This window comes from Phocoena sinus, chromosome 14 (assembly GCF_008692025.1).
Source record: "Phocoena sinus isolate mPhoSin1 chromosome 14, mPhoSin1.pri, whole genome shotgun sequence".
Taxonomy (NCBI): domain Eukaryota; kingdom Metazoa; phylum Chordata; class Mammalia; order Artiodactyla; family Phocoenidae; genus Phocoena; species Phocoena sinus.
This window is the reverse complement of record NC_045776.1, coordinates 7,125,433-7,189,345: the sequence shown is the minus strand read 5'-3', so window position 1 is coordinate 7,189,345 and position 63,913 is coordinate 7,125,433. Positions and strand designations below refer to the sequence as shown.

Genomic DNA, 63,913 nt, shown 5'->3' with positions numbered 1-63,913 from the left:
GTACACATCTTAACTATCTAGGGGCAGTACCTTGTTTTTCTCCAACCTGAATTCCCCTCAGGGTGCACCGTCAGGGCTGCAGCTGTGGCGGAAGTCTTGATGGTGGGTAACGTTCATTGTTTACTGAAGGGGCAGGCAACATTTTTTTGTCCATAGAATTATGCTCTGGAGATCAGGTATTTGTCACTTCCCAAAGGACAAACCAGCCACTCCTATATCTTAAAGTGGATCTTTTTTTAAACAAAATAATTAATTAATTTTTGGCTGCGTTGGGTCTTCGGCACTGCACGCGGGCTCTCCCTTGTTTCGGCCAGCGGGGGCTACTCTTCGGTGCGGTGCACAGGCTTCTCATTGCGGTGGCTTGTCTTTGTTGCAGAGCACGGGTTCTAGGCTCATGGGCTCAGTAGTGTGGCACACAGGCTTAGCTGCTCCCCAGCACGTGGGATCTTCCTGGACCAGGGCTCAAACCCGTGTCCCCTGCATTGGCAGGGGGATTCTTAGCCACTGCGCCACCAGGGAAGTCCTTAAAATGCACCTTTAAGGACTATTCTCAGATGGATGGAGAGAGGAATGAAATATTCATATTTATTTATCAAAGATGTCTTGAGTCCCTATTGTATGAAAAAATCTCATTCAAGGTACTAGTAGCATAAGACAAAGATGAATAAGACAAAGCATCTGCATTCAAAGGAGAAGAGAGAAGAACTGTTGCAATTCAGGGTAGAGTGTGACCTGTGCTGTAAAACCCAAAGTGGGGTTCCTATACAGAGGGACATCGTTTCTGACAATCTGAACATTGACTGATGATGAGTAAGGTTTTCAATATATAGAAACAATCAGAGTGTGTGTGTGTATGTGTGTGGTGGTGGTGGGGTGAGATGGAAGAACATTCTAGGCAGAGAGAAAAGCACGAGTTAAGGCACAGGGTGGGGATTGTCTGGAGATGGACTTACCCAGCTTGGCCGGGCAAAGTGTAATATGAGGAGGCAGTGGACTGCCGGGCTGGAGAAATGGGTTGGGTCCAACTCTCTCTTTGAATGCCAAGTAACTGAGTCACTCTTTTGTACTTTATGGGGAAAGCAGGGTGAACACAGAATTTATTTTCTGAACAGGAGCACCTTTGGGATGAAAGGTGGCACTATTCACATTTGTGCCGGAACAATAGTTATAACCTGGTACTGTCCCGGGCAAACTGGAAACATGGTGACTCTAGTGATTGCGGAACTCTATAAGGAGGAGCTTTGATTGGGAGGAGATTTCAGTGACTTCATTCCAGAGAACAGGCCCTCTGGGTGGGTGGATGGGAGGGGTGGGAGGGGTGGGGACGGAGGGGCGGGCAGGCCTAGGACTCCTGCACTAGTTCCCTGTGGCTGCCACAACAAAGCGTCACAAGCTGGGTGTTTAAGCCAATAGAAATATCTCCTTTCCTGTTCCTGGAGGCTAGAAGTACAAAATCAGGGTGTGTGTAGGGCCATGCTCTCCCTGAAGGCTGTAGGGGAGGATCCTTCCTCGCCTGTTCCACCTCCAGGTGTTGGCAGCAGTGCTGGCAATCCTTGGCTTGTGGGCACATCACTGCCATCTCTGCCTTCCTGGGGTTCCCCCGATCGTCTTTACACGGTCTTCCCTCTGCATGCCTGTCTCTTGTGTCTGTTCTCCTCTTATAAAGACAACAATCAAATTGGATGAAGGGCCCACACTACTCCACTCTGACCAACTTAACTACATTTGTGAAGATCCCACTTTCAAACAAGGTCACACTCTGAGATTCCAGGAAGGACACTCTTCAATCCAGTACAAGTACCAAACAGGGAATCTCGAATGAGTGGAGGACTTCTGATCCTCAAAGGCAGGAAGGCAGGAGGCAGCAGAATGGCAGCGGGAAGGTGACAGGGGTGTTGAGAGCGTGGAGTGTTGCTTACTTGGACACCTTTCCCGCAGGGGCCTAGAGGGTGCTTTTGGCGAGGATGTATGTGAATATCAGGACAAGGTTGGAAGGCTGCCTGCCATATCCCATCCTGCTTCCTCCCAATTTTCTCCAGTCTGAGCTCCTCTCCTGGAAGAAGGAAGAAGTTTAATACTAGAAATCAAACCAGTCTTGAAATTGGGAGATGGCAGTTCAAGTCATGACTCAACTATTTTTAACTTTGTTGCTTGGGCAAGTCAGATGATTTCTGAGTCTGTTTCCTCCTCCATAAAATGAGGATGCTGAGGATGATCCAGAAAGTTCTTTCTGGCTCTACAAGCTATGACTTTAGGAGGAAGAGGTAGAACTATGCTCTTCTGCCCCTGTTAAGGGGATAGACTTTCAATAGGACCCTTTGCCATCACCATCTTCTTTTTTTTTTAATTAATTAATTTTATTTTTGGCTGCATTGGGTCTTTGTTGCTGCGCGAGGGCTTTCTCTAGTTGCGGCGAGCAGGGACTACTCTTCGTTGCGGTGCACGGGCTTCTCATTGCGGTGGCTTCTCTTGTTGCGGAGCACAGGCTCTAGGTGCACAAGTTTCAGTAGCTGTGGTTCGTGGGTTCTAGAGCTCAGGCTCAGTAGTTGTGGTGCACGGGCTTAGTTGCTCTGCGGCATGTGGGATCTTCCCGGACCAGGGCTTGAACCCGTGTCTCCTGCATTGGCAGGCGGATTCTTAACCACTGTGCCACCAGGGAAGCCCACCATCTTTCAGCAAGTGTATCTATCAGACAGCGTTGTCTGCAGCCAAAGTATTGGAATTCAGCCAAGCATGGAGATTTTAATGGTATATTTAGTCACTAGTATCTCTACACTAAAGTTGCTATATTATTCATGTAGTTATCACTATTATTTCAATTTAGTGGTTAAGAGCTCATATTGCGGAGTCAGAGAGATCTAAGTCTGAATGCCAGCTCTGCCCCATAGTAGCTGTGTGACTTTGATAAAGTTATTTACCACTTATACACAAGAAGCCACAGATTCCTCACCTGTACTGTGGGGATGATAACACTTACCTTACAAATAGATTATTGTTAAAATAAAGTAGATAATATACACCAAAAACTACTTAAATGCCTTGCCTGTAAGATATACATTACCTAGTAATAACAATCATTATGGACCACTTTTGTGCACTATCTCAGGTAATTTTCACAACTATTTAATATACTTAATATCAAAATATCAAAAACCCCTCCCCCACTCCCACCCCCTTCTTCAAAGACATTGAAGTTACAACTGAGAAACTTAAGGTCACATAACTATATGAATTGTCAAAGCTGAGATGCCAGACCAGCTCTGCCAGACTCAGAAGCCCATGTCTTGATCCTGTCTCCTGGAAGAGTCAGCTCAGTCCACTGCTAGCTTAGTGCTTATCAAGCCCTGCTGACGGCCCCCAGCTGGCCTTCTTTAGATCATATAAGGAGACACCAGCCCCCTGATACTCCAATCTGTCCCATGTCTTTTCCTTCTGAAGGGCTTACAACAAGAGGGGTGGATTGAAAAGTTTGCTTCTTTTCTAATTACCACTTACGATTATCACTGAGCTCTCTGACCATTCTATTTCAGTCAACATTAACTGTGATTAGATATTTGAGAATTGAGTTGTATCTAAATCAGGGTAGCAATAATGGTAAATTCAACTAAGAACTGAAGATGACAGAAGGTCTGGTGAATCACACATAACAAATGACATCAACCTTATGTATAGTATTCAGTCATACAAACCAATTGGATCACCTGGCAATCCAATTTTTAAATTATTAATCATTTTGTGTTTAGATGAGAATTATATATTCAACATTTATAGGAATTAAGATCAATTACTTGCACTTTTTTAAAGATAACAGCTTAACTGAGGTATAATTCAGCTACAAATTCACCTTGGGACAACTTTAAGACTTTTTTCCCTAGCCTTGTTTCCTCCTTAAAAGGTCCATACTATTCAAGAAATACAAGTTTTAAAGCCAACAATTATTAAGTTAGATATTTTTTTGTTTCCAACAAAAGGTTTCACATATTTATTACTGAGCTACACAGTGAGCAGTGGTGAGGAAAGATCAAGAAAAGAGGAGAGAGCCATTCCATTTCTCCCGTCAAACACAGGCAGCTGTTCCAGACACTAGTGATGTTCTGATACGGTAAGAATTGACCTTGATAGCGTAAATGTGTGCCACTTCATATGTGAGGCTCCTTATAGACCCAGCTTGGTTCTTCTGCAATGCCTTCTCTTGGAGTTGTACCTGATTTTATTACCAGTTTTCATTGGAATCCACTGGAGAATGGGACGATTCTGCTTTTGTTTCTTGGCCAGGAATCGCTTGATCCTGAAGTCTTGTGGGAAGACACGGCGAAGAGCAAATTCAACCGCACATAGGATGGCGGACAAGAGAAAAGAGCTTAAGTTAGATTTTAATGCACTTTAGTCACTTTTCTTTGATGAAAAGAGAAATAAAAATGTTCCTGTTGCTTCTCATTGGCAAAAATCCAATTTGCTGTTATTGCTATATGTTGGGACGGTTCAGCCAATTTCCAAAGAAATGAGTCAAGTCACCAACACGCAACTTTACGTCACACTACCTTGGAATTCGGCGGCGCAAACAATAGTGAACTATTCCTGCATAAAACCCCACTAACAAGGACTAAATGGAAAAGCAGATGGCTTGAAACAAGGAATAGGTTTTCTTTTAATAAGCACATTCTACGGTTAAGCTAGACAAGGTGTGGGGAAGGGCTTCCCTCCCTGGCCCTGCTCGGGCGCGCGTGCTCGCCCGTCCCTCCCTCCCCGCGGTCACCGCGCCAGGTGAGCGGACCTCGGCCGCGTGGAGGCCGCCGCCCGACCGCAGGGACAAGGGCAGGGCCGGCGGCCGAGGGCCGAGGACATCTTCCTTTCCGCGTCGGCCCGGCCGCCGAGGCGGGGAGGCTGCAAAGGCAGAGGCAGCACCGGACAAGCGGCCGGGCCAGTGGGCGCGGGCGGGGCGCGCCGGGCGGGCAGATGCCAGGACTCCGACTCGAGCTGGGGACCGGCCCCCCGGCCCCGCGGCGCCTCCGGCCCCGCCCCGCACGCCCCCACCCCCGCCCCCACCGGCCCACCCCCCAGCGCAGACGCCCGCCGGCGCCGCGGGCCGAGTGGTGGGCGCGGAGCGGCCGGCTCGGCTCCTCGGCTGCGGCTCCAGCTCAAGCCGGCGCCCGGCGCGCCCCTCCTGGAGGAGGAGGAGGAGGAGGAAGGAGGCGGGAGGAGGAGTTGCGGGAAGGAGGGCCGAGCGCGGCAGTCGTGCCGGCGCTGGGCGAGGAAGCGGAGCGGGCGGCCGCCGGGTGAGCGTCTGCGGAGCCGAGTTGGAGGCTGGGTCCGGGCTCGGCTTCCCGCCCCCTCTCCTCGGCGGCCCGGGGAACCGGCCGCGGAGGTGCCCCTTCTCCTCCGGCCGGCGGGGCGGCTCCGGCGCGGAGGGGGTCGGGGAGGCCTCCCGGCGGGGAGCGGCGAGGGTCCCGGCGGCGTGAGGCCCTGCGCGCCTCCGTGGGTCCGCGGGCGGGGGCCGGGCCGGCGGGGAGCGGCGTCCGGGAAGCCGGTCTGGGGAGGGCTGAGGCCTGCTTCCGCCGCGCGCCGGCCGGACCCCTCGGCCTCTCGTCCGCCGCGCGCGCCGGGCCCGGGCCGCCGCCTTTGTTGCCCGCAGTCCGCCGGGGAGAGGCCGGGGCTCGTCAAGGCCTGGGGCGGCGGCGCGGGGCCTGCGCGCTCCGCAGCCCCTCGGCCGCGCTCGGACCCCCGGGCTGTAGGCCGGCGGCCGCAGGGCGGGCTGGGGGCCGTAGGCCGCGCCCGTGCCGTACCCCGGGGGGTCGCGTCTGGCCGAGACCCTGGTCTGTTCCGCGCGTGGAGGCGCCGCCGGACCCTCACGGGCTCGCGCGGGCGTGGGGACTAGAGATGTCAAGCCGCCCCCGAGACGGGCCTTGATTTTCAATTTGCTTCAGGTGTTGACAACTTCAGGTACACCTTTGTGGTTCATTCTGGGTCAGAACTACTGACAGTTCTCGGGGGCAGGTCCTGGCGCAGAACTTGGAATGTGTGCGGTCGCCTGTAGGCCACCTTAACATTTAGTCGGAATGTGGAATTTTGGGTTGCCATCCGTACTTTTTGGAATTCAGGGCCAGGTGGGAATATGTGGCGGAGCTCAGGCTTCCGGTAATGAAATATATAATGTTGAATTCAGTTCAGCAGATGTTTCGTGAACGTCTACCCCGGAAAAGGCGATATGCCGCTTTACTGGGTATGAGGACGGAGAACGTAGTTATCACAATTATAATGTGAATGGTTTCCGAATGTGTTCTTCGTGGACCATGTTCCTTGGAATAAAGATATATGTGTATTCAAGCAAAAGTAAACTGCTATCTACTTCAAGATGAAATGTCTGAGGTTTTCTCAACCATAGTAGGTGTACATTTATCCTGACTTTTTTTGTTAACCTAACAAATATCACAACATAAAATCTACTTAGCTTACTTGAATGAATGAATCTTAAGTGGACTGTTTAGTGCTGTGGGGAATCAGTTTTGTTTAGAAACATGAACGGCGGTTGTTTATCACGTTTCACAGAGGAAACCCGAAAACATAGCCTGTGATCCGTTCCCCACGCTTTCTTATTTATTTCTCAGTGCCGCATCAGGTAGCACGGATGTGGTAAGTTTCGGAAGCCATTCCAGAATATACAGCACAGAAGATGTGGCCTCAACCCTCTGGTTCCGACATTGTCCCTAATGTTTTCTTTTTGCCTTGGGGGAAGCTGGCCCACTGACCTTGGGCTTAACTAGGACACTTAGAAGAATTCACCTGTGAGTTGGCAAGTGCTTTCCGCTGGTCTGGGTACAATCACCCAGATTATTCACCTGAACCTTTACCCTTTTTAGAGCTCCCTTTCATCTCTTTTGAAACATTTTTTCCTTTTTTTTTTTTATGATCTTTAAATACCTCCTGAATTGATGGGAAGTACATGGCACTGCCCCTTTCCCTTCTTTTAGTGGGAAGATGGGCAGGCCTTAAACACGGCGTCTGCAGGACCCAGGGGCACACTCTTGGTGTCACCTGGCACCCTCCCCATAGCACCTTGCAGGGAGTGGCAGAGAAAGGGTTTGGGTTCCACTGACCTGGGCTGCAGCCAACCTGGGCTGTGCCATCACCTGGGAGGGAAACTCAGCTGTACTGAATGGATTCCTACTCATCTCATGGTCCCGAGTGCGCCTTTAAAAAAAAAAAAAAAAAAAAAATTATTTATTTATCTATTTGGTTTCACCGGGGCTTAGTTGCAGCAGGCGGGCTCCTTAGTGGCAACATGCGAACTCTTAGTTGTGGCATGCATGTGGGATCTAGTTCCCTGACCAGGGATTGCACCCGGGCCCCCAGCACTGAGAGCACAGAGCCTTAACCATTGTGCAACCAGGGAAGTCCCTGAGTGCTCCTTTAATGGCCCTCTTCTTAGGGAACAGAAGAAAGCATCTTCTTAAGCCTGTCTTGTTGGGTAATGTCACTCTTCAGAGAAAACTCTGGTAGTTTTCTCCATTGTGGTCAGTTTTCAGGAAACTTTTGTGTTACTAACATTATCTTTTATTTTGCTCATGGAAGTGCCTGTGTGATCTTATTTAAAAGTCATAACATACTCCAGAAAAGGGAACTGTTACGCCCATTTCTGAATTTGTGGCAGTTACTGTTATCACTAGCTTAAAAATACACAGTCATGCAAAATGGATCGGTGCACACACACATACACATACAAATATACTGAAGTATGAGGTCAAATACCCCACGTTATTTATAATCCCGAATAACTAATGAGTGTGTATGCATCTATTTTGATACTTAATAAGGGTAGGTAGGTAAATGACCTAGAGTTAAAAAGATCACCTTTTGCTGTTTTCTGCTTGTTGCATTTTATGGGAAATGAAGATTGTCTATTTCAGTTCTCTGTCCTCATCCCTGACCTCTTCCACTTTTGGAAATGACACATCTGTGGCGCCTGGGTAATTTTGTAAAATTATTGTTTTTGCAAGGGAGAAATTTATAATATTAGTATGTGTCATAAAAAGGGGAAACTTTCTTGTATGACGAGTTTGATTGAAAGAGTTGTCCAGGTAGAGAGAGAGAGAAACAGCAGTGGGACTTGTTTTAAAGTGTATTGAGAGTGAAATTGTCATTAATATTTTTACGGTTAATTTATTATGCTGCACAACACGTTGGTTTAGCTAGTAAGAGGGAAGGCTTTTGGACTGAGGGCACATTTTACCTTAAACCAACTTCAGAGTCATCGTTGGTGATTCATACAAACATTAAGTTTTACTTTGTTGTGACGTTTGTTTTGGGTGACCGTTGGTCTTGTTAATGTTTGAAGAATAGACAGACTTAGATAAAGTCATTTAAGACTTCCATTCTCCCTTTGCACACAGAGGACGTTTTAGAGGTGTTAGGTCTTTAGGGAAGAGTGTACGTTACTAGCTTTGTGACCTTGAACCCATTATATAACCCCTTTGAGTCTTACTCCTCAAGTGGGACTAAGGTGGGGATGATCTATCTTGTCAGAGTTACTGTGAATACATGTATATTTTGTTTAAAGTAAAATCCAAACTCTTTACCATGGACCACAAGACTTCTGCCTGGTTCTTCAGCGCATTTTGAACAGCCCTCTCTCCGCCTTAGCACAAAGGTGTGGTCTAGCCTTTCTGTTCCTCAACATTCCAGGCTGGGTCTGGCTTCCTCCCCTTTGACAGTTTTCCTAGACTGCTCTTCAGTGGCTCCCCCCGTGGTTGGTTCGTTCTCAGGGTCACCCTCTCAGGGAAGCCTTCCCTGACCACCCCTTCCTTCCAGCTCCTTCAGTAATCCCATTTTATCAATTCGTCTGTTTCTGATACAACGTTCATTACTAAGTTCCTTGTGGGGGGCGTGGGCTGTGGTCTTTCTCCTTTGTCTCCCTCACACATGGCATGGAGCCTGGCCACTGAGTGGGCACGTGGTATACAGAAAGCACTTGTAGCTTTTACATGTTTGTCTGCATGTTAAAGGCAGAGGTGTGCTGGCTGGATCTTAGACATCCGTTGGGTTTTTTGTGTTTTTTATTTATCCCTGGCTGAGTTGATCTGCTCAACTGAATAAATCATAGCACTGATAAGGCCAACGTTCTCGACACTACATGGCCCCAAATCGCCACACAGGGAGAGCTACATCTTCTTGTAGAACCGCGGTGTGTGTCTGAATTCACTCACATGCCCCACTGGCTGGTCGTGAAGATGCACAGGCCTCTTGTCGCTTCTGGAAGCACAGTTAACTGGAGTGTGAGGAGAGTAACGGCCCCAGAGCACATTTCCCTTGATGCTGCCTTACAGAGCTTAGCAAGGTAAAGCTTCAGTTGTCTGGAACCTCGGGCATCCTCAGAATTAAGCAGGAAGGAAGGACTCGTTAGGAATTAGGCAAGCCAGAGACCTGGGTGACTGACCGCAGCTGGTGAAGGCAGTCTCTCATAGGGTTGCAGATCGAAGTTTGAATTTCAACACCGTGATTTTATAGGGTAGGTTTTTAAAAGAAAACCAAAGTCTTATTTGTCTTATCTGTAAAATAATCATGGTGCCTTCCTCAACATTGGTGTAATAATTGAGATAACGCATGTAAGTGTATGAGTTCAGTGCCTGGCATATAACAGGTGCTAACAGTAATAATTAGTTTAAAACATACTGTGATTAGTTAAAAGGAGTATTCTGGTTGATCAGCAATATCTGCGTAAGACTTGGTTTTTCTTGTTGAGGAAGCCCCGTGTGGGGAAGCGGTGTGAGACCAAAGAGACGAGAAAAATGGAAGTAAAAGAGGAAGGAGAATGGGAGTCTACAGAAGTATTACTGGTGCAGCTGCTAGAATTGTGAGGGTTACACATGGGTGCAGTATAAGCAGCGGTGGGTTGACTGGCTCTGGGTCACTGCAGTCAGTTGGTGGGAAACCTAGAACAGAAAGGTACTGCATGTGGCCACCTGCAAGGCCCTGGGCGCTTGTTCTCCTACTGATTGTTTTAATATTGTCTTATCACTCTCAACAGCCATCACACTGAAATTTTTTCTTAAAATTATTAAAAGGGCATCACACTTGGAGACTATGTTTGGGGAGCGGTGGCTATCCCATTGTCCTTGGGAGCCGACTCTTGAGTAGTAGAGAAGAAGGAAAGAAGAAAACACCACATCTCTCTGAAGGCCTGGGAGACGAAGTTTCCTGAGCACCAGTAAACCCTGCAGGCGTCACTATGCCGTCCTGAAATCTTCCAGCAGGTAAATTTGATCATGTGAAGAGGCGTCTGTCTATATACAGCATGAGATTAATGTACACACTTGTGTTTAAAGTGTCTCTTTTAAGAAGGCAGAGGAATATATGGCTCTTACTAGATAAAATTTCTATCAAAAACAATTTTAAGACTTTAATGTTACTCTTTAAAACTATTTAGAAAAGATGTGTTCAGCATGTGCTCTAGATCACCTATTATTCGGTGCTGCTTGCTGTCGTACTAACAGTGATAGACATTATTCTGGCCACACCAGTGACACACTGGGTGGTGTTAGCAACAGGGTTAACACACTTTTAAAGTAAGATGAATTCTTACTGGTAGACTTGTTATTTCATATGATTTTCCTTTTGTTTTGATGTTTATAATAATGAAGGTGTTTGTTATTAAACCTGAGTTTGGGTTTTAAAGGAAATATCATCGTCCCTCTAACAATAGTCATTTTTGTCTGTTGACATTGCTTTTAAAGTAAAAAATATATATAAATTTAGGGAATAACATTATTACCAAATACCACTGACTGTCAGAATATGTAAGCACGTACCAAACATAGAATTGTATTAGGATTTAGTGGTTTTGTACATTGGCAGAATTACTGCCTTTTAGAATTAGAAGGAACCTTCTGATAACCTCATCCTTATGCAGATGATGAGGAAATTGAGACTAAGAGTGGTTACATAATTTGCCCGAGTCACAAACCACATTGCTGACAGATTTTAGAATGCAACTCTTTTCTTGCTGTTGCTGCAAGATGTTTTCATTTACTTCTGGTAGCCAGGAAATTTGGATTTCTGTCTTCATGGAGGATGTCACAGTTGAGCTGACTCTTGGAGGGTGTTTGGGAAGATCTGTAGAGGGCAAGGACAGTATCCCAAACAGGCTGAGCAGTACGAACTATACCGTCAACCTAGAGATTCTTTTCTCTCCTCTCCTAAGTAGGGTCACCTGTTTTCGATTTCTTGGTTTACTTCTTTGATGTGATGGAGCTTAACCTCCTAGTAGCTTCCTAGTAAGGTGATGGGGTGTGTGTGCGTGTGTGTTTGAGACCTTGCATGTCAGAAAATGTCTGTGTTCTAAATATTTGCTTTATAGCCTGACTGTATAGAATTCTAGGTTACTGTTTTAGTCAGCATAGAATGGGTTATGCTGCAATGGCAGACTAACTCTGAAATCTCAGTGCGTAAATAAATGCTTATTGCTTGGTTTCACCCAGTCTGCTGTGGGCCTGGTGCTCCTCTGGCATCTTCCTGCAGTTCCCCGTCATATCACCCCATGGCTCCAGGTTGCCACAGCAGGTGCAAAAGAGAGCTGACAGGTCACAAGCTGGCGTAAATATTTGGCCCAGAAGTAACGCATGTCACTTGTGCTCACAACCCATTGGCCAGAACCAGTCACGTGGCCCTGCAGGGGTGCGGGGAAACGTGCGTGTGCTCAGGAGGGTTGCTGACTGTAAACGTGTGCCGCATCGGAAGCAGACTTTCTCCTGGAATTTCGGAGACATTGCTCCACTAACTTCCAGCTTTCAGTGTTATCACTGTGTCAGTTGCCATCTCTTTCCCAGTCATTTGTATGTAAATTTTTTCTCTTTCTGGAAGCTTATAGTATCTTTCTGCTATTGTCTAAATTTTAAAATTTCAACACGATGTGCCTGATTATTAGTTTTTCTTCTTTGGGTGGACTGAGCATTCCATGGATTCTTCAGTGTGTATACTTGTGTTCTTCAGTTCAGGGGAAAATTTTAAATTTTCTTCTGTAATGCTTTCCCCTTCATTTTCTTTCTTTTCCTGACTAAAGCTCTTTTTTTGTTGGATGTTGGACCTCCTGGATTGATATATTAATTTTTTTTAGCCTCTTCTCAAATATTTAAGTCGGTTAATTTTCTGGTTCTTTTTTGGGGGGAGAATTTTTTCAGTTTTACTTACGTTGAATTTTTATTTTGGTTTATAGGAGTTTTTGTTTTCTAATTGTTCTACCCCCACTTTTTAATAAATAGCATCTGACTCTTGTTTCAGATTTGCGATAGTTTTTCTTAGGCTTGTTTCTGTTGCCTTCCCTTCCAGTAGGCTTAGATTTCAGCTTTCGCTCATTTGTTTAAGCCAGTTAATTCTGTTGTCATCTGTTTTCCAGTTTTCATTGTCCTTGTGTTTTTGTGTGCGTGTGTGTGGAGATAAAAAAGTATCTGTTTCATTAGAAGCTCATTCAAAGTTTTTTTCTTTTTAATAGTTTTTGTTTGTTTTGCTAGGATCAGTGAATATTAAAGTCTTTTACTTTGGGGGAAACCCAAATCTAATTTTTCTTTAAATAAAGGTTTTCAGTGTGTTTTCAGTTAGTGCTGTCATGAAGCCACACCTATGTTACTGAACTTTGTGCAACTTAATTTATGAAATGCCTGCTGATCTATGGTGGGTAACATGAATTATTTTTAAGTTGGATCATTTTAAAAGTGTCAAGAGATCCCCTGTTAGGCAGCCTATAATAAGTGATTACTTTTGATAATTAAGTTATCATTTTACAGTGTGTATAACCTTTTCCATTTTTTAAGATTTTTATATTTGCTTAATAGGACTGTATCATTCGTTTGAATAATTATTGCTCTGCAGGATGCCCTTTATCGCTAATGATCAGTGAATGTGGTTTACATTCACTCTTAATATACATTTAATAAATCTTTTGTGGATTACTTTTTGTACCCCAAATCTGCTCTTCTTTATTAGGTATACTTATATAAAATGAGGGAAAGATTGTTATAACTAAAATCTCTTATTCTCTAACGCAGATTGAATGAAAAACTCTTACATATTCTATGCAAAAGCACTTGAACACATAATTGACACATTTCATTTTAAATTGGAGCTTTGTGTTAAGACCTAAAGGCTGAAAGCGCTCAAAGCAATCGTTTTACTTTTCAATTATTTTTATGTGCATGTTGCCATTAGGAGTTAAAAATTTTTGCTTTAGTAGTTCACAATATTTAAGAGACTTTATGTATGAACAAATTTTGAAGAAAGAAAAGTAGAGAAGGAACTCCATCATTATACTATTTGGTACAGCACCCCTGTCCCAGAATAAAAATAAACAGCAAACGGATATTTGGGCCCTACTTAATTGTCAACAGTTTGTCAAAAAATTCTCAAAGGAACTTACCTACTTCATAGTTTAACCAATAGTTTAATACTTTCTTATAGGCAGTGGAAGTGGTGAGACTAGGGATTTACTATGTTTTTAGCTAAAACATTGGTAAGTTCCTGGAAAGGTGTAAAAATGTATACATTTAAAAAATTAGCATGTATATACATAAAGACAGTAATGAATTGGTAATAGGTGTGCTACTTTTTAAATACAACATGTTAAAATCTGAATCAAAAAATTGAGAGTGTTTATTTCATTAATCAAATCTTATAAGCCAGCTCCATTAACAGTTTAAATGATTGAATTTATGAACATTTGTTTTATATTCAATTTAATAGCAATGTGTTGAACACAGTTACAGGAAAAGATACTTAGAAGTGCTCACAAAACTTCTCTACAGGTTAAATTTCTAAGTCTCTGTGTATTTTTGTTTTCATTGAATCAGATAATTTTAGAGCTTGATGTGTTTTAGAGATCAGCCTCTTTATTTTATGTGGGGAATCTGAGACTCACTCAGTGTCACATAGCAAACTTAGTGCTACATTGCATTTTTGTATATAGCTCACAAAGTGGGATTTGAATCACTTGAAAATTTATTAGGCCTAGAGTCTGTCATACAGAGTGAAGTAAGTCAGGAAGAGAAAAACAGATACCGTATTGCTAACACATATATATGGAATCTAAAAAAAAAAAAAAAAAGTGGTTTTGATGAACCTAGGGGCAGAACAGGAATAAAGACGCAGATGTAGAAAGTGGACTTGAGGACACGGGGAGGGGGAAGGGTACGCTGACACGAAGTGAGAGAGTAGTACTGACATATATACACTACAAATGTAAAATAGACAGCTAGTGGGAAGCAGCTGCATAGCACAGGGAGATCAGCTCGGTGCTTTGTGACCACCTGGAGGGGTGGGATAGGGAGGGTGGGAGGGAGACGCAAGAGGGAGGAGATATGGGGATGTATGTATATGTATAGCTGATTCACTTTGTTATAAAGCAGAAACTAACACACCATTGTAAAGCAATTATACTCCAATAAAGATGTTAAAAATAGAACATTTATTAGAGCTTTTGCTATAATTATAAATTCATTCTTAATTTTAAATTATGTGGCAACTTTAAGTCTACTTTTCTTAATTTGATTATGTTTAAATGTCTCTGTCTACCTTTGTAGCCATGCAAATACTCATATTGCTTTTTTTAAAAATAAATTTATTTTAAATTTATTTTTGGCTGTGTTGGGTCTGTTGCTGCACGTGGGCTTTCTCTAGTTGTGGTGGCTTCTCTTGTTGCGGAGCATGGGCTCTAGGCACGCAGACTTCAGTAGTTTTGGCATGTGGGCTCAGTAGTTGTGGCTCATGGGCTCTAGAGTGCAGGCTCAGTAGTTGTGGCGCACGGGCTTAGTTGCTCCGTGGCATGTGGGATCTTCCCGGACCAGGGCTCGAACCCGTGTCCCCTGAATTGGCAGGCGGATGCTTAACCACTGTGCCACCAGGGAAGTCCCCATATTGCTTTTTAAAATAAAGCTTATTGTGTGAAGATCCAGAGGATCTAAAAGAAGTGAAAGCAATTCTATTACATTTACTACATTTCAGTTATTTAGTGAGGAGTTGGAGATTTTACCCTTACCCTCCTTGCAAGCTATCAAGTTAGCCAGAAACAGTTTCATGGTTGCTGCCAGAAGACATGAGACTCCTGGGTCAGAGATACAGGACTTTGTTACTCAGGGTAGTGACAGGCATCTGGTGCCAGTTCCCTGAGCACCAGTGCAGTGTTGAGAAGACTGGGGTGGGGGCGGGGACAGAGGGGAAAGCAGGAAACTAATTAGGAGGCCGTTGCAGTGATGCAGGCAAGGTAGGACAGCAGCTTGGTCCAGTGTGGAGACTGGACCCCAAAGTGATTGGATTTTGCCTATATTTTGAACATAGGAATTGAGATTTTGTGACCTGTTGCAGCGGTCCCCAGCCTTTTTGGCACCAGGGACCGGCTTCATGGAAGGCAGTTTTTCCACGGATGCGGGGCTGAGGCTGGCGGTGTGGGAGGTGTTATGGTTCAGGCGGTGACGCGGGTGATGATGATGGGCAGTGGCAGATGAAGCTTCGCTCACTCGCCCACCGCTTACCTCCTGCTGTGTGGCCCGGTTCCTAAGAGGCTGAGGACCGGTATCAGTCCGAGGCCCAGGGGTTGGGAACCCCTGAGCTATTGGATGTGGAGTGAGAGAAAGAAAAGCCATGGGTGATTCTGAAGGTTTTGATCTGAGCAGTTGGAAGAATGGAGTAACCATAAATGAAAGTAGGAAAAACTGCAGGTAGAGCAGGTTTGGGGGTGGGATGGGAAAAATCCAGAGTTTAGTTTTGAACATGCTAAGTCTCAGATATCTATAAGATAGCGCAGCAGCAAAGTCAAGAGGGGAGTTGACTATAACTGGGCTAAATAAAGAGATAAAAGTTTGGGGGTGGATGACGCATCATTATTCCATGCATGAGAATGAATGACATTGCTGAGGGACGTGAGTGTAGATAGAGAAGAAAAGACCAGGGTCTGAGTGCAGGGTGCCCCAACATGAAGAGATTAGAGGCTGAGCATCTGAGGAGCATCTGAGGAGCTGTATCAGATGCTGCTGGTAGAGTGTGTAAGATCAGGACTGAGAGCCCGTGCCGGATTTGCAATGGAGACGTTATGAGTGACCTTGGCAAAAGCAGTTTCTGTGTAATGGTGGTGTAGTAGGTCTCTGGCTTGGGTTTAAGAGAAAATGGGAGAAAGGGAATTGCAGGTCTCAAGTATGCATGATTTTCCCAAGGCGTTTTGCTGCAGGGGGGATTGAAGAGGTAGAACCATAGATTGTGGGGAAAGTGGGGTCAGGGCAAGTTTATTTGTATCTATGAGAAGTGACATTTTTAGGAGTGATCCAGTAGAGGGAAATTTTTGGAAGGGGAAGGAGACCAAGCACACCAGTGGAGGGGGCCCTGTAGAAAGGTGCGTGGATGTATATAATAAAGGATGGATATGGGTTGATGTGGTGTCGGAGTTTGCAGTTTTCTTCTGAAGTTCTTAGTTTTCTCTGTGAAATAGGACACTGGGCCATCTGCTGAGCTTGAAGATGGGGGAGTAGGTGTTGGAGGTATGAGGAAAGATGTGACATGGTCGGCAAGGAAAGTGAGAGGTGAATGGACCAGGGGAATGTGGTTTGATTTCCAGGCGGCATTAAGGCTCCATCTGAGGTTCATGGTGATGACTACAAAGTGAGACCAGCCAGAGTGGTCACGTGTTTCTCCAGCCATGTTCCCTATAAGGGTGCAGGAGTGGCACAGGGAGAGTCAGATTTAACGGGTGTTGTGGTTTTGCCAGGGGAGTTTTTCAGAGTGAGAATGGGGGAAGGGAATTGAAGGTATGAGCTGTGGAATGACGGTGATTAATCATGGGATATAAGCTGAAGTAGGCAGGGAAGAGGGTCATTGAAGAGCTGGTGGGGTTATTACTCTTAGCATTTAAACTTTGAATATTTCATACACCAAATAAAAAGTGACGTCAGATTTGCAAAAAGTTATTTTAAGTGGGCTGAGGAGGAGGGGGCTTTCTAGTTTGTAATAAAACAAAAATAATGCAATATTCTTAACTATTGGTTTACTTTTCTGTTTGGTAGTCATGCCATGTACAAAAGCCAAGAAAAGACCTTGCATTCTGCTCTGACCTGATGGATCTACTCAGCCATTCCCTTTTAAAAAGTACCTTAAGAACAAACAAATTTACAGACTTTATTCTTATAAAAACACTCCATGTTTATTATAGAATATTTTGAAAATAAGGTATTGAAAATAATATTTACAAAGTCTTCTATGATCCAGTTGACAGTTATGCTGTATTTCTTTCTGGTCTGATTTTCCTCCCTATTCTTTCTACATAATCGAGGCCACACTTTACATAAGATTTTGTTTCCTGTGTTTTTGCACTTAACAAATGAACAATATGAACTTTTCCCCCTTGTTATTTTTAACTGTATAAATATCAATTTTAGTGGTTCCCTAAAGTTCCATTGTGTAGATGTGTAAGAATTTTGTTTACGGTTCTCATATGTTGGAAATTAGAATGTTTCTGGTTTTTTAAATTTAAATTTATTTTTCACCACATAATAATGCAGGGGACATTGTTATGTTTTGTTTTCATATTCAAGATTTATAAAACTAGCATTATCGGGTCAAAGTATGAATGTTTTTAAGCGTTGCATATAGCCAAGTGATTTTTTACAACTATATTAAGACATTTTTAAGTAGGGAACATCATCATTTAGAAAAATCTTTGCTGATTTGACTTGTGAAAAATCACTACTATTTTAATTTGCATTTCTTTGATGCTTATGAGGGTCAGTATTTTTCTGTTAATGTGTTGAGCCAATTGGTTATCCCTGTGGAAAAATGCAAATTAATCCCTACCTCACACATAAGTCAGTACTAACCAAGTATTAACCAAGGACTTACATGTGAAAGGCAGAACTTTTAATACTTCTTTATAGGAAATAACAGGAGATACATGCTTTCATTGTTGGAAGAATTTCTTAAGACAGTAGAATCGGCCTACAATGAGGGAAGACTTACAAATTCGACTAAAATACAGTGAGAAACTTAAGTTCTCCAAGACACCACAAAAAGAATAAAACGTCAATACACAAGTACTATACAGCTGTAGAAAAAAGGAAGTAGGTGATCTGTATAAACTGATACGGAGTGATTCCTAGGGGTCTGAAATTACCTGCCTTTCCATAAATCTTTGTTTTCTGTATATCTAGTCAAGCATTTTAATCATTCTTTCCTGTAATAAGGAAAAAAGAAAAATGTTTAAAAGCCAACTTATTTTACGTTGCCACCAGTGATGTAGGAGGGTTCCAGTTTCTCTACATTCTTGCTAAGGCTGGGTCTTGTCCTTCTAGTGGGTGGGTGGTGGTGTCTCATTGTGATTTTCATTTACATTGTCCTCACGACCAGTAGTGTTAAGCACCTTTTCATGTGCTTACTGGCCATTTGTATGTCTTTGGTAAAGGTCTTATTTAAGTCTTTTGCCCATTTTAAAACAGGTTATTTGTCTTTCATTCAGTCTTAAACAGTTGTTTATATATTTGTTCTGGGTACAAGTCCTTTATCAGATATATGGTATGCAAATATTTCCTCCCAGTCTGTGGCTTTTCTTTCCTCTTACTGATGCATTTTGCAACACAAAAGTCTATAATTTTAATGAAGTCCCAGTGTTCACTGGTTTTTGTGAATAAGCTTCTCAGTTGTATGCTGTTAGTTTATCTCCAAAATGCTGAAATGGTTGCTGTTGACAGTTTGGCCCAGCTTTATAGTTACTTTTTACAGAGAGGATTTATTAGCTTCCCTTTCCATCATGCCAGAAGTGGATCCCCTTTGGTATATACTTTTTAATTCCTATTTTCAGATGAGAAAACTGAGGCATGGATGCCCAAGATCATTGGGCGGTGGTGGCTGTGATTTGAACTCGGGCAGGATGGCTGCAGAGTCTCTGCTCAGAACCACAAGGCTCTGTCCTCCCAGGCTCCATATTGTGTTAACACAGTCAGATAAAGTGACACGTGACAGCTCTTGTGTCTATTGCTTGGCAACTTCCTTTGTGACTTTGGGCCAATTGTTAAACATTCTAAGGTTTCGTTTACTCTTCTATAAAATGGAGGTAAAGATAGGACCTTCCAAACAGAGTTCTTGTGAGGATTCAAGGAGATTAGTGTGCGTTTTAGTGCATAGTAACCTCCTAGTGGGTGGTGCTTGTGGTGGTGTTAGTAGCCGTAGTGACAGGACACCTCCCCTCTTCCTCCTGGTGTGAGTTAGGTCTCTTCGAATGATGGTCGCATCCTAACGTGTTCCTTTTACAACCCTTCTGCAAATGCTTGCTTACTTAAATTCTCTACTAGAATCTAAGGGCCTGGAGGGTAAGGAGTTTATCTTTCATCCCTGTGTTTTTACTGTGGTTTGCAGCTATCTCCTTATACTGTTCCAGGAAGTGCAGTGTTTTATCAGCGTCAAGACAAGTACGTGAGCTGGAGTGATAAATACTGTAGGAGAGGGAGGCAAAGAGGTGGGCATAGTTAAGGAAACATACAGAAATTGTAGTGAATGATGAGAACCACTTGTATGGAGTGAACTCACTGGTACCGAGGTGGTTTGATGTCAGGGATTTGGCTGGATCAAGTGTTCATTCCTGGTCTTCGTAGGGATCAGAGCTGCTGGGAGAGTCTGGGTTGTGAATAGGAAGCAAAAGACTGAAAGAAGAGAGTGCGGTATATGGAATGAGACAAGGCAAGGTGCAAAGGGGAAGATGGATCAGGAGATAAGAAGCTGGGGAGAACTGGGAACAGTTTAAGCAGGTTTAGAGAGATGGATGATTAAGGAAAGCGGTTGAGACCTTACCTTTGACCCTGAGGGCATCAGAGTCCTGCTTTTCATGACACCAGGTGGCTGAAACACACAGACACACATTCCTTTACACAGGCTGCAGATTTTCTTTTGTAAGGGGAGAGGGTGGTCATTGTTCTGTAGTAAAGTGAAACCTGCTCCATTGCCACAGGAAGATCTACTGTAGAAAATGTATGTCTTGCATGTAGGGCTTCCTGATCCCATTTCCTGTTCACTAGAAGTGTAATCACTGATACTCAGATATTCTTTGAGACGTTTACTATACATATTTAGGCATATAAATAAATACACTAATGGGATCATATTTGCATTTTATTTTGTAACTTGCCTTTTTCCAACAATATATCTTAGACCCCTTTCTTTATATAATATTCTGTCGTATTGATGGATTATAATTTATTAAACTAGTCCACTGATTTTTGATGTGTATTTTTATTGTTGCTCCCTGATATTTAGATTAATTCCACATTTTTACCAAAATGAATTATGCAGCAAAAGTCTTGTGTAGTGATTAAGCGGACTCGTTCTGTAGAATCAGTTCTGTGATCTTAGGCAAGTGCTGTGATCTCTGCCTCAGCGTCCCCATTTATGCAATGGGAATGTTACTATTGTTACGACTGCCTTTAGCTGCAAGCACCTGTATAGCTTACTGTGTGGTCAGCATTTTTTAAGGACATCACATTTACGAACACATTTAAATCTCACAACTAACTTGCATGATTGATACTGTTATTTCTAAGATAACACCGATAAAAGGTGGACCTGGGGATGTACGTGCATTCTGGTTTCAGAGGAGTGCTGCCCACTGTGTTATACTTCTTGTGCCTAATACCGAACTCGCTGGGTTATCAGGATTAAACGAGACGCACTGTATTCCAAAGGCTTAACCCAAGGCCTGGCACATATTAGGCCAATATGCGGCCTCTATTTACCAATAGTAGGCCATTACTAGGTAAATGATCAAGTAATATTAGTTTTCATTTTTTAAATTCTGTAGCGAACATTGTTTTCCATATGTTCCTGTTTTCGGCATGAATAGGGATCCAAAAGACAAATTCCTAATAGCATAATTACTGGTTAAAGCACATGTGAATTTTAAGATTTTAATTTTAAGATTTTGATTTTGATATTTTCAAATAGTCCTCCACAAGTTGTACCCATTTGCACTTCAACGATTAGTCATCAGTGCTAGTTTCCCATACCTTTGCCAACGTTGTTAGTTTTTTCAAACTCATTGGTGAAAGATATTATCTTGTTTTGCTTTGAATTTCCTTTTTAGTGAATTTTTAAGGTTGATATACAGTTTATGTACAGTGAAACACCCTTTATAGTGTACAGTCTGTTGAGTTTATACAAATGCATTCTGTCATGTGACCACCATCACAATCTCATTGTAGAACAGTTCGCATCACGCCCAAATTCCTTTAATTTCTTTGTGGTGAACACAAAGAAATTGTGAGTTGAGAATCTTCTAGGGTGTTGACTGGCCACTTGAATTCATTTTCTCCCTCTCCTGCTTGCCTGATTTCTCTCTTACTTGTTTGCTTGACTTCTTTTCTTCCATCGTTCTTTTTGTGTGAACTGTTCCTTTGTATATTTTGCCCGTTTGCTTATAGGATTGTGTGCCTTTCTCTTACTGATTGCTAAGAGCATGGTCTATGTGACAGAAATTAATCCTTGGTCATATGTGTTGGCCAGTTTGCTTTTTGGCTTGATGCCATTTTTTTGGCTATCCAGAGATTTATACATTTTGCATTGTTACATCTGTCGATCTTTTTCTTTATGGAGTCAAGATTTTATGTTGTGCGTAGAAAGTCTTTCTTGCAGTGCAAGTTTTTTAAGAGTTTCCTTCAACTTTTATTTATTTATTTATTTTGTTTACATATTTGATCCTTCTGGAATTTATTTTTACGTAAGAAATAAAGTCAGAATCTTGCTTTCCCCACCACTCCCGAATGGTTTTCCAACCTACTCTCATCGTCTCTTTAATAACCCACCTTTCCTCCGGTAGTTCCACCTGTTGTAGTTACAGAGCCTTTCCTATGTGTCTGGTCTGTTTCTTGACTTCCTAGTCCTTGTCCCTCCAGGTTTAGGCGCTCACAGTGTGTTCTGACATCCAGTGCAGCTCATCCTCCTTCATTTGTCCTTTAGGATTTTCCTTACTCTTTTCATTGTTTATATGTCAGAATTAACTTCAATATCATTTTGTCAGGTTTCTGGCAAAGACATCAGTGATGTTTTTATGGGATCTTGAATTAATATTTTGACAGAATTGAATTGTTTTATTGAAGAACAAGATAAGTCTTTCTATATATTTAGATCTCTTATGATCCTCTGAGGAGTTTTAGAGTTTTTCATGAAGTTCTGGACATTTAAAAAATGAATTTCATCTTTTTAAAAACTGTTATAAGTAGAATCTAGTCTTTTATTGTATTTTCTTACCAGCTTTTAAAAAATATAGAATTACTAGTGATTTTTACATATACATTTTGTAAGTAGTTACTTAACTGAGTTTTCTTCTTTCCCCCCAATAGTTCCTCAGCTGCATCCGTTGTATTTCCAGATATTCATTCAATCATGTCACTTGTAAATAATGACAATTTGTCTCCTCCTTTCCAATATTTATACTTATTTCTTACTCTTGTCTAATTAATTGGCTAATATGTTAAAAATAATGCTAAATAAAGTATTGATAATTGGCATCCTTGTTGCCGGCTTTCAGCATTTCTTCATTATTCATTATGGCTCATAATTTTGTTATATGTATCGTGTTAAATGTCCCATCTATTTCAATTTTACAAAGACTATTTTTGGGGGAAGTCAGAAATTGATGTTATTTTTTCAGATCTTTTTTGTTCTTTATAGCTATGCTCATATGATTTTGCTTCTTTGATCTATGATAAATTATACTAATAAATTTACAAATATACAGCCATGCCATCCATCCTGGGATGTACCTTATCTAGTTGAATTGTTTCCCCCCACTACTCTGAATGTTTGCTGCTGTTTAAGATCTCAGTTTCGGTGTTCGTAAGTGAGATTTTGGTGTTTTGGTTTTTTAGAATTTGTTGTCTCTGTCCAGTTTCGGTATCAGTGTTCTTTTGACTTCAAAAATAAATTTGGGAGCCTTTTTTTTTTTCCTCGCTATGCCCTGAAATAGTTTAGTGAGTATTGGACATATATCTATAGTGACTTGTCACTTTTTCTCCCCAAGGGAAGAGAGGGCCATAGTAGTTCTTGGATAACTGTCTCAGGTTCTTTGACAACTGTCAGCCTCTTTTGGATTCCTCCCTCTTCTGATATAAATTTTGGTAATATATATTTGCCATAAAATTATCCATTTCATCTGAGTTTCAGGTTAATTTTCATAGCATTTCAAAGTACTCTTAACATATTTTGATTTCTCATAGATCCATAGTTATTGCTCTTTCCATTTCTAATTTTGTGTAACACATTTTCCCTTTTTTCTTGATTATGACAGCCAGTTGTTGTTAGCTTATGCCTTTTTTCATTCTTTTCTATTAGAGGATTTTTTTCCCAAAATAATTAGGATTGGTATTTATCAGTTAATGGAAAAACTGCACTGAAGGGCTTCCCTGGTGGCTCAGTGGTTGAGTGTCCTTCTGCCGATGCAGGGGACACGGGTTCGTGCCCCGGTCTAGGAAGATCCCACGTGCCGCGGAGCGGCTGGGCCCGTGAGCCATGGCCGCTGAGCCTGCGCGTCCGGAGCCTGTGCACCGCAACGGGAGAGGCCACAACAGTGAGAGGCCTGCGTACTGCAAAAAAAACCAAAACAAAACAAAAAAAACTGCACTGAAACATACACTCATGTATTTTTAAACATTTTATTTTAAATTAAAAGAAGTAAATATGCACTGTCATTCATTTCCAAGTGTAGGACCAATGTCTTTTCTTTAAATAATCAGTGACTAAAAACTCTGTTTGAATTATGTCATCTCCAGCCTTCCATAATGCATCATCTTTGATTTCCAGTTTGGCACTTCTTTTAAGTAAAATTATAATCACACTTGCAAAGCAGCCTTCGTACAAAGGCCGAGATATTTTTTGAAATAACGTTTTCATAGTCCTTTAGAGTGGTTTTGCTTACACCTAATTCCACAGAAAATTTTTTTAGCCATCTGCATTTATTTAGTGTTTACAAATCGATTAACTTTTTTTTGTAGAAAGAACTAAAAAAAAAATAAAAAGACTCTAAGTTCAGAAAAATCTGGATGAGCATCAGCAGCGCCCAGAACTGTTTCAGTTACTGGGGTCTAACAAGTGACCAAGTGATAGTGTTCCTGATCTCAAATAGAGTACAAGTAGATGTAATTCAGCTGATAGAATAAAACAATCACAGGAATGCTGAAGAAGAGGAGAATTGGAAAGAGGTGGCTAATAGAAATTTTATGATGTTTTGAAACTTTATGAGGCAGTTGGTTTTAGTGTGTTGTTTTTATGTAACATATGATTGGATTTTAAAAACCAGATCTGAAAGTCTTTTTCTTTTTATAGATGGGTGTATCCCATTCATATTTACTGGCATAACAAACATTGGGACCTAAATTCCATCTCCTGTTATATTGGCCATTGACCTTATTTTCTTTTTTTATATGGTCTGTTTCTTTCCCTCATTTCTACTTCTCCCTTTATGGAAAGGCTTTAGTATCTCTTTTATATTTTTCCTTTTTTATAAAGATAGTGGCAGGTAGTGACCTGACAGATTCAGGAGCAGTGGAGTAGAATTCAAGGAGCTGACCTGGAAGGGCATGAGCCATGTCACATTCAGAAACTGGCTGGAAATTGAAATGCAGAGAGATGGTTACAACAGTGAACCTCCTATCTTGCTGATTTTTAATGTAGATGCTTTGCTTACATTAAAAGTCTTTCTCTTTGTTCTTTTAAACTGTCTTCACAGGTAGTTTAAGCTATCAGTTCTCAAAGTATGGTTTGTGGATCCCCTTTCATAATAATGCTAAAACATTTGCCTTTTTCACTGTATCGCCATTTTTACCGAGGGTGCAAAAGCAATGTGAATAAAATTGATGGTGCCTTACCACGAACAAAGCAATGGCACTAACTGTGTAATAGTATTAAACTTTCATAGTAGTCATATGTTCTTCACCTCCAAGCACTTGTAGTAAGAAGAAAATTCCAGTTACATTTAAGAATGTCATTGATGAAGCTATAAAAATTATTAATTTTATTACATTTTGACCTTGAGTACACACCTTTTCAAAATCCTTATGATGAAATGGAAGTGCGTAGGAAGCACTTGTACCACATGCTAATGAAGGTGTCTTGAGCGAAGCCTTGTGCCATTGAGTTACTTACTGAACTAGCTGCTCTTTCATGACATGCCACTTTTACCTAAAAGAACAATTGACAGACAAACTATGGTTAATCAACTTGAGTGTTCAGTCGATATTTTCTTATAAATGGTCAAAGTAAAGCCTTTCTCTTCACTGACAATATCGTTGCCCACGTTAGATTCAAGCAAAAATTAGAATTGAGGAAAACGTCTATCTACCACTGTTTGCTTAACTGCTTCCCAGTACTTACAAACTTTTCTGATGAGATCAGTGGTGATATTAAATGTAATTTTTTGATACTGTATAATGAAATAACTAATACATGATGTTAAAAAATCATGCCTGCATAAAGGATTCATTCAAAATGTCACCGAGACCAATGGATTTAAATGTAGTAGAGTAAAAAAATTCTTGATATGGCTGTAGATTTCTTAGCACTACTAACTTTTAGGAAACTAGCACTTGATTTTGTTCTAGTATCACAAGAAGACTATCCACAGTTATAGGAAAAGGTTATTAAATAAAATATCCTCCCCTTTCCAGTTCTATATCTGTATGTAGGAGGTTGGATTTTCTTCTTACACTTTAACTGAAACAACATATTGTAACAGATTGAATGCAAACACAGACGAGTGCAGTTGTCTTGTCAGACAGAGAAAAGATTTACAATAACGTAAAACAGTACTACTTCTCTCACTGAATTTTTGTTTGGGAAAATGTATTTATTTTTCTTGAAAAATTATTTATGTTAACATGTAATGAGTAAATTGTCATTTAAAAATGAATTAATAAATATTTTTATTAAATCTCTAATTTCTAATAGGGATTAAATGTAATAGAGTAAAAAAATTCTTGATATGGTTTCATGTTTCCCAGGGCAACTAACCCTTTTTGGGGTTTTTTTTGCTGTGTTGGGTCTTTGTTGCTGCGCATGGGCTTTCTCTAGTTGCTGCTAGTGGCGGCTACTCTTCGTTGTGGCGCGCGGGCTTCTCATTGAGGTGGCTTATCTTGCGGAGCACAGGCTCTAGGTGCACGGGCTTCAGTGGTTGTGGCTCGCAGGCTCAGTAGTTGTGGCACACGGGCTTAGTTGCTCCGTGACATGTAGGATCTTCCCGGACCAGGGCTCAAACCCGTGTCCTCTGCATTGGCAGGCGGATTCTTAACCACTGCGCTACCACGGAAGCCCAGGGTAACTAACTTTTAAGAAACGATTTCAGTAGATATAACCCACAGAGACAGAGCTTTTTGTGGCCTTCAGTAGTTTCTAAAAGGACAAAAAGGTCCCAAGACAGGAAAGTTTGGGAACCACTGACTTAAGCACGAGCACGACCAACAGGGCAGCTTGTTACAGGGGAAACGTGAGCTTTGGCATCAGCATCCAGGTTCAAATGCTGGATCTGCTAGTTTTCCTCGTGGCAAATTATTTAACTTATCTGGGCAAGTTCTAATCTCTCTGAGACTCAGTTTCCTCACTTTTAAAATGGCAATAATAACGCTATTTTGTTTGATGAAGGTTAGGTAGTTGTTTTGATGTTGTCCTTTAAGTTTTTTCATTTTACAATGGCAAGCATGACTACCTCCAATCATTCCTTAAAAAAGAGATTGTGAAATTATTTGAAGATATTATCTTCTGCCTGTATGGATAAAGTATTCATGTCTAAAACTTCCCCTTGAACCTTTATACACATTTTCAAGTATATGTGTAAACTTAAAATTTTACAATTAGAAAAGCAGTGAAACTAATTCAGAACATTTACTTCGGCATGATGAGACAGATGGTAATCCTATAAAAAGATGGCATGTATTTTTAGAAGTGCAAACAGAAAAACAGATACTCTTAAAAATTCCAGAGTAATCTTTGCCTAGAAAATGAAGGGAAGAGATAAAAGACCATATGGCCTACTAGAACTTTTTGTAGTTTCTAATGTTTAGGATTGAATTTTGTTTATTGAATGTTATATTAAGTTGCATATGGGTTGGTAGTTGAAAAAGGAATAATTATCAAGTAGATAATTACCAAGTACTTTTACTGTGGTTATCGGTCTTGTTTTTTATGAAATGGATGTGATAGTGGGAAGCAGAACCATTTGAACCCCAGATCTACTAAGGGTAATTTAAAGTAATACTTACCACGTCACAGGCAGTTACCGGTTCTGCTCTTGAGGCAATTAAATACATCAGCATCAAGTCGCCTGTCATTGTGGACCAGTGTTCTCATTCATTTTACTTTGTTGTTTATTCAGCAGATATTTATTGAGTGCCTTCTTTGGACCAGATATAAGCTAGGTGCTGCGATAACATGCTGGGAAAAAAATGGACATAGTCTCAATCATAGTCTGATGGGGTGATAGGTATTAATCGAATAATCATACAAACAGATGTAAGCATACATCCCAGATAAAAATCAAAGGCCAGAGAGGTAGGCAGTATTCTGAGATCATGTAATTGGGGGATTTCACCTAATCAGGAAGAGCAAGGTATGTTCCCTGAGGAACTGACAGATGAGCTGATGTGTGAAGGAATTAGTCAAGGAGGAGAATGGAAAAAAAAAACAAACCACAGTTCAAATCAAAGGAGCAGTATGTTAAGAAGTTGTGTGTTGAGTGAAAATATGGTGAATGTGAATGGAGCAGAAATCATCAAAAATAGCCAGACTCTGTAGAACCTTATTGACCATGTTGAGGAGTGTTGTAACATTTTCCTAAATGACGGTGAATTACTGCTTGAGGTGGGGAGTGAGGAAGGTGAAGATGGGCAGGGGATCCGTTCACCATACCTGATTAGGTTTGCATGTCTAACATTTATTGACTCCTAGTTACTGAGCACCTCCTGTGCCCGTGCTGTGTTCCTGGATGCTTGGGACACGTCAGTGAGTAAGGCAGAGTTAATATCCCTACTTTTGTAAAGCGTATGTTCTTTAAAGAGGGAGGAGAGTGACGGAGAACCTACTAAGACAGTTCTGTTGTCTGCCAGGGAAAATGAGTGAGCATGGTAAGCGGGTTTGTGTTGCAGCCTAAATGGCATGATCAGGGCAGGTCTCACTGAGAAAGTGACAGTCGTGAAGACTTGAAAGAAGTGGCGGGGGAGGAGTTGGTTGTGTAATGTTTGCAGCCAGCGCCCAGGCCCTAAATGGCAGCACGTGTCTAGTATTCTCTGAGCACCAGGACGCGAGTGGAGAGGGCAAGGGAAGAGTGGTATAGGAATGGGGGCGTGACATCATGTGCGGCCTTGCAGTCCGCTGTAAAGACCTGTTTTTCACTGGGTGAGATGGAAAGCTCTTTTGGGTTTTACTCTTCCTGCAGTTTGGCGGTTGGATTCGAGGAAGACCAGAGTGTATGTGGGCAGGAGATGAGGCTGTTGCCTTCTTATAGGCTGCCTGGATCCTGCAGTGTGTTCTTATTCAGGCCTCCTTTCCACTTCACTTTCTGAATCTTTCTTCGTCCTCTGAACCTACTTTTCAGAACTTACCTAGTTGTGAATCCCTAAAGCTTGGGCACGTGCTGCAGATGTTTTCCGTGCAACCTCGGGATGAGTCTGTATGTGTTCCTAGCTGCATTAACTGTGTCTACACACCTACACACACACACACACACACACACACACACACGTTTCTAATGACTGGCCTATCCATAAATGGTGGACCCTGAAGGGTTTGAAACTACAACTATTTCCTACCAGAATTGAAATTGAATGTAATTCACTAAAATTATATCACAAAATTGGGGCATTATGAAGAATTGCTTGCAAATGGAAACTAGCTATGAATAAAACCTTTATATGCAGTTGACTCATGTTTGAGTCTCTCCAGTGCTTTATGTTGAACTTGAACTCTCCCCACCCATCCATTGTTAGAAGAATTTAAGAGGCATGTGGCCTGTTAGGAGAACTTGGATAGCCTCCCCGAGATCTCCAAATGGCTCTGCGTGATTAGCATCTTACTTTTATTCAGAAACTGTTCATCTGTTTTTCAGATGAGGCAGTTTGAGACCCCTGGGTTCTTTGTGGGCTTTTTTGGTTTGTTTTCTCAACAAAGTTACACTCCTGATGGGTTTGTGTCTGTGTTGGAGAGGATGATGTGTGGTCTCAAAACTGGGAAGTGCATATATAAACTAGACCACGTTCATATTTGAAACCTTTTAGTTCTTCTCATTGCACTTCGAACCAGACCCAGGTACCTTGCCGTGCCTGTCTTGTGCCCACTCATCCTTCACGCCTTGGACTTCGGGCACACTGGGCTTCTCAGTTTTGCATCTGCAGTTTCCCACCTCAGGGCCTTTGCACATGCTCTTCCCTCAATCTAGAAAGTTGTTCACTCAGCCTTCCTTTGCACGACTGGCTCCTTCTCATCATTCCAGCCTTAGCCTAAATATTTGGCTGTCAGAGAGGCCTTGGATACGTGTCTTACGTGTTTATGGAGCCTAAAGTAGGAACCCTGGTGTTCTCTGATAGCCTCCCTTTCCTTCATGGTATCTGTCACACTTACCAACGATCATCCTCTTCGCTTTACTTGGTCTGTGTCTGCACGGCCCAGGCAGCCTCTCCCAGGAAATGGTGAGTACCGGGACCTTAGGGCCACTGGCTCTGTTACCACTGAGGTGCATTCTTCCCATGTACAGAGTTTTCTCTGAAGACAGAAGACCTTTTTGTAGGTCAGGACTCCTTTGAGGGTGTGAGGAAAGTGACAGGTAGGGAAAGGAACATAGAGTATTTGGTCTGTGAGTTCAGCAGATTGGCAGAACCACTGAGACCCACTCGTGAATTTTACCCACACGCTAGCATGCAGCAGGTCAGGGTGCAGCTAGGAAGCAGAATCAGGAATCACTATGCCCTCCCCTTGTCTTTATTTACAGTCTGGTCTGACTTAGGCTTTTAATCGTTGGTCATGTTCGTGGTTGACTGCTTAAAGATACTCTATCAGATTGTGTCTGTCCAGTCTCTTCCTATTGTTTTTTTTTTCTTTTTTTGAATTTTATTTTTTATACAGCAGGTTCTTATTAGTTATCTATTTTATACATATTGGTGTACCTGTCATTTTCTTTCACCCATCTTGGAGCTCACAGTTTTCATCTCTTAGTTTTGAATCACACATCTTAACTCCTCTTGGATCCAGTAGAGTATCTTACAAATGGGAGGGGGAAAGGGCAGTAGAGGACTTTATGAAAAGCAGCTTACAAGCAGAAAGGACAGTCTGGAGCACCTACTGTAATATTCTGAGACTGAGGACAACCTTATGTTTCTTTTGGACCTGATGACAGCATAGTACTTATATAGGTAATGTCATTGTTGTGCTACTTTTCACCCAGCTTCAACTTGTGAGATCAAAGATACTTTTTATTTTTAGATGTACTTATACAACTACATGGTACTAAGTATTGGGGGGTGGGATGTAATTTAGTATATTTACTTCCTTCTCTTTACTAGTATTTATTTGGTGGAATTTCTTCAGTAGTTTTCACATGTCTGAACACATACCATGTGAAGTATGGGAGTAGGCACCCATTACCCGGATGGTAGAGCTTGCTACAGATAGACACGTGTTTTTCTGTGTGTCTTTTTTTTACGTGGAATTGCCAATCCTTGATCATTTGTAATAATGACTTTTGATTCTTATAGGAGATAGAGTGCTTTATTTTTTTATTTTTTATTTTTTATTAGACCTTTATTGGAGTATAATTGCTTCACAATACTGTGTCATATGGATCAGCCATATGGAGTGCTTTATTTTGATAAGAGGAGATTTAGCCAGTTTTGCACAGTGTGGATTTTTCTATCCATTTACTTGACAGCTAAGGAATATTTATTTGGTATCAAAGAGTTTAAGCAGTGTATATTAAGTATCTAATGATAGTTCCTGGTTAGGAATATAAAAAACGAATAAGACATGGTCTCTATTTTTTAGTACTACGGTCTGGTTGGAGAGATAAGACATGAATAGAATACAAGCAGTTCTAAGTCACTGTGTGATATACTATTAAAGAGGTACAGAAAAAAAAAAAAAAGAGGTACAGGTTGAGTATTTGGAGTCCAGAAAAGGGAGGGAACTCCTTTCTGGCTGGGTGATCAGAGAATATTTAAGGAGGAAGTATATTTTTTCAGGAATTCCCTGAAAGGTGGATTAGGAAAGAAGAAGAGAACATTTATCAGGAGGAGGAAAATAGCATAAACGAGGCACAGCAGTAGAAAAACAAAAGACTTCATAATTAAGATTGGAAGTGAACTTTTTTTCCTTCTCTTTTTAGTGAAGTACAGCTGATTTACAATGCTTTCATTTCTGCGGCACAGCAAAGTGATGCAGTTATACATATATACATTCTTTAATATTTTTTTTCCATTATGGTTTACCATAGGATATTAAATATCGTTCCCTATGCTATATAGCAGGATCTTGTTGTTTATCCATTCTATATATAATGGTTTGCATCTGCTAATCCCAGCCTTCCACTCCATCCCTCCCGCAACTCTCTCCTCCTTGGCAACCACAAGTCTGTTCTCTGTGTTCATGAGTCTGTTTCTTAGATAGGTTCATTTGTGTCATATTTTATATTCCACATATAAGTGATATCATATGGTATTTGTCTTTCTCTTTATGACTGACTTAGTATGATAATCTCAAGTTGCATCCATGTTGCTGTAAATGACATTATTTTGTGCTTTTTTATGACTGAGTACTATTCCATCATATCTGTGTACCACATCTTCTTTATCCATTCATCTGTTGATGGACACTTAGGTTGCTTCCATGTCTTGGCTATTGTGAATAGTGCTGCTATGAACATAGGGGTGCATGTGTCTTTTTGAATTAGAGTTTTGTCAGGATATGTGCCCAGGAGTGGGATTGCTGGGCCATATGGTCATTCTATTTTTAGTTTCTTGAGGACCCTCCATACTGTTCTCCACAGTGGCTGCACCAACTTACATTCCCACCAACAGTGCAGGAGGGTTTCCCTTTTCTCCACACCCTCTCCAGCATTTTTTATTTGTAGACTTTTTAGTGTTGGCCGTTGTGACAGATGTGAGGTGGTACCTCAATGTAGTTTTGATTTGCACTTTTCTAATAATTAGAAATCTGAATTAACATTTTATACCATTCCTAGAAAGTCAGCTGGGCCTGACTGTCTACGTCGAGCTTTAAATAGATTTACATGCTTGGGTTTGGGAGGTGGTGGGGGTGACGCTCCTGACAGACCAGATACAAGCCATTTTGGATACCGATCCATTGATCTCGTTTATCGAGAATTTGCTGATGTTCAGTTATTATTGTAAACGTTACTTCCTTTGCAACGTCCCTGTTGTTGCAGCAAAACATGTTTGTTTTGTCTGGTTTTCACAGCCTTTGGTTTTATGGATATTGGTAGTTACGTTCTCTTAATATCTGTGTGAACCAATGCCCAGTTTTTTGGTGGACAAAATTGGGTTCATTGCTAGTGAGCCAGAAAATTATCACTTAACACAGGGAGGCTTTTATTAGTCTTCAGGTCACCAATTTCTACCTGTTAAGACAAATAAATGCAGTTTCTACTACTACGATGAATTGTACTTAGCTAGTTGTTAGGAGTGTTCCCTGCAGGTGAAAGTGTTGAAGCTGCAAGTACCCCTCTCGGGGCGCTCTTGGCTGTGCAGGGTACTGGCAACGCGAAGGTGGATGGGCCCTGTTCTTGCTGAACTAACTCATGGCTATAGAAGGACATTTCTAGGCTTTTCCTAGATAACTCATCACAGATGATGGGACTGCTTTAATTCATTTTTACAGATGTTTGAATATTTAAAAATACGTATAGCTTGTTGTAGAATCGATGAGGCTTATTACGGATGTGGGGCCTTCTCTGTTGAGTGCTGGCCGTTTGCAGGACACAGGCTGGTAGCTTGGTAGCTGGAGAGGCCGGGGCCGGTGTGGATCAGTGTGAAGAGGATGAGTGGCTCTGTTAGAGCTGTGTTAGGAAGTAAGGAACACCAACCGTAATTAGGGTAAAATCAAAGTAAGGTGCAGAAGGGAAAGAGGTAGAGTCGGGGTTGCTCTCTAAGCATTATCAGGTATTTGTCCAGTGCTGATCATGTAGGCAGTGATGCATTGTGCTCTGTGAAATGGAAAAAATATGTCTTAACGGAGCTTACCTTCTTATAAACATACTCGGGCATCCTTGTTCAGAAGCTAAAGGATTGAAAGTGACTAAAATAAAACTTTTTGTGGAGATATTTTTTAATGAGACCTTCTAACAGTTTTTATTTTTTGCATTTTTTTAGAAAATGGCTCCAAAGGGTAAATGAAGCGGGAAAAATACATAGATGCAGCATTGCGTGCAGCCTCTCCAGATGTTCGAGGATAATATTCCAGAGAGAAATTGATTCCCTTGGATTAGGTAACTAGTCAGAATGAAGAAGATTAGTCTTAAAACCTTCCGGAAATCTTTCAACTTGAATAAAAGTAAAGAAGAAGCGGATTTTATGGTTGTACAACAACCATCACTAGCCAGTGACTTTGGAAAAGAGGATTCCTTATTTGGTAGCTGCTATGGGAAAGATATAGCCAGCTGTGATCTCAACAGTGAAGATGAAAAAGGCGGAAAAAGTAGATCAAAAAGTGAAAGCCTAATGGGTACGTTAAAAAGACGGCTGTCTGCGAAACAGAAGCCGAAGGGCAAGGGCGGCGCGCCCTCCGGGGGCTCCGCGGACGAGGACACCTTCTCCTCCTCCTCGGCCCCCATCGTCTTCAAGGACGTGAGGGCGCAGAGGCCCATGAGGTCCACCTCGCTGCGCAGCCACCACTACAGCCCCACGCCGTGGCCCCTGCGCCCCACCGCGTCGGAGGAGACGTGCATCAAGATGGAGGTGAGGGTCAAGGCCCTGGTCCACTCGCCCGGCCCGGGCCCGGCCCTGAACGGCGTGCGCAAGGACTTCCACGACCTCCAGGCCGACACCGCGTGCCAAGAACAGACGAACTCACTCAAGAGTTCTGAGTCTCAGGATGGGGACCTGCATCTCCACCTGGAAGAACATGTGCCTGTCGTTATCGGACTCGTGCCTCAGGACTACATTCAGTACACTGTGCCTTTGGAGGAGGGGATGTACCCTCTGGAAGGACCGCGCGGCTATTGTCTGGACGGCTCCTCCCCCATGGAAGTCTCCGCGGTCCCTCCTCCAGTGGGAGGGGGCTCCTTCCCCGAAGACGAGAATCAGGTAGACCCGGACCTCGTGGTGGCCCCAGAGATCTTCGTGGACCCGTCGGTGAATGGCTTGCTGATCGGCACCACGGGAGTCGTGCTGCAGAGCCCGAGGGCGAGTCCCGACGACGCCCCGCCACTCTCACCGTTGCTACCTCCCCTGCAGACGAATCAGATCCAAAGGAACTTCGGCGGGCTCGCCGGCTCCGACGCCCACGTGGCCGAAAGTATGCGCTGTCACTTGAATTTCGATCCTAACTCTGCCCCCGGGGTTGCCAGAGTTTATGACTCGGTGCAGAGTAGTGGTCCCATGGTCGTGACAAGCCTTACGGAGGAGCTGAAGAAACTTGCGAAACAGGGATGGTACTGGGGCCCCATCACTCGCTGGGAGGCAGAAGGGAAGCTGGCCAACGTGCCGGATGGCTCTTTCCTCGTTCGGGACAGTTCTGACGACCGCTACCTTTTAAGCTTGAGCTTCCGCTCGCATGGCAAGACCCTTCACACTAGAATCGAACATTCAAATGGTAGGTTTAGCTTTTATGAACAGCCGGACGTGGAAGGACACACGTCTATCGTGGACCTGATCGAGCACTCAGTCAGGGACTCCGAGAACGGGGCCTTCTGTTACTCCAGGTCTCGCCTGCCGGGCTCGGCCACCTACCCCGTCAGGCTGACCAACCCCGTGTCGCGCTTCATGCAGGTGCGCTCCCTGCAGTACCTGTGCCGGTTCGTCATCCGTCAGTACACCAGAATAGACCTGATTCAGAAGCTGCCTCTGCCAAACAAAATGAAGGATTATTTACAGGAGAAGCACTACTGAGAGGCTGTGAGAACCCTGCGTCTTGCACTTGGGGAGGAAGGAAAAGAGATCGAAATACAGTTTACAGACTTTCCATTGCTATCAAAATCTTTTGCTGCCATACTGTTTCAGTTTTATGTGTAAAAGAGTACCCAGTTCGTTTAGGGGTGGGGAAGTGTCGGCAAGGTGTCTTGGGTTTACTTTGGTTCTTTGAAAAGGGAAGTCTTGAGGTTTTAGAAGAGTGAACTATCTTCCATCAGTGTGCAGAAAAATCACAATGTGAATTATCAGATGCTCCTTACCCACCCCGCCCCCAGTCCTTTGCTGCTATCCACTGTGATTTTTATGCATTAAAAGCACATTTCACGTGTATTCAATCCTAAGTAAAGTTAAATGAAACTTAGAGAATGAACATTGTTATGTCTCTTTCAATGGCCCGTTTTCAAAGATAGTGTTGAGTAAACATAGCCGTGTGATAAATCACAGAAGTCACACCTACACTGAAAATGATTTTTAATTTCATACTTCAGAAGGATTTATTTAGAATTATGAACTGACATAATCTTGGGTAATGGAACAGAGAATCTGCTACATATCTTTTACAACATTGAGTTCTAAATTATTTTCAAGGTTGTGCTGTTATTTTGGTTGTGAGAAGTTGGACTTTTCTGTTGCCTTCATTTTCATCTTGTGGTTTGTCTGTTTTAATAAATGGCCTTACAGAATTGTAAAGAAATGTATACCACCAATTTAGAAATTGTTGCCTTTTCTGTCATTAAACTCTGGTACAAATTGGCGTAACATATAAAGACCTAATGGAACTAGAACTATTAAAGAAATACTAGATGATCATAGTTTCCGGTGTTAAGCAGTTTTATTGTTATCTATACTTTCCTTTGGTAAAATGTTTTATCTGTGATTTCTTTAGCTTAGTCAACATTTTCTTGGGTGAACTTGATGTAGAAATGATTTTCATAAATGGACTAGATCCTCTTGCAACACAAAGTTTATATAAAGTTTTAAATTGATTTGAATAGAAAGAAAACATTGTTTTAAAGTTAGGTTTATATTTTTCGTTTATGCAGTCACTATTAAGATGTGCTAGATTTGACCCTTCCTTCCCCCCACCAAAAAAACAAAAAACCCCAAAAACCCAGTGACTTTAGTTGAAAAACTGTGGAGATTGTGGAGCACCACGTAAGAAAAATATTAAAACTCAATCAGGTGTATGGAAGTGTTTGCCTACCGTATATACTGACCTTTAAAAATAGGTTTTCTATTTGTTTCTTTTTAAGTCCTTAGTAAATTGACATCATTAGTTTTTTCATCTCTTCTGAGTCAGTCCTTTGGGCGGGGGTGGAGTATGTTACCTCCAATACTTTTTATTTTGAAATGCAGTGTTTATTTACTGCATGATTCTTTAGTGTTTCGGAATTGCTCCATCCAGAAGATGTTTTCTAGCTACATAACTTTAAAGGAAATGTTTCCCTCTCAGACGAAGCATGTAATTTAAGACATTTCTTCCTTTGTCCCTCGGTTTTCCTATCTCTTACCCCCATTTAAAAACAAGAGTAAAGGTCTCAGATCAAATTTAATAGCGTTGACATTCAGACATAAGCAGTATCCCCATTTTTTTCTCTCTTTGTTTTTTAGAGTCAACTGAGAATTACCAAGAAAAGGCACAATGCCATAATATCTGTTATGATATTTTGACTTAAAGGGGAAAAGGTACTTAATTTTGGTGGAATGTTTGATTGTACCTTGTTACAAAGACTCCTCTTTCATTTTCTGATGTTTTCACCTAATAAGATGGAATATGGAGTATACTGTAATAATATAATTTAAGTGTTCATTGTAAGCTATTTGGATTAAGAACTATTACAGAGTTGTAAACTTATCAAATTAATGCAAGACATTTAAACTATTTTTTTGCAAAACTATTTATTTTTAAACAATTTAAAATATATCTAGGGTGAGTTAAAAGTCCCTGTGCATCTATATTAGATGGCAGGTATTGTCACAGAGTCACTGTGTGTTAATAATAAATGTTGAGATGGCTTCTCCATGTTTCTAGAAGCATTTACATGTACTCTTTGTGAGATCATGGTGCACAGAGGTCTTTGGACTGCCCTGAACCCCATCTTAATGTGGGCGTAGCCTGTTCCCCACGCCTTCCTCATGATACCATGTGTTTAAGATCTAGCCATTTGGTTTCAAGTTAAGATCATTCTGATTTCCATATAAATGGTTTTAAAATCGTATTTTGTGTTTTTATGGAGGGCAAGTCTTGATACTGTTCTAATTCAGAAAGCCAATCTTTAATGTGCTTTTTTATGTTCATAATATAAAATACTTTTAAGTAAAATGCCCTATTCTAATCCAATTTCAAATTGCTAGGGTCTGATAGTGTATCAGTAAAAATAAAAATATTTGCCAAGAAGTTATTTACAAACAGAGAAAGGAGCGTTGCAATATTTTCTGCTTTTGTTTAAAGAGAACCATTTGGCGTATAGGCAGTACAACATAATGTGAAAGACTGGCTTTGTAGGGTAGTAAAACAGTCTGGTTAAAATTGGAAAGGGGAAAAAGAGAAATCATCCTGTAGTTTTGTCTAGGTAGCATTTGGGTGAATTTCTGGATTCTGTTGAATGGTAGCGTAGATGACATGGGCACTACCTGTAAGTGATTTCTTAAATATGTGTTTCTGAAAATCTGAGCTCAAGGCAAGAAAACGAAAACAAGAAAGCTGTATCTTTCTGCCATAATAAATGAATCAGAGTTGCTTTTTATCAAATATCTCGTCACAGAAACATGATGGAGGCCAGAAGCTATTTCCAGTGTTAGGAGGACACTATTATGCAATTTTACAAATAATAAGAAAGCATAGAAAGTACTTGAAAAAGTCTCTTTCTCTTTCTAAGGAAACCTGTTCTCCGTTTGGTGCAATAATGTGAAAATTTTGGAAGGTCAAAAAATATCACAGGAAACGATCATAGAACTAAAAGTAGTTTTTAAGGAAACCAGCTACACAGGGCACCATCTTGCTGTTAAAGAAAATCATGTGCCAAAAGGCTGTGTCACTGGCATATAGGAAATAAAACCCAAGTATATACACATGGTGACTTCTGAGCCAGTATTACTGAAACGGGATAAACGTTACTGAGATCCTAGGTAGGTTATATGCAGTGTCTCTACTCGTGCTACCAGTCTGAATATCTTTCTTAACAATGCTTTCAGAAATGCCAATTTTGATCATCGTACATTTCACATTGTATATGAGAGATACTTGCTTTATGAATGATTCAAAGTAACGCATTTTAAATGTTCATGGCTTTTCATCGAATGCGAAGTCGTAATTTGAAAATGAAATCATGCTATCAGCAACAGACAGTTTGGTTGAAAACTCTAATAAGGAACAGTCGCCAGTTCCGTAAATAAATAACTTTAAAATTCTAGAATAAAGTACTGGTACGCTAGTAATCACAAATTCGGTTTCTTTTAATACTTTTTTAATCCTGTAAAGATTTTTTATAAACATCCTTTTTTATTAATCAGTTAAAACATGGCGAATGTGTAGCTGCCGTTTCTGAAAAGTGATCCAAACTCTACATCCAGAGATGATGAAAAATTCTTATAGAATTTTGTAATAAGTATACATGTTGGGTTAAAGAAATTTTATAGTCGTTGGAGTGCCATGGAATTAATACTTGCAATCCAGATTGCTGTAGTTTACACTTTTCTGTATGTTTCGAATCAGGTGTGTACCATTTGTACTGAGAACACCACAGAATGAATTATCCAAAGTCCATTGATTTTAATACGTGTTTTGGTTTGTAAACAAATTAGAGTAATTTCTTGCACATTTTTGGAAATTAATCGTATAAAGAATTTATGTATCTGCTTCTAGATACAGTGTGTAAATAAAAATTTCGTTCACAAGGTCTGCCTTGCAGTCTATTTAATAACCAGATGCAGAGTTGGATTTTAATTAGTATAGGGTTAACTAGATAATTTCTGGCTGTCCCACAAACTGGGCAGTTACTGGAGGGTAGGTACCAACAAATTTTAGTAAAACAGCAAAAGTGAAATGGTGACATAGGAGACATCCAACAAATTAGGAATTAGCCAATGTTGCTGATATCCTAGAGCCTTCAATACAAAAGCTGGAGTGAGTTGGCAGAACATTTGCAAAGCAAAGACTAATTAAAATTGACACAGTAATAAAACCTCATTAAAAGAATGTTAGGCCTAATGGTAAAATGTTTGGATTGTGACATTTGAAAAAATATGTCCCTTATTACTTAATGGTATTTTCACAGATATAGAACCAGGTTATCAAAATAGTGGTTTGTGTAGAAGTCATTTAGAAATCCCTTCATAGGCAGGAATGATTTCTCGTAGCCCCTGAATTTCATTATATGCCTTTAAAGTTCTTAAACAACATATTGGGTTAAATGTTCTTTCGCGTTTTGTTGTTCTATTACTTTTTAGCAAGGCTTTTATCATAGCTGATACAAAGATAAATTTTTAAATGACCTTGTTCAGAATATATCACAAATTTTGTCTTTCACAGACTCCAAATAACGTCATGTTCTAACCACATTTTCCAGAACTGGTATCAATAGACAGCATTGATTCTAATGTCAGACTTTGCTGATGGTGGTGCTAGTGAAATATGAAATTAAGGAAAGAGAAGGGTCAGGCCTCAAGAACTATGTAGAAGTATGGACTTCACAAACTTACACCCTAGCCAAATAAACAGATTCTTACTCATTCAACAAGAGAGCAAAACTTGCTGTCCAGTATGAGATGACTTACTGAGAACATTGGGTCCGCCTCAGAGCATCCTAATTGATTATCATGCTGACCATAGTCAATTTCTCGTACTGCCTGCCACCTCACCTTTAATTTTTTTCTTTTTAACCTCACAGATTTTACTTATTCTTTTACTAGACCTTCAACTTTCTGAGTCAAAAATATGTTAACCTTTATTTCACTTCAATTTAGTCCTTATTGTCTGCTATTTTAACCTCCAATCTAGTTTTCTTTTTGTCTTTCAACTCTTTAGCTTCATTTAAACTTCATTATTTTTTAAAATATTTCCTTTAATTCTTTTAGCTTATTCGTATTCCAGTCTCCAGTTTTAAGGGCTTCCCAACCTTCTGAAACATCTTTTTTTAAAAAATTGACTAGTGTTTGTTCTTCCTGCTCTTTTTGCATGACTTGTCTTGCGAACGGATGTTTCTGCCTCAGCTTCTTTGTTCCCACCGTCCCCGTCCGCCTTCCCCAAGCCTCCTTCCCAGAGTCCAGGGCCTCCTGTTAACACCAGGGCCTGACACTGACAAAGAACCCAGTAGGAGTGGGTGTCTGCGTTAAGCATCCATTTCTGAGCACAGCTGAATTTTGTAGCCAGACTCCTGGAGTTTTGTTTTAAATTGCATTTTCCCTACTTAATAGCAGGCAGCCTCACCACCTCTTCCAGAAGGGTTGGAGGAGGGTCCTCCTGGGAAGGGCTCCTTCAGACTGTAAAAGCCAAGGAGAAGCTGACCAGAGCTGGGATTATTTTGACAGGGTTTATGAACAGGGCCAGTTGCCTTTGCCTAGAGATCATCTTGGGCCATCAAATTCCGTCCTTGGTAACTTGCTTGCGAATAAAGGGTCCATCTTAAGTTGAAAAGAAGACCCTTTTTGATCATGAGCCATGGATTTCCCCACACCAAGGAAGTTTTAGGAAGCACAGATTCTTTTAGGAAGCTAGCTTTTTCTGGTCTCTCACTTTGTTCTGTAAGTCTAATAGACACTAGCTTTTGATAACACCAGCCTAGGTCACAAGTGAAGTTGTATAATGTTCTCTTAAATACGTGGAATTCCGTCCTAGAATCCTGTTAAAGAGAACCTCCCTTCCTTTGTGTAAATGATCTGGCCTCTGGCGCCGTTCCACCCCAACAGCTTTAAGAGGTAGTGTCTCCGGTCCTCCCCATTGAGAACTGTCACTCTGAAGACACCTGCTCGCCTAATGCCTTTGTCACAGCCCACTTCTCACTGTAGTCCTTGACACACTGTTCCCTTGTGGCCGGCAACTGGCGAGCACCATTTGGCCCTAAGTATTACCAGCCTAACTGTGACTATTCGGTGTGACACTTGCCTGGAAAACCAATAGATGTATATCTTTAAATGCAGAAGAATCCATTTCCCTGCAAAAACTGGGGGTTCTCCGGGCGTCTACTTAGTAGAATCGACAGATGAAACCAGAGAGCTGGATTTTACACCATTCATTTTTTAATTATAATAGAAAACACGTTGTGAAAATACATATACTGCTAATAACCTAACATGTATTTCATATCCTCATAAGAGCTCTATGCAAGGCAGGCACTTGAGGGTCATAAAAAAGGAAACTGAGGCAGAGGTAAACTTCCCCAAAGCCACAAAGAACCCAGTTTTAAACTCATACGGTCAGGCTCTGAAATCTGTGTGCTCATCCCATGTGATACACTTCCCTTCTTCAGGGTTTTCTATTATTTAGAGCGTTTCTATCTGTGATTGTCAGGGGAAAGAACTGTAGCAGAAGCAAGAGAGTGACCTACTGTCTTCTCCTCTAGGGGGACTACTCTGTAGTTTAAACAACTTACGGAGGCCTAACTGGTGGAGTATCTGGGGGGCTTCATGTGCTATTGCCGAGGAAGGGGACCACTTCTTTCCCTTGTATGGCCTCGTCAAGTTTCTTAAAACTACCTAATATACTAATACAGGAACAAGATTCAGTGAAATTGAACTCTTCGGAGGACTTCTCCACATGTTTGGTGCATGAGGAAAAGTGTTAATTCTGCTTTTTTTTTGCTAATGAATTTGATCAGATTGCCTGAGACATTCATTGTGCCCTGTTGTACTAGGAGCCATGGTTTTTTGCTTTATAGCAGAAGAAAGACTCCACCCTTTCTCTTTCATTTCCTATACCCATGCTTGGCCAACTCACTTCCACACCCTGAGCAACAACTTCCTTCCAAAAGAAGTTCTAACTATACTTCCACCCTATGTTCAGCTTCTCTGCGCATACCTAAATGAGTAGAAAAATTAACCACCCGTGTTCATATGATAATTATGATCAATCTAAGTGAAATTCCCCTCCATACTTCTGGGAAATAGTGATTTATATTATACACAGCTCAGTACCATTAAAACAAATACTCTTTTCATTATAGACTTGGAATCGTTGTCCTAAACCCTATCAGCACATATGATTAGCCTGAAAAGTTTAGAGAATTAGGTGAAAGTAGCTAAATTCTATTTAAAATGAATTTTAGTGTTTCTCATAGTGCAAGTCTGAGGGCAATGAATTCTCTCATTTTTTGTTTAACTGAAATATCTTTATTTTACCCCTTTTTTGAAAGATATTTCCACTAGATGTAGAATTCTGGGCTGACTGTATTTTTCTCCTTACGCACTTTAAAAACACCATTCCGGGCTTCCCTGGTGGCGCAGTGGTTGAGAGTCCGCCTGCCGATGTAGGGGACACGGGTTCGTGCCCCGGTCCGGGAGGATCCCACGTGCCGCGGAGCGGCTGGGCCCGTGGGCCATGGCCGTTGAGCCTGCACGTCCGGAACCTGTGCTCTGCAACGGGAGAGGCCACAACAGTGAAAGGCCTACATACCGCAAAAAAAAAAAAAAAAAAACACCATTCCATTGTCTTCAGGGCCCCAATGTTGCTGATGAGAAATTAGCCATCATTTGTATTATTGTTCCTCTGTCAATTTTGTGTAATCCTCTGACCCCCAGCAGCTTTTAAGATTTTTCTCTTTCTCATTTTTTATTTTATCTTTTGGATTTTTCTCTGTATTTTTATTTTTCAGTAGTCTGATTACGAGGTACTGAGTTGTGTGTTTCTCTTTGTATTTATCCTGCTCGGGATGTATTATGCTTCTTGGATCTGTAAGTCATGTCTTTCACCAACTTTAGGAAATTTTTGTTAAATTATTTATTTAATACTTCCTGTCCCTTTCTTGCTGTCCTCTCCCTGTAGGATTCCAATTTCATGTGTGTTAGACTGCTTGATATTTTCCGAAATATCATTGAGGCTCTTTATTTGCTCAACCATTTTTCTCTCAGTGCTTCAGATTGTATAATTTCTCTTGCTGGAGCTTTAAATTAGTTAATCCTTACATCTGCAATCTCCAGGTTATTGTTAAGCCCATCATTTATTTATTTGGCTGCACCGGGTCTTAGTTATGGTATGCGGAATCTTTGCAGCAGCATGTGGGATCTAGTTCCCCGACCAGGGATTGAACCCAGGCCCCCGGCATTGGGTGTGTGGAGTCTTAACCACTGGACCACCAGGGAAGTCCGTACACTGAGGTTTTTTTTTTTTTTCTTAAACATCTTTATTGGAGTATAATTGCTTTACAATGTGTTAGTTTCTGCTGTATAACAAAGTGAATCAGCTATATGTATACATATATCCCCATATCCCCTCCCTCTTGCGTCTCCCTCCCACCCTCCCTATCCCACCCCTCTAGGGGGACACAAAGCACCTAGCTGATCTCCCTGTGCTATGCAGCTGCTTCCCACTAGCTATCTATTTTACATTTGGTAGTGTATATATGTCCATGCCACTCTCTCACTTCGTCCCAGCTTACCCTTCCCCCTCCCCGTGTCCTCAAGTCCACTTTCTACATCTGTGTCTTTATTCCTGTCATGCCCCTAGGTTCATCAGAACCTTTTTTTTTTCTTTTTTCGATTCCATATATATGTGTTGGCATATGGTATGTGTTTTTCTCTTTCTGACTTACTTCACTCTGTATGACAGACTCTAGGTCCATCCACCACACTGCAGATAACTCAGTTTTGTTTCTTTTAACTCAATTTTGTTTCTTTTTATGGCTGAGTAATATTCCATTGTATTTACATGCCACAGCTTCTTTATCCATTCATCTGTTGATGGACACTTAGGTTGCTTCCAGCTACACTGAGTTTTGACAGAGATCAAAGAAAATGTGAAAACCCTCTCAGAATAAAGTCATCTCATTAAGATGAGAACAGAGAGGAGGTTATCAGAATTTTACTACTGGTTTTACTACATTTTAACTTTAATAAATATTGCCTAAACTAAAACACTTTAAAAATTCTAAAGTATCTTTTTTTTTTTTTTTTTTTTTTTTGGGTACGTGGGCCTCTCACTGCTGCGGCCTCTCCCGTTGCGTAGCAACAGGCTCCGGAGGCACAGGCTCAGCGGCCATGGCTTATGGGCCCAGCCGCTCTGCGGCATGTGGGATCTTTCCAGACCGGGGCACGAACCCGTGTCCCCTGCATCGGCAGGCGGATTCCCAACCACTGCACCACCAGGGAAGCCTAAATATTCTAAAGTATCTTATTAAAAATAGCTTTAATCTTTCGATAGTTAATAATGTTTTTAAAAATAAATTATTTTTTGCCGCATTGGGTCTTCGTTGCTGTGCGCAGGCTTCCTCTAGTTGCAGCGAGCGGGGGCTACTGTTCGTTGTGGTACACGGGCTTCTCATTGTGGTGGCTTCTCTTGTTGCAGAGCATCGGCTCTAGGTGTGTGGGCTTCAGTAGTTGTGACACATGGGCTTCAGTAGTTGTGGCTCGTGGGCTTTAGAGCACAGTCTCAGTACTTGTGGCACACAGGCTTAGTTGCTCCATGGCATGTGGGATCTTCCAGGACCAGGGCTCGAACCCGTGTCCCCTGAATTGGCAGGTGGATTTTTAACCAGTGTGCCACCAGGGAAACCCATTGATAGTTAATAATTTTCAGATATATGAATTGCAGAGTAGATACAAGATTCCCTGGGCGTGAAATTTCCTACATTCCCTACATTTCTCATTTTCTTTTTTTCCCTAAAAAATAGTGTGCCGTGGTATGAAGACTCTGCTGTGCCCAGAGCATTTACTCCATAGAACATCAGGTATTGCGTGCACCTTTTGACCCATCTATGGAAATAAAGAAAAGTCTTTGTCTTACTGAACTATTTAAAGGGACAGCTTTTATTATAACAAGGTTAAGAACTTAGTATTGCCTAACTGGCAGAAATTAATTTCTTTCCCATTTAGTTAGATGTTTGGTTGTAATGATAGTTCTCATGACCTATATGACCTATAATGGTGTTTTTGGTTGTTTAAAAGTTCTAGACAAACCCAATCCCTAACCAAGAGAACTTTTTCCGCCTTTCATCGTCAGTAGATGAATTTACTCTGGATGGAAAACATCCTGGGATTAATTTGCTTTTACTCTGCTCTTGCCACCCCCATCCCTGGAGTCTTCTAACCCTAACTCAGCCTTTTTGCCTTTCCAGAAACAACATTTTTATTCATTCTATATTGACTTGTGCATGATGTACAGTATCTAACAAAATTCCCTTTCGAAAACGAGAATTGATTTTGGGGGAGAGGTAGAGATTCATTTCTAAAATATTTCCTCCATGTGAAAAGATTAAAGGTAAAAGGAAATCTCAGTTGCTGAAATGATTCCATGAAAGGTTAAAATCTACACCCTCTTTTCCTTCTTTTGGTACAGCACTGCCTTTCCTTATAGGTCTCCAAACGAAGCCATTTTAATGAAAAAAATATGACAAAGCACAAGACAAAAATATACATCAATACTTTACTCTGCTGTGACCTCGGGGCTCTCAATAAAATGTGCTTGCATGTCCCTCAGTAACTTTCAAAATGATTTTTTCACGGCTTTGATCACTTTCTGAACTGGTTTCTTGGTTTCAGGCAATGGTCTCATTTTCACATGAGAATGCTTCTTCAAGAAGTAACAAGGTTGAGAAACCAAACTTTGATCTATGTCCTTTGATTATGGAAAAAATACGAATGTAATTCACTTATTGGAAACCATGTAATTTTTAGAGCCTTCAGTTGAGAAGCACAGCTAAGGCGTGGTATGTAGAAGTTTATATTTATGCCTTCAAGATCTCACTCAAATCCTGACTACTTATTTCCCCGGTAATGATGGTTGATGGTTGGTTTTGATTGCTTTAAAAGTGATTTCATTTTCTTTCTTTTTTTGGTCTGCTTCTGAGGAAGTAATTTTTCACTGTTTAGAACTTAAAGACAATTGGTGGAATCCAGAAATTTGGCAAATGCCAACTAGAAAGGGAAGTCTGAACTTGAGTTTTTAGAACAATTTGAACCAAATATTGATTTTTTTCTTCTTTACATATTGAAATACCTACACATTTATATTATTTCTAGTCATTTGTGGCTTTTCAGGCTATGTGCATTTGCCGTGTGATGGGAAGATACGTTTGCCGTGGGATGAGAAGATTAAATGTTAATTCTGCATTTAACTAAATTAATAATTTAATTAATATGAGTTATTAGCTCAAGGGCACGAAAGAGTTCATCTAAGTACATTAAATATGTAACATTTATCAACTACTAAATTGCTAACCTTCATCATTAATTGATAGCATCTTGGATTTAACCTTTTTGTTAAACTGCTTCAGTTGAAAGGATTTCTCTATAGGAACTGGGTGATAAAACTGTAACAGGGTGGGAATATATTTCTATTGTTTTCAGAGGAAGTTGAAGTGTAAGAGGTCTAAATGTTCAAATAACTCAAAACTCTTAGTAAAACTCTGGGTAAAAGAAATAAATGTACTGTACTTAGGTTTTTCAGCTTCCATTTCCATGTTAGGCTTAGGCTAAAAATTCAGTTTTAGTATCATAATGTTTGTTCCTATTCAGAGCTTGTGGTAGAAATGAATATGCTTAGACCCAGAGGTTGAATATATATTAATCTGTTTGAATTTTAGTATAAATTTTTCAGTTGCATTTCTCAGCAACTTACAGCTTAGTAAATTTTATTTTTCATCTAAATAAATTACAGGATAAAGTTCTGGAGCAAATTTCCTAATAGTCTAGGTCTTACATCATACTGAATCAGCTATTGTATGTTCATAGCTCTCATTTTAGCAATTAATCATAGACTGCTTAACTGTTCACTGTATAGCTGTCTGGGCTCCACAAATAGATTATAAAAACCCAGAAATTAAGGTTATAACATTGCCATAATATTCAGCATCTAGGACATGGTGACTGTCATTAAAATTTTACTAAAATTAATAATAATTTTCTTTAGTAGGCATGTATGCCAAAATTGTTCACAATAAAGAGAAGGGTGATTAGAAAATTATTGAAGTCTTTCTTTTCTTCATTATCTTGAATCCTTAAAATCATCTTTATCTTAAAATCCTTAAATATCATGAATCTTTTCTATCTATAATGTACATATAAATCTTAAATTTTTCATATATTGCAAACAGGACCATATATGTTTCCAATATAAATTTTAAAATGAAAAATAAGAAGGGAAAATTGTAATCATTGATGATTATATTTGAATATTCTAGAATCTAGAGAAATTTAGGTTATTGAACATCAGAATCACAGAGAGGCCATTGAACCACTTTTCCTACTGTTCTATTAGGTGGAAGGAGGAGGTGTTACAGGAGAAAGAAAAGCTAAAGCTCTTTGTTTCTATAAAAAGTAAATAAAGGGTGAAAAGTAAAAAATAAGGAGAGAGTAAGAAAGCTAGGTTTTTTATTTCTCTCGACATTTTGGGTCCCACATTTCCAGAAAGAGTTAATTCTTTAAAACAGTAGTCCTCAAATGGTGTTAAGTATATAAAAGTCTAGAGGTTAAGTACATGAAAACTATTTTAAAATATGGAAGCATAGATATTTCAGGGAGTCATTTCCCAGATTGTCAAGTACTATGTCTGTTGTTTTCTAAAACTGATCTTCTTGAGAGCATGCTGTGGTGGAGGTGTCATTCTGGGTAACTCCTTCAAAACTGTCCTTCTCTGTTACTCCATAACAACAAGATGCCATATAGACCACCTTCCACATGATCGTCTCTCAAACCTCAATGTCATTTTGGAGACAGGGAGGAAGATTTACAACCCAGTATACTATATAGAGCCTAAACACTAAACAAAATAAAAATATTTTAAGACATGCAAGCTAAACAAAATCATGCACCTTTTCTCAGAGAGCTACTGGAGCATGTGTTCCAACAAAAAAGAGGGAGTAAAAGGGACAGTTAATCATCAACATAGGAGAAATGTGAAGGGAATCCTGGAAGTGATACCAAAAGAATATCTCCAGGTCATTAGCTATAATAGATTCGAGAACAATCAATCTAAGTTTAAGTGAAAGGGCATAAGGCCAAGGAGAGGTATTTTCAAGAAAAGAAAAAAATTACTAGATTTTCTGCTGTGTTTGAATGTACTGAGAAATGATTCCCAATTTTGATGAGAACCTCAAAGGTGATTGATACAGAGAAAATTAAGTGAATGAAAGAAATGACATATATGTAAGAAAGAAAAAATAATCATAGCATAATATCTATTTTAGTTATAAAAATAGTTACATACTTATAATAATCTAAACACCTGGATAATGATTTAACCAAAAATTGGCTAGAATATTTGGTTAACTCATTGGGAAATTTGTAGAATGGGGAAAGGAAGAGGGTGTATGTATGTGAATGTGTGGGCACATAAAAGAGTTAAATCTTTATCTTAATGTTAAGGCTCAAACAAGAAATCCAGAAATAATAATATACACTAGTAAAGTAATTTTTAAAAGACTTTGGGATTGGGATGGGGAGTAGTGAGTGTGATAGGTAGATGCCCCAAAGATGTTCAGGTCCTAATCCCCAGAACATGTGAATATGTTAAGTAACATGGCAAGAGGGACTTTCCAGATGTGTTTCTTTTCTTTTCTTTCTTTTTTTTTATGCTTTGGGGGAAGCTCTGTTTTTTGGTTTTATTTATTTATTTAGGCTGTACCTGGTCTTAGTTGCGGCACGTGGGATCTTCATTGCAGCATGCGGGATCTTTAGTTGCAAGTGCAGACTTCTTAGTTGTGGCATGCAACTCTTAGTTGCGGCAGGCATGCGGGATCTAGTTCCGTGACCAGAGATCAACCCGGGCCCCCTGCTTTGGGAGCACGGAGTCTTACCCACTGGACCACCAGGGAAGTCCCTGCAGATGTGTTTCAATTAAGGATTTTGAGATTGGGACATTATCCTTGATTATCTAAGTGGATCCAATGTAATCATATGAACCTTTGACAACAGAGAACTGTTCCTGGCTGAAGTCAGAGGGAGGAGAGAGAAAGAGGGAGAGAGATGTGACCACAGTGGAGGTGGGAGAGATGCAAGACATGAGAGGGACCTGACCAATCATTTCTGGCTTTGAAGATGAAGGGAGGGGGCCATGACCCTAGGAATATGGGCAGCCCCTAGAAGTTGGGAACAGCCTTTGGTGTTGCAAAGATCTGGGTAAGGTTTACTGCCTAAGATGGCATGTAGGTCCTGCCAGTTTCCAAAAATGGTTGAGAGCCATGGCCCCCAGCTCTGGCTGCACAGCACAGTTACCTGGGGAGCTGTTAGTCCCATGGCCAGACCTCACCCCAGACCTGCTGGATTACGGTGGGGAGGCTCATGCATGTGATTATCACCAGCATTAAAATAATCGAACCTAAAGACGTAAGACTGACTTTGAGTGGCACATTAACTCACCTTGAAAATTCCTCTTAAAAGTTTCATAAATCAGTCTAAGGAACTGTGACAAAACAGCCAGTTCTTCCTTCTTCCATGCTCTTCCTTTATGTAGATAACAAGTTTTTGACCTACATCATATTCCTTCTCTCTAAAGAACTTCTTTTAACATTTCTTATAAGGATGGTTTGGGCTTCCCTGGTGGCGCAGTCGTTGAGAGCCCACCTGCCGATGCAGGGGACACGGGTTCGTGCCCTGGTCCGGGAGGATCCCACATGCCGCGGAGCGGCTGGGCCCGTGAGCCATGGCCGCTGAGCCTGCGCGTCCGGAGCCTGTGCTCCGCAACGGGAGAGGCCACGACAGTGAGAGGCCCGCGTACCGCAAAAAAATGGGTGGTCTGCTGACAACAAATTCTCTCAATATCTGTTTGTCTGAGAAGTACTTTATTTCTCCTTTACTTTTAAAGGATAATTTCATAGGGTACAGAATTCTGGGTTGGTGAGGTTTTCTCCTCTCAACCCTTTAAATATTTCACTCCACTTTCTCCTTGTTTGCATGGTTTCTGAGAAGTTAGATGTAATTCTTATCTTTGTTTCCGGGTAGGTGAGGTGTTTTTCCCTTCTGGCTGCTTTCAGGACTTTCTTGGTTTTTCTTAATCTGTGATTTTCTGTAATTTGAAAATGATATACCTAGGTGTAGATTTTGGGCATTTATCCTGCTTGGTGTTCTCTGAGCTTCCTCAGATACATTAACTTAGATGAGGTAAGAATGCTTTGAGGTTGGTGCTATTACTGCTCCCACAGTAAACTCGATCAGTTAGCTTAAGGCAGTGAGCAGTTAAATCACGTGGCTAGTATGTGACAAGGCAAGGGTTTGCACTCAGGCAGTACTATTGATATTCTAAAGGCCCTGTGGTTCATGTAGACTTTATTCCCAGCCACCTCACATTATTTTGAAAGAGTTGTGGCATGCCTTATTAACACATGAAAACAAAATGCTCACTTAACCTCAGTTACCTCTCAAATAATACTTAATATATATCTAAACTATCTCTTCCCTCTCTGCTACTGCTAGTTGCTCTGTTTTTGCTTATTTTGGAGACATTATTTGCAAATATCTCTGACTTTTAAGCATTCCTTTGTATCGGTGCTTTCCTTATTATTGTTTTTTCTTTTTTTTTATTCCAAATGTTTAGGAGACAAAAAATGACTATGGTGCCTTAATTACAGTGATTTCAATGAGCTGGTTCGACTTGCCTTTTTGTCTGTGTTCCCTCTGAATCCTGTCCTAGTTTCTGGGAGGTGTAAGGAACCGAGTGACTCATTTGGATCATCTGCTGTCATCAGGAAAGAGTACCTGAGGGAGAGAGGCTAGACTGGGATTTAAGATAACTGGAATCTAATCTCTGCTGGCTTACTCGCTGTCTTTACATGGGGCTACATGTTGACTGTGATGTATGGGTGATCACTTAATTTCCTGTTCTTTGTATCTTTTCCCTCTAATATGGCAGTAATTATTCTTTATCCCTTCTCCCCCCCACAAGGATATTGCACAGATTAATTATTATTAAAAGCAAAATTATCAAGAGATAATTTGCTATATAAATATAAGAAATGATTCTCATGATTTCCTTGATCTTTATACCTGTGCCTGTAGGGTAAATAAGCACGTTCTCAATGAAGAGGGAGTGGTGAAATTCCTTCCAGAGAAGTCTGACACTCATTCTAAATTGCCATGGAGGCTCAGGAACCCTGGAATTGTTCCAGCTGGTTCTTACTCTGCCAGGTAAATATTTCCATGAACTAACAAGCTGTTTAAATTGATTATTCATGGATTTGGCCGTAACTGTCGCCAGTTCTTGAGTTATTTTTGTGTTATGTTTTTAGAACCCTTATAATTTTGTAGGTCCCAATGCTGAATCGGAGTCAGTATTGTTCTCTTAGGTGTCCTATTAAAACAGGACATTTATTGCAAACTTAATAAGATATTTAGAGGGAGGTGTTTCCAGATTGGTTTGTGACTTAGTATCATGGGGGTCCCATGTTCTTTCTTTCCTATGCTTCAACATCTGTAGTCTGTTTAGTTTTTATCCTTAGGTGTCAGGCTTCATGGTCACCAGGTGATTGCCACACCTACAGACAGCAAGTCTTTATGCGGCCGTGTATGAGGGCAGAAGGAGGAGAGCTGTCAAGGTGGCAAGAGGCAGCTCTTCTCACATACCTGTTTCCTTTTATCCAGGAACAAAAGTCTTTCCCAGAAGTCCCTCTACCTGACATCTCTTTGAGCAGAAAGGGGTCTCATGGCCTCTCTGAGCTACAAAAGTGGCTAGAAAAGGATCTCGCTTTTTTAGCATCTACATTAGGAGGTGGGCAAGGAGAAAGGATGAGGAATCGCCAACAAAAGAGTTTATTGCAACTAACAAGCTCCTTTTCTTTCTTTCCCTTCTACTCCGTTTATAGACAGCAGTGTCTGCCAACAGCCTCCCTCACTCTTGGAAATGGACTCTGACAAACTTACCGCCGAGGCAGCTGACACTTCCCATCGAGCATGGAAGAATGGGGTTCCGAACTTTGTTACACTATTTTTGAAAGGTAATCAGCTCCTGTACGTGAGTGGATGGAACAGGTCCATTTAAATCACTTTGAAGTTTACCTGTGCAAGCTGAAGAACTGAGGGGGAAAGTTGTACTGGCATTGATCCGTTTCTCATAACTGCCTTGGAAGGAGACAAATGACCATTAATCCTACTGATTTTATAAATGAGGATGAACAATTAAAGGGGTAGCAGTTTGAAATCTAGGAACTAGGCGTGAACAATTTCATTTCTAGGCTCCAAATGACCAAAGGTACCAGGACAGTAAGTTTTCTGTCCAAAACATGTTTGATATATGTCCATTGACAGCTGGAATTCATGGATCTCTCCTTTTAAATGATTGTTTCTCTGAATTCCATACTTTTACATTGAAATTTGTATTTTGTTTGCCCTAAATAGTCGGAGAATGCATAGGATGACCTTGTCGTTAGGCAGTATACAATACAATCAACTCTATGTGTTAATTCTAGAATCGTTTCCCATTGATAGGAATGTAGGAAACGTACACCGGCATCATTATCCTGGACATTTCTCTTTGTTTTTATTGTATTCAATAAAATATTGACTTCAGTAGCTCACCTTGGAAGAGAAGTGTGATGGAGTTGGACTCTCCTTTAGTTTTACCTTAATTGCCAAAATGCCAGGACCCCAAACCTGTCTTCCTCCTAGAGAGGTCAGATTGGAAACAATGAGCACATCTTTCGGAAGGTGATCTCCTTGATCTGAAAATGAAGAGAACCACTTGATGTGAATAAAACCCAAAGAATTTTGGGAAATGTTGGTGTTTCTTGATCCACACTCTTTGCTTGGGATAGATTTAGCTGAGAGGGGCAGGAACTTTGATACTGCTTAAACAAATAAGGAGTTTCATTTTTCTTGCAAAAAGTATGGAGGTGGTCATTTCAGGGTCCAGTGCATCTGTTCTAGGGCCAGGCTCATTTCACCCTTTTACTTCACCGTCCTTCATGCATAATGGCTGAGCATCTAAGAATCATGTTAGCATTCCAGAAACAAAGAAGAAAGATGAATGAGGAAGAATAAGTGGCTAGATCAGGCCTTGGAACATTTCCAGAAACCCTAGTAAATGTACACCTTCTTGCCCTGAGCCGTGTCCCACAGTGACCTTTAGCTGCAGTAGGGTCTGATGACTGTTTTGTTCTCTGGGCCCAGTGCCATTCCTGTCAGAATTGAAATTCTCTAACTGAGGATGAAACAGGGAAGTGATATTGCCTCAGCAACTCGCAGTGGACACCACACCCATCAGAGTCAGGCAGGTTACGGTATCTGTGTTTCGTTTGTGGGTCATTATTCTCAATCGCTATTGCCATAGCTAATGTAAGTCAAAACGATTAGATGTCAAAAATGAAGCTACCATTTTCTTTTCTTTTTCAGGTAAGCAACAGTAGCCTTCCTATGCGTGTTGACTTTTGTGCAGAGTGGAAGTTTGTTTTCTAGTTTTATGTGTGTCGTTTTACATATATTCCCAGTTTTGGTGAGGAAGTGAAGGTTCATTTGGATGATAAAGTGAATCTTGGAGGGGCAAATTCATTCAGTTGCCAGATGGGTCTGGGCCTCATCTGGTCACTTCTGTGCCCCCTGTATGGCGCCTGGGCACCTGGCCTCCCCTTTGGAACCAGGGCCCCCTCAACCCTGCCCGACCTGCAGAGGATCTGAGCTAAAGGCTGAGGAGAAGATTCTGCGTCCCAAGGTGGTTCATTTTGTGCTGCGCTGACCTGGCTGGCCAGCCGGGTCTGTGGGAACGCTGCCGCCGGTGTCAGGCGGTAGGTCAACAGTGTATTTAAACAGAGCGGGGGGCTGCTGCATGCACAGCCTGACTGCATCACGAGCAGGGATCTTTCCCGAGGGACCTAAAGTGTGATAGGCGTTCCCAGCCGATGGACTCATGGGGTTAGCCTTTTGCAGCCATGATACTAATCAGAACGTTATACTAGACACCTTTTTAGAAGAATCTAGAAGGCACTTTTCTAATTTCCCACCTGTAGGAATCTCAGAGGACCTCACCTAGTTCTTTGTGAAGACATCTACAGACACACACACATCATTTCTCAAGTCAGCCAGTTCTGAAGAGCGCGTCAGAAGGGTGTTGATTGTCTTAGGTGGATATGAGCTCCTATCAGATGTCAAAACATCATACTAACAGTAAAATTCCAAAATCCTATTGGATAAAATGACAAAAGGGACTATTGCACCGACTGGGTATTACACTGCTAGGTCTTCCCTTTTGCGTTAGGCTTTGTTGATTCAGAAGTGAGCGATAGTAAGTCTCTGTCAGCAGATTTGGAGGGGAGCTGTGTATGAAGCACAGCAGCAATTCTGAAAAATGTGATGCAGCATAAAACAGAAAGAAACAAATGGTGTTATGTGCCCTTGTGACTGGCGTCTTTAAGATTAAAATGTTGAGGATATATCCTTGCAAGGAACTTTGGTCATCTTCCTCTCCATGTTCGGAGAGATGGTAAAACAGGGCTATCTTCTCCCTTCTTTCCTCCTCCCTCCCTCCCTGTCTTCCTTTCCTTCATGCCTTCATTCCAGGACTTACAACTATGAGCGTTTCAAGGAGGAGAGCTTAATCACTTTGGTTTGAAATCATGAGAAGAGACATCAGGAGTGAGTTATTTGAGTGTTTGGTCAGATGGGATGGGACATATTGAATCAAAACATGTGGACCAATGCCATGCTTTTTATTGAGTCTCCTAGAGTGACTCAGTCATGATTATTCAGGCCACTGTTTCACAAAGTAAATATGCAGCCCACAGGCAGCCATCAGTGTTGACACTTCCTTATGCTTTACTTTGAGGAGGGCAAAGCATTTAGGAGCGCACTGATGAATACTCAGCTATTTTCAACAAGTTTCCCCAAGAGGCAGATGACCTTCTCAAGTGACAGGCTGTCAAGGAGTTACCTTGGGTTATGTGCCACTCTGGGCAAGCGACCTGTAACTGTGTCACCATCTCTCTTAACAGCAGACCGCAATCCAAGGAGAGTGGAAACACAGGGGGAAACAAATACAGGTGCCCTATGTGTTTTTAGAGGGTTGTCACAACTGATTTTAACGAAGTATATTGATGATGGTAGTGGAGGACTATCAAATGGTTGAAGACCACCTGTAGACTTTATCAAAGTCTGTTTATTCAGAGTTTCCTGTAGTGAGGGAGTCAGCTATTATTTCACTCCTTCTGCTAGAGACACAAAGGGATTCGAAAGGATAGTTTTATAGAGTGAAAGGAGGAAATTCAAACAGCTTTTGGTCCATGTCCAATTTGGGAGGGATTTTTTCCCCTTAGGGTGGGATTTTGGGAAGTGGTATGGAGGTGGTGGGAGTGCGTTGTGGGCCAGGAGTTTTCTGCTTGCCTTGCAAATGTATGTGACAGTCTTTGATTGGGTCACTGTCAGCAGGCACATAACTGGGGCCTACTCAGGCTGGGTAGGCCATGGGGGTTTTCCTGTTTCAACTGAAAGATTATCTGGTCCTCGGCTTTGGGCTCCAAGTGTAGCCTAAGCCAATGCTGCAGGAAGCTCCTTGTTCAGCATATACCAGTGCCTGGTGTATAGTAGGGAGTCAATAAGTATTTGTAGAATATGCAATACATATCTTATAAGAGGGACTTTTCTCCCAACATCTTATTGTAAAACTTCCAAATATAAAAGTTGAAAGAGTTGTACAGTAAGTGTCCATATTGCCACCACCTAGATTCCATAACTGAAATATTACTATATTTGCTTCGTCACATGTCTATCCATACATTTGCTCCACAAGAGGGATTTTCCTATGACACATTTGATTAAGCTAAAAAGAAAAGTTTATAGCCTTACATACTTACGTGAGGAGAGATCCTCAACAGAGTCCCAAGAGAATGTTGAGCGATGGTTCCAGAAATGTCTTAATTGCCCTTATAAACCACTATTTTTTGCCAAACGTGGGAGGGGCTCAGATCCCGTATGAGGCTTTTAGTGTCCACCAACTTTAGGCAGTTAAAGTACTACAGGTTCATTTGTCGATAGTATTATTGAGCCAGGATTTACCCACACTTAAAAAAGATTATTATTAAACGTGTAGGGAGAAATGCCAGTTTTAAAAAACTATATGGCATTTTAAGCTTAATGGAGCTACTACAGTCAGTGTTCTTCATATGATTTTTTTGGAGAGTCCATGTAAGTCAGCTTAACTCGCAAATGAAAGTTCATTCTGTAGGTGGAATGAGGCCGGTAAAAGTTGAATATCCTCCCGCATCACAGACTGGTAAGAGGCTTGTCATTAAAATGCGTTTGCTTGGTTTTTCCCCTGTTCTGCATTTTTTCTGGAGAGTTAATACATTTCTGTACTATTACTCTCTACTGCTAGATATCTGTGTGCTGTGGAAAGTCTAGCATATGGCCAGGGGAGGACTTGTGGGTACGCCTGGGAGTCAGTGCAGCCTTTGAGTACAGAGCCAGATGCCTTGAGTTTGGGTTCAGCCTCCATCCTTCATAGTTGGGGCAAGTTACTTAGCTACCCTGAGTCTCAGTTTCTGCACCGTGGAATTAATTTAATCCACAATGAAATTACCTCCCAAGGTTGAGATAAAGATGAAATGAGATACTGTGTGTAAAATGCCTGGCACATAGTAACAACCAGTAAATACTAGTTGTCATCAGTTAAAATGTGATAAAAGTCATATACTTAGGAGAAAAATTAAAATATACTTATATCAGTAGAATAGATTTCTAGTTTTGAGCTGGAAGGGGCTTCAAAAATCCTCTCCCTCGGTTCCTCATCTGACAAACAAGAAACTGAAATCCAGAGACATTAAATAATTTCCCCACGGTAACAGTTGAATTTATTCTGGAATAGGCTGAAAGCCAAGGTTTTTTTATTGCCTTAGTAAAAAGCTCGTTCCACTATTCCAGGTGATCCTGTTTGGAGGATGCTGAGGACGGCATACGACATCAATAAAGAGCACAGTCCTTGGAGGCATGCAGACCTGAATCCGCATCCAGACTTCACCTCTTATTATGTGGCCTGGGTAGGTTACACCTTGGTTTTCTCTCTGTCAATAGCTTTTGTAATCCTACCAGATGAGGCTGTTCTGAGGTTAAATGAGATAATAGAATAAGGCGCACTGCACAGTGCTCTGGCATATAACAGGTTCACTGTTACGGCAGCTGCTGTCAGTGAAAAGCAAGAAAAGGAGCTGGAGAAAGAGAAGGAGGAGGGGTTTTAAAGGAAGAACACATTCCCTAATTCTCATAATAAATTGTGAATGACTTGGATCCTGAAAAGACTGTGGTACTTTCAGAGGGAGTTAGAAGAAAAGCAGAAATGCAGTAGGAGAATGAGAGAAGGAAAGAAGAGTAGAAAGAAAAGATGTTGATGGAAGACAACTGGTGGTCATCAATCATTTCTGTTACTTTGGGGGCTCTTGACTTTGGTTAGGAATAGACAATCACAGACATGGAGCAATTTGATTCCGCCTCAAGATTCGCGCCAACAGCGCTCCACCTCACCCTCTGCATGTGCTTTGTTTTTCTTGACTCCTGTCTGAGCTTAATTTTTGGATTACATGGATGCAAAATTACTGTCTCAGAAAGTTGCTTTGCACCCTTCGACGTGTTATATTGAGTAGCTGTGTACAATGTAGGCCCTGAGTAAGCTGTTTTCTCAATAAGAGAATGAGATAACCTAAATATGTTTTGAATTCAAGTGTAAGCATTGCGATGGGTGGGTAGAGCAGACAGACTGCTGGAGTCCACGGTGCAGTGCAGTGTCATGGTCAGGAGCGCAGGGCTGTAGAAGTATCTGTGATGACGGAAATGTTCTCCACCTGCTCTGTCCAGTGGAAGCCACGAGCCACGTGTGGCTGTTGAGCGCTTGAACTGTGGCTAGTCCCACTGAAGAACGGAATTTGTAATATTATTTAAGTTTAATTAGGTTAATTAATTTACTTTTTAAATTTTATTTTATTGAAGTATAGGTGATTTACGTGTTGTGTTAATTTCTGCTGTACAGCACAGTGATTCAGTTCTGCATATAAATACATTCTTTTTCATGTTTTTTTCCATTATAGCGTATCAGAGAATGTTGAATATAGTTCCCGGTGGTATACAGTAGGACCTTGTTGTTTTTCCATTCTATATATAATAGCTTGTACCTGCTAATTCCAAACTCCCAATCCATCCCTCCCCCTTGGCATAATTAGGTTAATTTAAAATTTAAATATGGCTGCAGGACATATTGGGCTGTGTAGGGCATAGAGTGTAATGGTAGGACGCAGACACTGAGGCACGCAGCCAGGGTGTGCATCCCAGCCTTGCCCCTGCTGGTCGCTGCACTGCTCAGTTCCATGGTGTCCCCGTCTGTCAGAGCTGTCGTGAAGACCATGAGTCAATAGATGGGGTCAATATATGGAAAGTCATGTATTGCGCCAATATATGGCAAGAGTCACTATATGAAAATGAATCAATATATGGAAAGTACTTAGAACAATACCTGGAAATATCACATATATATTATACATATATATACATATATATATATAAGCTTGTTGTTACTATTACTTTTATGAGGAGGCCATGAGATCTATTTTAATTAACTAGGTCATTAAGTAGTTATTTGGCCCGATTTTTGCCCTCCTTGACTGCCTAGGCCTGGGTAGTTCTGTCAGATAAACATGGGGGTTAGTCAGTGCATCCTCTTCTGGTTCTGAGGGTCAGTGTCTCTGTGCATTGGCCGTTTTCACTTGTATAGATGATTGCTAGGAGGAAATTTTGATTTTGCTACAGATTTGTCGGTATGTTGTCTTCTATCCTCAGTTTTTGCATCTGATGGATGAGGAAAGCGCTATCTCAGATGTCTACATTTTAGAGTCACGTAAGGGATATTAGATAACATTTAAGTAAAGAGTTGCATTTCAGGTGTTTGGAACAGATTTCCCATGAATTATGATAATTATAAGATAGCAAATATTGAGTGATTTTTCTAGGCACTGGGCTAAGTGGTTTATGGGCATTATTGCCATTGGTCTCCAGTGCAACCCTATTAGGGAGATGTTGTCCCAGTTATTTTAAGGGGACAAGACAGAGAGTTTAAGCAGTGTGTTCCAGTTCCATTCCATAGCCAATGGACAGCAGAGACAGGCTATGTTCTCTTTGACTCTGAAGCGTGTATCCCGAAGTTTGCTGAGTGGCCTTCTCTTACTATCTGAGAACACACTTGTTAACTCATTGTGTTTGCCCATGTGCTTTAAAAAATTCAATGATTGAGAAATCAGTTTTAAATTTGGAAAAATTTTAGAAACAGGAAGCAAGATAGCTTTACAGAATGAGGAGAGAAAATGTTGGTTGTTTATGCCCCTTTTGTTGGTGAACTTTCAGTCATTTGGAATTTACCCTGCAATTTTCCTTCAGAAAATCTCTTGCTCTGGGGTTTCTTATGCTGTTGCCAACACAAAGAATCCGATGAAAATAAACTCCCAATTACCCCCGTTAGCAAATAAAGAAATATCTCACTGCCTGACAGCATTTCAATAAATTTTTTTAACTTGCAAATCTGTAAATGTAGAAAGGGTGGGGAGGGACATGACTGGATAGATTACTTAAGGTAACATTGGCACATTTTTTGGTTGTCTCTTGTCTAGAAAACCATCTCCAAGAGGTCTAGGGATTCCTACACAACTCCAGTCCTATCTCTGTGTACTTGTCTTCCTTTGTGCACGGCTATCAAGGTCATCCTTACTATCTTGTCTTTCTTATTCATTCAGAGAGTGAATTCAGAGAGTACAGGGCACCTGGTTTCCTCTTCAACAATCGTCTCTTCATTCATGTTGGTGGGATTGACCCCAGCCAAAATTCAGGGATGGACACTCATTGGTTTCAAACAATAAGTGCTTACCATTTCTTGTTTGTTTGTTTGTTTGTTTTTGGCCAAGGGATCTTAGTTCCCCCACCAGAGATGGAACCCAAGCCCTCATCAGTGAAAGCACGGAGTCCTTACCACTGGACCGCCGGGAATTTCCTTACCATTGTTTTTTTTAACATCTTTATTGGAGTATAATTCCTTTACAACGGTGTGTTAGTTTCTGCTCTATAACAAAGTGAATCAGCTATATGTATACGTATATCCCCATATCTCCTCCCTCTTGCGTCTCCTTCCCACCCTACCTATCCCACTCCTCTAGGGGGACACAAAGCACCGAGCTGATCTCCCTGTGCTATGCAGCTGCTTCCCACTAGCTATCTATTTTACATTTGGTAGTGTATGTATGTCCATGCCACTCTCTCGCTTCTTCCCAGTTTACCCTTCCCCCTCCCTGTGTCCTCAAGTCCATTCTCTATGTCTGCGTCTTTATTCCTGTCCTGCCCCTAGGTTCTTCAGAACCATTTTTTTTTCTTTTAAATTCCATATATATGTGTTGGCATACGGTGTTTGTTTTTCTCTTTCTGACTTACTTCACTCTTTATGACAGTCTCTAGGTCCATCCACCTCACTGCAGGTAACTCAATTTCGTTTCTTTTTATGGCTGAGTAATATTCCATTGTATATATGTGCCACATCTTCTTTATCCATTTGTCTGTCAATGGATACTTAGGTTGCTTCCATGTCCTGGCTATTGTAAATAGAGCTGCAGTGAACATTGTGGTACATGACTCTTTTTGAATTCTGGTTTTCTCAGGGTATATGCCCAGTAGTGGGATTGCTGGGTCCTATGTTAGTTCTATTTTTCATTTCTTAAGGAACCTCCATACTGTTCTCCATAGTGGCTGTATCAATTTACATTCCCACCAACAGTGCAAGAGGATTCCCTTTTCTCCACATCCTCTCCAGGATTTATTATTTGTAGGTTTTTTTTTTGTTGTTTTTTGATTTTTGCGGTACGCAGGCCTCTCACTGTTGTGGCCTCTCCCATTGCGGAGCACAGGCTCCAGACGCGCAGGCTCAGCGGCCATAGCTCACGGGCCCAGCTGCTCCGCAGCACGTGGGATCTTCCTGCACCGGGGCACGAACCCATGTCCCCTGCATCGGCAGGCGGACTCTCACCCACTGCGCCACCAGGGAAACCCTATGATATCTTTTTCATGACTTTTTATCATTACCAAATTACTCTGTGACCTTTTATTTGTTTTTTTTTTTTTTTGGCTGTGCCGCGTGGCATGTGGGATCTTAGTTCCCCAACCAGGGATGGAACCCGTGACCCCTGCATTGGGAGTGCAGAGTCTTAACCAATGGACCATCTGGGAAGTCCCATACCCTGTGACTTCTTAAAACATTAAATTCCCTATTAATCTTTTATTAATCTTGCTATTCCTACATAGTTTGTTTGTATTTCCCTGGTAAATTACTGCCAATTCCTTTATTTTCAACCCATTATGTATAGTTTCTATTTCACCATGTCCACAACTACTATCACACGTAACTTAGAACTCTACCGAACTGTAAACCTGAATCTGCCTTGATTGTATTTCTCTCAGCAAAGGAGATGTTGGGCTGTCAACCTCACCTTCTCTATGTACTGATACTGAGCTGTGTTATGGGAAAAACTGAGAAACCTGTATCCCATGACATTCTGTGCTTCAGCAATGCACTTATTGGACTGTAAGAAGAACATAGTGAGTGTAGTATTCTTTCCAGCTGAAGCCTGTGCAAAGTTTGATGCCACTGGAGAGAAAGAAGATTCTCTCTCTAAGCCCATGACTTGGACACTTGGATTCTGAGTCATTTTGTAAGGGGCACCAAGGTGGGTCCAGATGTGCCCCGCCCAGGTACAGCCCACACCAGTCCTACGTGCTTCTGATTTTGTGGGTTTTGCACAAATATAGCCTCCAGAAATGATCAGAGCTTCCTGGTACCGCAGATACTTCTGAAAGGCTCCTTTTGTTTCTGGACTGCACTAGATAGGGAGTGCTCTGTAAACATTCAAAATCCTTGAGAAGAGAGCTGTAAGTTACAGTCTAACATTCAGTATCTCTAACAGGAGGAGACAAACTCCCAAGACTTGAAATGTAAAGACAATGGCAATTGAATTGGTTAATTCAATTTTGGGTAATGAATTGGAGGTGACTTTCCTGGTCCTGCCCCACCGCCGGCTGGGAAGTGTCCATCTCCTCTGCCAGGACTGGCTGCCACCCACTCGTCTGTCATCTTGCCCAGTTGTCACCTACACAAAGCCTTTCTTCTCCTCCAGGCAGCACTAATGGCTTCTTCCTCTGGCTCCCACAGCCCTTTGTGTGTAAGTTATATTTAGGACTAAACAAATTGTTCTGTAATGATTTGTTTGTTTATCTGTTTTGCCCAGGAGGTGATGAGCATCTTGGAGCCTGGGGACTGTGTCCTCATCAGTTTTATACTCCATCTCCTTTTGCTGAGTGAATCTTTGAGTCTATTTTCACATCTTTCTGAACACCTTTTGGTGATTCCCACACTGTCACCAACATAAACTCCAAACTTCACTTGTGTCATATGCCTCAACCGGTCAGGGTGAGCAAGTGTTTACAGGCTCTCCTAAGCGCATTGGGCTCTCTACTGTTTGGAACGCACCTCCCGAGCATCAAACCACCACCCCCTTTCCCAGCTCTGGGTTAACTCTTCCTCATTGTCGAGATTGGTTAGGAGCACACCCTGGGTGTTCCTATCGTATCCTCTGCTTTCTCAGCACGTGAGCTAACACACGGTGTTATCATCGTCTGCCCGTGTGTGTGCTTTACCCCCTAGACTGAAAGATCCTTGAGCAGAGAGCTTGGTACTCAGTAAATATTTGCTGATTGTTTCTTACAAAATCCATGTAATGTATCAGGAAACTTTGGAGTAGAATAGAAAGAGTTCGTAATCCGAAATTACAAAACTTGTGTTTTCATCCAGGTTCTGTTATTTATGCACAGGGAAGAAAGTAAAATATAAAAGCCTAACTGTAAGAATATGTTAGCAAAAAGTAGACATGAGCAAAGAGAAACAAGCCCCTGTCAGGAAGCAGGAGCCAGAGTACAAGGGCAGTGAAAAACAAGAGACAAGTCAGCGTAGCGGCAACTGGGGTTAACAAGATCCAGCAGAAAGGGGCATCCAGTCCTCAGGTCACAATGGCCCGATGATGATGCAGGCCAGGAGGACAGGCCTGTGCCCAGGCAGGCAGTTGCCACCAAGATCTCCCCAGGGACAAAAGGAGGAAAGAACTGGTTTTTGGCGTTGGGTAAAAATAAGACATCAAGCCCGAGATTTATTTATTTATGCACAGGTCTGCCCTCATTCCCTGGTGAAGCCCTTGGAACAGATCCTTGTCAGCCGTGTGGCCTTGCTGCACGGAAGGGAGAGAGTCAGGCTCAGGCTTTGGTAACTCCTGTGACATGAATGCAATGTGACAGCCGCCTGGACTGCTCACCCTGGGCCTAGTCAGCACGGCCCACCTGTGTGCGAGGTGGCAGGTCATTCAAAGCCTTTGGGCCTCAGGATCTTTCTCGGTAAAAATGGGGATAGACATTTACGTTATGGATCTCCGACAGTGATCAGCCTTGAACATGTTATAGACGTATAAATCGTTTATGCCTCTGTCCACGGCCCTTCATGGACTTGAACGTACCTCTAGGAGGGCAGGGATGTGTCCTGTGTCCTCTGTGCCACCACTGAGCTGTCCAACCGGGCTGTCACATGCAGTGGATGTTTTAAAATAGATTGTATTCTTTGACAAATGTAGAGCCGTTTCTCATTAAACCTCTCCTTCTCTCTCTTATGG

The 63,913-nt window shown here is 41.4% G+C and overlaps 2 protein-coding genes across 7 annotated transcripts; one reads left to right on the top strand and one right to left on the bottom strand.

The window, feature by feature from the left end:
• Nucleotides 1-4,752: 4,752 nt before the first annotated feature.
• Nucleotides 4,753-6,078, bottom strand: LOC116739041 (translation initiation factor IF-2-like). Its single transcript, XM_032603094.1, has 2 exons — nt 5,980-6,078; nt 4,753-5,871 (listed from the first exon to the last, which is right to left on the bottom strand). Exons 1-2 carry the CDS (start codon nt 6,076-6,078, stop codon nt 4,753-4,755), a joined length of 1,218 nt encoding a protein of 405 aa, XP_032458985.1.
• On the top strand, nt 5,079-39,019 carry SOCS6 (suppressor of cytokine signaling 6). 6 transcript variants are annotated; one of them, XM_032602877.1, is made up of 4 exons: nt 5,293-5,940; nt 9,150-9,331; nt 10,059-10,247; nt 33,363-39,019. In XM_032602877.1, exon 4 carries the CDS (start codon nt 33,492-33,494, stop codon nt 35,097-35,099), a length of 1,608 nt encoding a protein of 535 aa, XP_032458768.1. In that variant the 5' UTR covers nt 5,293-5,940; nt 9,150-9,331; nt 10,059-10,247; nt 33,363-33,491; the 3' UTR covers nt 35,100-39,019. The 6 variants fall into 6 exon arrangements, with proteins under 6 accessions (XP_032458767.1, XP_032458770.1, XP_032458768.1 ...); XM_032602876.1 differs by lacking the exons at nt 5,293-5,940; nt 9,150-9,331 and adding an exon at nt 5,079-5,276; XM_032602878.1 differs by lacking the exon at nt 9,150-9,331.
• The last annotated feature ends 24,894 nt before the right edge of the window (nt 39,020-63,913 follow it).

Excerpts from the sequence above, each read along its gene's own strand:
- LOC116739041 (XM_032603094.1), bottom strand. The coding sequence starts at position 6,078 with ATGGCAACCCAAAATTCCACATTCCGACTAAATGTTAAGGTGGCCTAC. Across the intron at positions 5,872-5,979 it reads AGGACCTGCCCCCGAGAACT|TCCCCACGCCCGCGCGAGCC; the intron begins GTCAGTAGTTCT and ends TGACATCTCTAG.
- SOCS6 (XM_032602876.1), top strand. The coding sequence starts at position 33,492 with ATGAAGAAGATTAGTCTTAAAACCTTCCGGAAATCTTTCAACTTGAAT.